Source organism: Rosa chinensis, chromosome 4 (assembly GCF_002994745.2).
Source record: "Rosa chinensis cultivar Old Blush chromosome 4, RchiOBHm-V2, whole genome shotgun sequence".
In the NCBI taxonomy this organism is placed as follows: Eukaryota; Viridiplantae; Streptophyta; class Magnoliopsida; order Rosales; family Rosaceae; genus Rosa; species Rosa chinensis.
Genome location: NC_037091.1, coordinates 59,584,195 through 59,637,304, shown reverse-complemented (window position 1 = coordinate 59,637,304; position 53,110 = coordinate 59,584,195). Strand labels below are relative to the sequence as shown.

General features: G+C 39.2%; 1 protein-coding gene and 3 long non-coding RNA genes across 6 annotated transcripts; 2 read left to right on the top strand and 2 right to left on the bottom strand.

Moving 5' to 3' along the window:
- Positions 1 to 250: 250 nt before the first annotated feature.
- Positions 251 to 5,414, top strand: LOC112198031 (probable isoprenylcysteine alpha-carbonyl methylesterase ICMEL1). Of its 2 annotated transcripts, none has more exons than XM_024339039.2 (11): positions 251 to 956; positions 1,463 to 1,539; positions 1,715 to 1,784; positions 1,881 to 1,961; positions 2,242 to 2,316; positions 3,494 to 3,673; positions 3,785 to 3,925; positions 4,061 to 4,126; positions 4,212 to 4,355; positions 4,565 to 4,655; positions 4,984 to 5,414. In XM_024339039.2, the coding sequence occupies exons 1-11, from the start codon at positions 409 to 411 to the stop codon at positions 5,143 to 5,145; spliced, it is 1,635 nt and encodes a 544-aa protein (XP_024194807.1). In that variant the 5' UTR covers positions 251 to 408; the 3' UTR covers positions 5,146 to 5,414. The 2 variants fall into 2 exon arrangements, with proteins under 2 accessions (XP_024194807.1, XP_024194808.1); XM_024339040.2 differs by having other exon boundaries at positions 253 to 956; positions 3,572 to 3,673.
- Positions 5,415 to 6,193: 779 nt separating this feature from the next.
- On the bottom strand, positions 6,194 to 6,990 carry LOC112198782. The gene is made up of 2 exons (XR_002936026.2): positions 6,529 to 6,990; positions 6,194 to 6,408 (listed from the first exon to the last, which is right to left on the bottom strand). It is a non-coding gene; the product is annotated as an uncharacterized LOC112198782 (long non-coding RNA).
- Positions 6,991 to 16,735: 9,745 nt separating this feature from the next.
- On the top strand, positions 16,736 to 17,865 carry LOC112196950. 2 transcript variants are annotated; one of them, XR_002935486.2, is made up of 3 exons: positions 16,740 to 17,014; positions 17,103 to 17,239; positions 17,500 to 17,865. It is a non-coding gene; the product is annotated as an uncharacterized LOC112196950 (long non-coding RNA). The 2 variants fall into 2 exon arrangements; XR_005810300.1 differs by having other exon boundaries at positions 16,736 to 17,014; positions 17,103 to 17,865.
- Positions 17,866 to 18,406: 541 nt separating this feature from the next.
- On the bottom strand, positions 18,407 to 19,055 carry LOC112200204. The gene is made up of 2 exons (XR_002936208.2): positions 18,729 to 19,055; positions 18,407 to 18,622 (listed from the first exon to the last, which is right to left on the bottom strand). It is a non-coding gene; the product is annotated as an uncharacterized LOC112200204 (long non-coding RNA).
- Between the last annotated feature and the right edge of the window lie 34,055 nt (positions 19,056 to 53,110).

The window sequence follows — 53,110 nt, the reverse complement described above, 5'->3', positions numbered from 1 at the left end:
TTATCATTATATTTTACCGCATTTTACCGTCCTATTAATGTTCATGGTATATGTAGAGATGAAGGCGAAGAAAAACCTAAAAATCGAAGTCCATCAATGAAGGATTAGTGAAACAATATGATACAAAAGCATGCCAAAATTTCGATAGTGAAACCCAAACACCCCTTATTGCCTCCATAGGAGTCATCATGGCCATTAACAAACCAAGAGACAAGAAGAAAGAATAAAACGAGGTAGGAGACGACCAATTCCAACTCCTCCAAAAACAAAGTAGAACTAAATTATTGACACACCGCGTGTCAAAGCACAACTGGCCCTGCACAACCCCCCACTTCCTCCCTCTCTCTGGTAAGACACTGATTTTGACAAAAAACCAATGCCTTCTTCTTCCTCCTCCTCCTGCTCTTGATGTTTCGAACCCCAATTTCCAGATTCGCCACACTTTTGAGAAACCCAAATCCCCATAAACTCTTACCCACAGACCCAATTCCCATATTCACCAAAAAAGCTCGAATCTTTGGCCCCAAACAAAAGCTCGAAATGCCATCCCAGCAAATCCTACCCGTAACATACCACCCCCCATCTTCAAATCCCGCCACCACTGAAAAGCTAATAGTCAAATCTGAGGAGGACCCATCAACAAGGCTCCTCCTTTATTCACATTTCGAAGATGAAGAAAAGGCCGCGCCTTTGAAGCCCCTTCTTCCCAAGTCGGCGAGCTACACATTCAACACCTCCACCACCGCCACCGCCACCGCCGCAGCAGGTTCTGCCAATAACAACCAGAAGCGGCGGCGCCGGACGGCCAGCGATAACTCGCTTTATTCGTCGTCATCCAATTCCTCATCGGAGGAGGGCGCTGCCGACCGCCACTCTATCGCCGGCGATGTGGAGCACGCCGCCGCCGAGACGTACTTGATCACCCGGCTGAGCTTGAAGCTTTTGAGCTATCTTGGGTACATAAAGTTTCTTACTTTTTTGGGTTTTGGATTGTTTTTTGTGAATACCCATTTTTGTAATTTGGATGATCTGTGAAGCTGCATTGGAAATGGTGCAGTCTATAAATGGTGTATGTTTGGATTGGAATCACTTAATTAAGGGCTTTAGCTTACTTAAATTAGAGCTATTTGATTGTCATTTGAGACTTAAGTAAACTAGGATCTTTTGAAGTGACATTTCCAAGTAAACCAAGTGGTAAAGTGTTTTGACTATTGTGATTCAATCTGTTATGCTTTGGGAAGAAGTTTGTTTTCCTAAGATAACTTTGAATAAGGGATAGATTTTGCGGGCAGCTTGGTGAAATAGTATGCAACTAATGTTGAAGAAATTGGGGCAATGGAAGAAATCAGATAGGATTTGCATGTAACTATTGAACTTGTGTGTTGTGGATTTTGGAATTACTGCTTCTTTTATCAAATCTATCCTGATGTTAGATGCTTCCTGATCATATATTTTTATTCAGGGTAGGCTACAGATGGATTACAAGATTTTTGGCCCTCGGTTGTTATTCGTTTTTACTTATGCCAGGGTTTATTCAAGGTATCCATCTTAAAATTTTGATGCATATATGCACAAGTTGTTGTAGATGTTAAAGTTAGTTTGCCCACTTCAGACGGTAAACATTGTAGACATGGTGAGGAACTCATGGTCAAGATATAGTAATCAGAAACTACCATCCAGGGGGTTATAACTACTGTGCCTGTGTTTTTTGCAGTTGGCTATTACTATTTCTTCTCCAAGCAGGTCCGCAGAGGTATAGTTTATGGTGATCAACCAAGAAATAGGTAGGTTGAGTTTAGTGCACTTTTTTTTGTATTTAGAGCAATAAGTATTTTAGGATCAACTTTTGCTGTAGTAATAGCTCAAATTTTGTTGTACAGGCTAGATCTGTATCTACCCAAAAATTCTGATGGGCCAAAACCAGTCATTGCATTTGTAACTGGTGGAGCCTGGATTATTGGGTGAGTGATTGATCCTTGTCAGTTTATTTTTGAATAGTTCCTTGATGGTGTAGCTTGCATTTCTTTTGGAATTCGGAGTGTAAAACTTAAGTAGAGCTGAGATTGAGATCACATTCTGGGACCATAGTTCCAATGCTTTAGTTGTAGGTCCAATGTTATAGTTTTGCTTATGTTTTGTTTTTGTTTTTGTTTTTTTGTTTTTTTCTTTTTGCGGTTTCACATATTATATTTTTTCATGCATCTTATTCTTCTTTTGTTGGTTAAATTGTTGTTGATGCAGTTACAAAGCATGGGGTTCTCTTTTAGGAATACAGTTATCAGAACGAGACATCATAGTGGCATGCATAGATTACAGGTGATTTCTTTTTCCTTCAAGCAAGTACATGCGCTATATAGTAGATGCCATATAGCTGAATGAATACGAGGAGATCCTATCTCTCTGAAATATGACCTCTGCTATCTATGAAAAATGTAACCAAAATCTAGTTCTTGCTTGTGTCAGACGTATTTTGAAAGAATTTCTGAGATTACTTGGTAGAATGTAATACTATGTCATAGCTACTGGGCACGTGTTCATCACTGAGATAAATGAGTAGTCAACGGGCTTCTTTCATGGTTTGCCACACTAATACCATTTATATTTTCACTTGATCTATGATCAGATCCTTGTTAATTCATGTCTTGCAATGTATCTCATCACCTTGACAAAATTTTGCAGATCCATTTTTTTATCCTCCTATCATCCTATATCGAAGTTGAGCCAGTCCATAGTTGTGCATGATGGCCAATGAAACACAATAAGCTAACCTAGACAATTACCCCTTGGTTGCCCTATATTTTAATCACCTTCTTATTCCCAAAAATGGTAATCTTTGTTATGGATAAAAAGCCACAGATCAATCATAACATCACTTCAATTTCTCTCTTTTATGATATATAAGTTTCCTGAACCTGACTCAGCATCACCTCCTTGATCATAAACTGATATAATTTGTAAAATACATTTTAACAGTAGTTAGTCTTTTGGGAGTATTTCCGCTTTGGTCTAAAGGTATTCTCGATAGGGAAAAAGCTTGTAAGGCTGGAAGTATTCACCAAAATATGATGGACTGATCTTATTTAAAACTGATGCTTGGATGGTCAAAGCACACAACTTTTCACTTTGTTCTAGACCTTTTCCTTTTCAAGCTTACAAGGTAAGACAAAACTCGAAAAGGAAAAGTACAGAACAAAGTGAAAAGTTGTGGATTTCATCAACATACATGTGGTATCCTCAAGGAAATCAGATTTAGTAATTAGTACATACTAGTCTTATTTAAAACTGATGCTCGGATGGTCAAAGCACACAAATTTTCACTTTGTTCTAGACCTTTTCCTTTTCAAGCATACAAGGTAAGACGAAGTGAAAAGTTGTATGCTCGAAAAGGAAAAGTACAGAACAAAGTGAAAAGTTGTGGATTCATCAACATACATGTGGTATCCTCAAGTAAATCAGATTTAGTAATTAGTACATACCAGTATGTTGCATTCAGGTCGGTGTTATTAATGTCATGTGCACTGCTGAACTACCTACGCACCTGTAGTCAATGTCTTATCATGCCTTCATGCAGAAATTTCCCTCAGGGTACTATCAGTGATATGGTACAGGATGCTTCTCAAGGCATCTCATTTGTATGTAATCATATTGCTGAATATGGAGGCGATCCTGATAGGTAATGGTATCATTTTATGCTTTTTTTATTTATTTATATGTTTTTCCCTGAAAATATGATGTAGGTGATCCTATTGCTAAAGTTGATATTGGTCATGCTATGTTTCTGCAGGGTTTATGTGATGGGACAATCAGCTGGTGCACATATTGGTGCATGCTCAATTGTTGACCAGGCAATCAAGGAGCTTGGTGAAGGAGAGAGCACTTCTTGGAGTGTTTCCCAGATAAAGGCTTACTTTGGTCTTTCTGGAGGGTAATATATGATTTATTATAATTTTTTTTAATTAAATTATTGAAGCTCCTTTTCATATAACTTTTGCAAATTGCGATTCGTATCTTTTGATAGATGCTTTCACGTATGGATTCTCATTCTGACATGCTCACGCAGGTACAATTTGTTTAATTTAGTAGATCACTTCCACAGTCGAGGCCTATACCGTTCAATATTTTTAGGGTATGAACCTTCTCTTGTAATGCCACAATTTCTGCTAGAATTGCACTTTTGTTCTAATATTTCATGACTCCCAAAATTCTTACAGCATAATGGAAGGGGAGCATTCATTGCAACGTTTCTCTCCTGAAGTCATGATTCAGGACCCTAATGTTAGGAGTGCTGCTTCTCTTTTACCTCCTATTATTTTATTTCATGGTACTGCAGATTATTCCATACCATCAGATGCCAGGTAAAAGTCACATCTGGATTTATTCCTTTGATTAGCTACAAGTCATTTCTTAACATAAATGGTGTGGATTCTGAGAATTTGCTCTCAAGAGATAATTAATATAGCTTAGTTTTTCATCCTAGTATAACTGAACATATGGTTCTCCACCAGATCTTATAAGCATATAATTTCAAGTCCACAGGCTTTGACAAGCATGTTGTCTTGTGCAGTAAGAATTTTGCAGAAACTCTTCGGAGTCTTGGAGTGAAAGCTGAATCGATTCTGTATGAAGGGAAAACTCACACAGATTTGTTTCTTCAGGTAAGAGAGCACTAAAGATGGTCCTTTTTGGTTTACCCAAGTAGCATATCTCTTGCATTAGAAAGCCATAGCAATTTTGTTCAGTTTTAAGCTATGAAGTCACTGAACCATGTACTGGATTCCTTGGTTGCTTTAATTTGGCATCCCATCAGTATATGGCATACCCATTATCTCCATTCCATTCTGAACTTGAATTGCTCTACTGCTAGATCCTTTGTACTGTTTTCATTTGCCTGTTTCGTTACCTCCTCCAAAAAGGAGAAATGAAACACCTAAACAGGAAAAAAGAAATCCGTGTTAAAATCTGTTTGGTGTTTGTGTTACTCAGGATCCAATGCGAGGTGGAAAAGATCAGATGTTTGAAGACTTAGTAGCTATCATTCATGAAGGTGATTCAGAGGCCCTTGCCAAAGATGCAGTGGCTCCACCAAGAAGGCGCCTCGTACCTGAGTTCATGTTGAAGTTGGCTCACAAAGTCAGCCCATTCTAGCTATTTTTGTTGATCATTCATCACCCCCAAAAATAGAGTTTCTTTGTGATGTAATCTATTCGTTTTTGTACATATCATTAATGAAAACCCAACTGTCTACCCCTTATTTGAGGGTAACCTTCAGAACTCCCCTATTCTCGTCAAATAGATCAAAGTTCTTCGTTTCCTTTGTAAAATGTTGAGACATTCTGAACATCTGTATAAGTATACCACAGGGAATGTTGTACTGATTAATATTCCTTTTTAAATTCTCTCGCCAATCTTTGTAATCTTAAGCCTCGTTTGATTCACGGAATATAAAGAAATTCCCTTGTTTTTCCTATGGGGATGAGAAATTAAAATTCATGTCCGTTTCCCTTTCCAATGTTTGGTAAAACAGGGACAATATTTAAGAAAGACTATTTGATATCCCTTCCGGTATTTGGCTGGTTCAGGAAAGAAAAGAAAAAATATATTAATGTTTCAATAATACTCTTGTATTTTAAAATTTATCATCATGAATGAAATTGACAATAATACATTTGAGTAGGGATATTGTAGTCCTAAATTTTCATAATAAATGTTGGGAAAGAAGAAAGGAAAATCATGAGTTTTGAAAGGAACCATCTTCCAGACTTCCACCATATTTTCCCATCTGTCAGGAAAATAGTTCCCCAGTTTGTGTTTACCAAACAAAGGAAATGAACAATTTCCTTTCCTGATTCCTCAAATCCATGAACCAAGCATGCCTAATCTAATTCTCTCTCATGTTCATTAAAATAAAATCTATATTCTTCCTCACAGATAGGAAGTTTCTCTTGGCCTATTTTTCATTTTTTCCTGGACTGACCGACTTGTGCGTTGAGGACTTAAAAGGTATGTGTGATTAGTTTCCTAACAAGGAAAGCCCAAGCTAACCAACCCTGAAAGTTAGCGACTCTGAGCTTAAAATCTGCATAAAATTTATTGAAGGATTCATATTAGATGCATTAAATGGAGGGCGTGCCTTTGTGGTTTTGCAGTGTATTTTGGTTTGATGCGAGACAAGTAGCAGATTAGCATTTCCTGGTAGTAGCTGAAAAGGTATATTTATTTCAATGGGATTGCTTACATGGATCAAATCGAAGTTCACATGCTCGCACTCATTGATTACAAATTCCAAAGTACAATATTACGAGACAATAAGAAATGAAATTTTTTTTTCCTATATGCTTTTGTCTCTTGTTATATAAGCATTCATCAGCAATCTGGTTAGTTCTTGGCTGCAGCTTTTCCACCTTTACCCTGTAAAATTACCAATTAATCGTTTGTTAGTGAAAAAAAATTAGCAGGAGTCCAGAAGACAGACCCATAGCTGAGACTACATCATAACTAATTAGTTTATGTAGGTTGTATTCGTTGTACCTTCTTCTTGGGTGCAGGAGCCGGCTTGGCTGCAGCCTTCTTTGGTCCTGCTTTAGATGCTGAAGTTTTGGCTGCACCATCGCCGGCCTTGGCGACGGCAGGTTCTTTCTTGGCCTGCCCAAACAGTTGAGTCCCAACTCCTCTCTCGGCCTTCATTGATGCCATACTTTTAGAAACTTGGAAACTCTTTCACAGAGAGATATGAAATGTGTGTGTTGTCTAACTTGATGGCCTTAACTACTTACTTCTACTGAGCCTGTCCTTTTTATAGGCTATAGCCTTCTCTGCTGTGAAAAAGGAATTGGAATAATCGCGCATGCAAGTTACGATAGAAGGATGATAGTGGATCAATGGTGGTGATTTCGGAGAATGGAATAAGAGATATTGGCAGATCGACCTGTATGCACTTGAAGAGTTGAAGGTGCAGGTTATAGCATCAGATGCTCATGCTTGATTACTGCTTTCTGGTATGGACTGAAACTCTTAGAAATCATTCTAAGCATATATTGTCGTATTGTGATGGGTGTAAATAATATTTTAAGGGAACAAAAATAAGTGATCTTGATTCCTTTTAGACATAATTGTATGATTCTTCTACTTTGGGGTCTTTAGATTTTCAATGTATATGGAAGTGGATGTGCTGGTGAATACATTTGATAGTTCTCAAAGATGTAATTCTAGGATCCGACTACTCTAACGTTAGGAGTCGTGAAGTTACATGAAGTTAATAAAATTTCAAGTTATTCACATTCATCCGATGATTATGAATGTGATTGAGATATTGAAATCATCGAGAGTTTTTTAGAGGAGCCGGATCCATTATACAATCCTAATTTTAAAAAGAAAAGACTACATTTATCAATCGGTTGATCCTAATTTGATTTGGCTATATGTTAAATATTAAATATAAAAAAACTCATATATCCCAAACCGTGAATATCTCAAAGAGTTTTTTTTTTTTTTTTACAATGGATGCCTGGTATCTTGCGTCTTATTCGTCTGTTGTTTAATTTTTTTTATGAAATAAACACAAATTCTGCAGTTTCACCTGGCTATTTATTTGTTGGTAAAGATTTTTTATAATAAGATAAAAACATCGCCGACGACTTTGCAACTTCTGACGATGATTTAGTTGTCGGTGAAAGTAATTTAAAATAGAAACAAAATGGCCGACGACTTTTAGTCGATGAAGAAAACAAGTTTTTTAACTTCACGACCGCTCATCCATTCGCCGGTCAAGGTTGTTTAAAGTAAAAATAAACCCATTTCTGGAGAAGGTCTTCCTTCTTTGAGGATCAAAAATAAAGAAACTACATCCATAATTGTGAAGGTCATGTTATTCTTCTTCTGGCTAAGAAAGAAGGAAACCATAGGTCAGGTCTCATGTTTTAATGTGTATATGATGTGATTGTTGTAGGAGAATAGAATTGTGTTTATTATTGATAATAGGAGCCCTTTATATAGGGAGTTTACAGAGTACACAAAAGGTAATAGAATCGGAATACAATTAGTATACCTAAGGTACTTTCCTATTAAAACTCTAAACCCTAGTTTGTAGAGCCACACATTATGTCGATATCCTTCAACACTCCCCCTTGTGCCGCTCAAACTTGGTGATGACGCTTTAATTGTTGCCTCGTTAAAAACCTTGCCAGGTAACAAAAACCCTGTGGGACAAAAATAACCCTGGTCGAAGGACAAAAAGAGCACAACACGTCCTTCACTCTTCGAGATCGAACATGTAGACATCATGTCTCCCCCTGATGTCAATATCTCCCCCTGATTGCTACAATCATGGGAGTTCGGATAACTTTCTCAATCCGATGCTCTTCACATGTTTCTCAAAAGTGGATTTTGGTAACGACTTAGTAAATAAGTCCGCTACATTATCCTCTGATCGGATTTGGTTCATTTCAATATTTAGAAATGCTTGTTGTCATTTCGATGGAAGGGAGGAGGAGCACGGAAGGTGGCATTTTGCCTTGTGGGGTCTGATCCCACACTTCCGTCATCTCTTTTCTCTGTAGAGATAGAACAAGCCCATATCAATCGTACCTCTCAAGTATCGAAAGATTGTCTTTATACCATTCTAATGGAGTTGCGTTGGCGCGGGGCTATATCTAACCAACAAGTTCATAATAATGGAGGTGTCCGGTCTTGTATTGTGCTAAGTACAATGATGCGCCTATTGTACATAAGTAAGCACTTCTGCTATTAACATGTCTTCGTCATCATCCCTGGGACGGAATGGATCCCTTTTAGGGCCAAGACTACGGACGACCATGGTGCATCTTTGACTTTATCAAAAATGTCTCTTGACACGGTATACAAGTTCTGAATTTAGACAAAACCGTGTTCTCCCAAGGTCATTCCTCTCAAACTCGGATTTCAGGTGTTCAGCGGTTTCCCTAAACTCTCAAGGGTTCCAATTATGTTTATCAACATAAACCGCGACCATTGCAAATCCGGAACTTGTCATGGAAACGCGTGGGCACAGTTCATCATATCCCTTCCCAATCAAGTAGTCATTTTAGTGAGCATTTCAACCTTGTTGCAAATGCGCTCCGTGGTCTAGAGCCACTTGACTTGGGTAAATGAAGTCCACAAGAACCTTCATTATATTCCGTATCTAGATCCCCATAAAGATACGTAGTGACCACATTCGTAAGCTGCATGTTTAGTTATTTGGAAGCTACCAAACTGACAAGGTAGTGGAGTGCAATGACATCCATTACGAGAGAATATGTCTTCTCGTAGTCGATTCCAGGGCGTTGTGAGAAACCTTGCGCCATAAGGTGAGGTTACCATCTCTTTTTCTCATCACGCTATCTAACGAAGACCTATTAATGTCAATAGGTTTTATATTAGGAGGTGTTGGCATCTCAGGCACGAAATCCTTCATCTTCGTTAGTGAATCCAATTCAACCTGGATCGCATCTTTCCATTTAGGCCAAGTTTCTCTACGTTGGCATTCTTCAACGGAGTAAGGTTCGATGTCATTGGTCTCAATAATTCCACGTCCTCATGTACACTAGTGTAGTTCGTAGAGATCTATATATTCTTAGGAATTGGTTCTAACATTGAGGCGTCCCCCAAAGATGTCTCTTGGACATAACCACAATCCAAAATATTCTCATGAGACGGATTATGAGTATCAATGATCAATGGATCAAGTTGTGCCAAACTCGCTCTCTTCTTAGGGCGAGAATCCATCGAACCTATGGGTCTCCTACTCTCTCTAGCGGAACCCATGGCCTATGACGCCATTATGCCACTTTTGTAGCGTCACCTTACTACCATCAATGGTAGTGGTGCAGTATCCATCTTCTCTGGGTGGCACCATGTCCTCTTGTGGGGACATCAATCCTTGCAGGCATGTTTGCAGCAGGTATATGTGATCTCGTCACTTTTAGGGGATCAAGATGAGACATAGTGGGGACAGACCACGACAATTCCTGTCGTTCCTGTTGAACATTGACGTTCTAATCTCCCCCTAACGACGGGAAGACTGTCTCATCAAAGTGACAATTCGCAAATCCAACGAAATAGAGATCGCCTGTCAAGGGTTCTACATAGCGGACTTATAGTTGGAGACTCATGTCCAACAAATATATATATGCATTCGTTGCAATGACTCATGTTGATGCGCTGTGGCGACGCAATTGGCACATGAACCGCACACTCAAATATGCATAAATACGAGATATTAAACTCGAACCCAGTCACTAGCTGTAACGCAAATAAAAGTTGAGTGGCGGCTATAGTCGTAGACTAATTAGCATAGCTGCATGCATTATTGCATAACCCAAGCGGAAATATTGGTGCGCATTACCAATGTCCGGGCTACCATTGTAGTCGTTTAATGGTGGCTTTTCCGCGAGACCAATTGGGTGTGTACATGGGAATATGATACTTGATATCAATACCCAATGATATGCAATAGTCATCGAAAACTGTCGATGTAAACTCTCTAGCATTATCAAGTCAAATTGACTGAATGGGATGATCTGGGTAGTGAGCCCGTAGCCATATGTTATGTGCTAGGAGTGTAGTATAAGTGTCACGCCCCTGATTTTACACACATGAAAATCGATATATATATAACCCCATAATTATATATGCGTGAACGTCCAGTCATCAATACGAAATACCTGAAATCTTTTTCCCTTAACTTACACACATATTGATGCCCTGAACCCCCAAAGTTAATATACACTCGCTCCAAAGAGTTATATATTACACAAGCTTATGAATTAAATTGTCAACAACAAAATAAAACGTAAAGGCTACTCAGAGTAACTAAACAACGGAAGTCCTTATAACGGTAAAGTCACAAAATTGGCTTCCTACCGTAAAGCTGCGAAGGCGCTACCTCAGCTTCAGCGCGATTATCCTAACCTGCAGGATTAACCCCTACATCGTTGGAATGGTGCACCGGGTTGCCACACAACAAACCCGGTAAGCTTTTGCAAGCCCGTATGAGTAACTCAAACCACACATGCACAACTCACGCCAAAAACGAGGAAAACCTTTCAACTCGCGAATAAGGAAAACATACCATGCTTCCAAAAACAATACTCTTTTCCCAAAAGAAACAATGAAAGTCACACCGTGACAAAATCATATAAATCGTTAACCTAACAATTCAAATATGATAAATCGATCCAACCTGGACAAAACATGTACCCAGGAGTCTTAAGGTCCAACCTGGACAAAACAGCAAATAGGTCCAACCTGGACAAAACAACAAATAGGTCCAACCTGGACAAAACAGCAACTAGGTCCAACCTGGACAAAGCATCAACACAAATAAATCATACCCATTGTTAACCTAACAAGTAGAATATGATAAATCGATCCAACCTGGATAAAACAACAAATCGGTCCAACCTGGACAAAACAACAAATCGGTCCAACCTGGACAAAACAACAATTCGGTCCAACCTGGACAAAACATGTACCCAGGAGTCTTAAGTAACCTACTTAGATCCCTAAAGTACGATGGCAGACAGACTAGAGCTCTAACTGAATCGTAACCTGTCACCCGGCCAAGGTTCAATCTTACGATATAATATTGCCATGAGGATGCAACCTGCAACCCCGGATCCTTAGGTCAACCTGACCCTCAGATCAAAACGTTAAATCAACCCAAAAGGAGAAATCACAACCTGTGACTCTCAAATCCTCAGACCACCGGTCGTCAGATCAAAACGTTAAATCAATTCAAAAGGAGAAATCACAACCTGTGACTCTCAAATCCTCAAACACTTTTCAAAACAATAGAAATACCATTTCCCACCAATTGTTTTCCAAAAGCCACAACCCAAAACAATAAAAAGCATCGTTCATGCATATTGTTCCACAAATCCACAACTAATACATGAATACGTATGTATATATATACATCCCATAATATATATATGTACACACATAGTCACCTACTCAGGAATGTCACTAATACCATCTATAGTTTGCAGTTAACTAAATAACTTTCAAAACAGTATGGTGAACCCGTTCGTGATATGAACTTCGTGAGATTACTCACCTCGAACTCCTGCTGCGTCTTCAATACAGAACCGAACCAAACTATCACCAACAACTCGTTCAAATACTTCGTCAAGTACCTAATCACATACGGTTCCAACTTAGTAACGATTTATATTTGATTTAAGTTCGAAACCCCTGTTTTGAACTAAAATCCTCCAAAGTGGTGCCAATCGAGGCGAAACCACATCCGAGACCTCCCAAATTCTCTGGAATACGCCCACGATCGATGTGACCAAACCACAAATCGATCGGACGCTCGAATCCTCACGGATCGAATAAATTCACCGATATGAAACGGAAAAAATCATAACAAATCCATTCGAACTCCAAAATTTGCATATTATATATCGAAACGCTCGTATCGACGAGTAGAAGACATATAATACCAGAAACAGTCCCATACATGGCCGGAACACCGCCGGAACGCCGCCACAGGCGGTGGCGTACCGCCTCAGGCTAAAACTCAATATTTCACAAAACTCCCAACATCAAAAAGCTTCATCTAAGCATGCTTGTGAACTTTCATAACTGGATCGAAGTCAGAAAACAAGCCTAAGGGATCGAAAACTACCTCACAAGCCGTGAACAGTAATCCAATCCGAGTTGATCAAATTTTCACGTAAACCGGTCGAAACAAACACCAAGGATCGATCAAGGAGCTTGTTCTGAACTCAACCCAAGAAGCCTGAAGTCATGAGGTCGCCGGAGTTGTGTTTTCCGGCCGGGTCCGAAAACACAAGGCTGCACCACCTTGCAGCGCCGCCGTGGAGATGAATCGGCGCTAGAGAGCACCACAGAGACAACCAGACGGAGGAGGCGACCCTGCTGGCCAAGTTTCACGGCCGGAGACAGCCGCAGTTGGCCGGAAAAGTCGGGTCGGAATGCCGGGTTCGGGTCGGGTCAGTCGAAATTCTTTGATACTGAAGGTATCGACCGAGAGAGAAAAGGGAGAGAAAAAAAGGTTTCCGGAAGAGGAAAGTGGAAAAATGAAATATTTTTCTGATTTTTCCTATATATATACTAAAATGAAAACTTCTTTCCATAGCCATAACTTCCTCATACGAACTCCGATTTACGCGTTCCACATATCCACGAACTCGTATCGACGCGCTCTACAACTTTCGTGAAGGAAGTTTTCGGAGAATCTCAACGTATCAAAAGTCAACCTTGAAACCCCCCTAATTCCACACTTTACGAATAAAAATTCGTCCGAAACACTTCCTCTCCGTCCACGAGCCATGAAACCGTCCGATACCCATAATTTAAATTCCGGAAAATCCTCGGAAAATAAATACGAATTTCTGGGGCATCACAATAAGCAGCATTACGAGTGGATAATGGCACAACACGTGACCAGCGTGTTTGCGTATCAACCAACACCATAAAACATCTATATGGTCCGCAAGTTGGTTGATCAAATCCATAGAATTCCCTTAGATTCTTTGTGAGAATGGAATTATTTCCTCAATCTCCTTTGCATAGGATGGTCTCAATCCTAAATAACAGGCTTTACAGAACGAAACATGGGCTTTATAATCAACCAATAAAGGTTTTGGTGAAGCCATAGTGTCACAATAGACTTGAGAAGTAGATAGAGGAGTTTATGGCGTCAATGCCATGTATTTGCCGCAGGGGGTAGGCGGCACTGGCCATGTATGGCCTGTCTTTACACAATCATGGCGCCATGAGGCGCATGTACAGCTCCTCGAACCAATTCTTGGTTCTTACTTTTCTTCGTTCTGAAAATGGATGTCCGTGTAAAGTCTTTAATACACGGATCATCATGTCCGTGTAAAGTCTTTAATACACGGATCATCATCTCAATGACTTTCCTAGACATCACATTTTATTGGGTATGCTACATAAGAAAGAGTTAATACAATTGTCATTTATTGACTAAGGCAAATTGCCATTACAAAAGTTCTTGGAAAAATAAAAAGGACTAATCTAATCAAAGTCTGTTGCATCCATGTGCACTTCATCTTCAGCTTTGAAGTCCTCTATGGTGAGATTGACATCTCCACCATCTTCTTCTTCTTCTGCAAGGTACACTTCTTGCTCTCTCAGGTCCCTATATGCCCTGTAGCTTGCAGCTAGTTCCTCACTTGCCTTGCATTGCTTGAACCAATGCTCAATTGATCCACATCGATGACACTCATCATTGTGGTTGCCTCCCTTTAATTGAGGTGCACGTCGTGCACGTTGCGGGCGTTCCCTAGGAGGGTTGGTGCCACCACCACGACCCATTGAGCCATCATTACGGCTAGGGATACCACGACCCCCTCTCCCACGTGTGGCATTACCACCACGTGTATCCGCACCAAACTTGCGGTTTCCTTCCTGGTTAGGGCGGTTATATGGGCCCATACGTCCCTCTTGTCCCCCATTCTTAGGGTACCGCTCGTTGCGCCCTCCTTTGGGTGCATTATAATTCGCCTCATGAACGCTCTTAGTTCCAATGGGCCTTGAATTATAATTCCTCACGAGTATGTTATCATGTTTCTCAGCTACAAATATAATATTGATAAGCTTATGGAACCTCGTGATCCGTCCAGCATTGACTTCAGTACGGTATTGCTTTGATACCACAATGGCTGAAACATGAAAGGTGGAGAGAGTTTTCTCAATTAGCTCTTGCTCTGTGACAGGTTGTCCACAAAACCTCAACATGGACTGTATGCGAAGAGCTTCTGAATTATATTCAGCAACAGACTTGATGTCAGCAAAGCGCAAATTATTCCATTGAACCTTCAAGTCAGGGAGGAGGGAATCTTGGACATTGCCAAAGCGCTCTTCTAGTGCTACCCATAGCTCTCTTGCATCCTTGATCGACATATACTCCAATCTGAGTGCCTTGTCCATATGGCGTCGCATCAAGATAACTGCTTGAGCATGCTTTGTAGATGTTCTGTTGAACAAAAGATCCGGGTTAGGTGCCTGGATTATGGGTAATATTCCCTTGGAAGTGAGATGATTCTCAACATCGGTTACCCAACTGTGGTAATCCGAGCTTGTTGAGTCAAGCGTGGGAAAGTCGAGTCTAGGTTCATTCGACATCTTGAAAATAAGAAGAGAAAATATATTAGTTTCGGAGCTAAACTTCCACGAAAACTAAAATAATAAGATTTCCGAGCTATGCTACCAAGAAATCAATTTCCAAGAATCTCTTTTGGATTAGACCAACAGTGATGTTTTAATATGGTCACAATTTGATGCTTACGGACGCTCTTAGTCCAAGCATTGTGAACGCTCTTAGTTCACACGAACACTCTTAGTTCGTTTAATTATGAACACTCTTAGTTCATACGAACACTCTTAGTTCGTTAAGCGTGAATCCCCACAATTCCGCTTCGTTAAGTACTCAAAATCATTTGGCAACATATATTCCAATATTATACAGAAAATAAAAGGAATTTAAATACAAGAAAGCAGGAACTTTAATCGTAAAAACTTACTTGATAATTTGAAGTTTTGCTTCACAATTCTTTATACACGCGCGTGTAGCTAAATTAGAATTGCTGTAATTTAGTTGGAAATTGGCAGTTGGTGGCTGCCCTTCTCCCTTCCCCCTTTTTTTTCTTCTTCTTCCCTTTTTTTTTTCTTTCCGGGCCCAGCCCTTCTCTTCCTTTTTTTTTTTCTTCTCCTTTTTTTTTCAGGGCCGGGTCCCTCTCCTTTTTTTTTTCTTCTTTTTTTTCGGTCTTCTTCTTCAGTCTTCTTCTTCTTCTTTCCTCTGTTCTTCTTCTTCTTCTTTCCTCTGTTCTGCAGGTGGCGGTGGGCAGAAAAGCTGCATGTGGTGAGGGCGCTGCGGCGGCGGTGGCGTCCGGGCTGGGCTGGTACGCAGGCGGACTGGTACGGTACGCAGGCGGGTTGCAGGGACGCAGGGAGCGGCAGGAGGGCTGCAGGGAGGCTGCCGCTGCTGCTGCTTGGTGGCCTGGGCTGCTGTTGCAGTTCGGTGGCCGGTGAGGCTGAGGTTCGGCCTCTCCCTTTTTTTTTTTTTTTTTTTTGGGTTGGCGGCAGAGAGAAAAGTTTTTTTTCTTTTTGTGAAGTTAGGGTTAGAACTCGTGCTGATAACGTGTTGTAGGAGAATAGAATTGTGTTTATTATTGATAATATGAGCCCTTTATATAGGGAGTTTACAGAGTACACAAAAGGTAACAGAATCGGAATACAATTAGTATACCTAAGGTACTTTCCTATTACAACTCTAAACCCTAGTTTGTAGAGACACACATTATGTCGATATCCTTCAACAGTGATCATATAAACTGTAGCATTTAGATACCTTTTTTTAAAAAAAGAAAAAAAAATTGGAAGTTTTGATTTGATAAAGTAATCTGAGGTTTACATCCAAAATTAATTGACAATGGATGAAGTGACCCAAACACTATAAATCCATCTATATATTTTCAACACGCCTCCGCACGTGTGGCGAATTTTTAAGCCATATATGTGGACAACTTTGAGTGACGTGAAGCCTGTGTGGCCGTGAGGCATGCACATGTGGGATAACCTCATTCTGATATATATTATGATAAAGTAATATGAGGTTCACATTCAAAACTAATTAATTAAATGGGACCTTGCTGATGGATTTATAAGGGTTTGGACCACTCGATCCATTGCCAATTAGTTTTGGACGTGAACTTCAGATTACTCTATCAGGATCAGTGGCGGACGCACGTAGGGACGAGTGGGGGCAGCTGCCCCCAGTGAACTTTTATTTTTGTTGAACTGGTCTCCGTTTTGCCCCCACAATCAATATCCAAGATTCCAAATACTTGTTCTCCTCCTTCCTCCGATCTAATTCCCTCTGCATGCTGGCTTTTCTGGCATCCCTTGTTTAAGTGACCCCCTGATTTGGATTTTGTATCCACTGATCTACACCTCCATCTACTTCTCATACCTTGATTCCGGATCGATCAGGCTCTGAAGTACAAAGGTTGGCCTGAAAACGAGTAGGACAGGTTTGGTTTTGTAAGCTTATTTACCATTTGAGATTTTCAATTTTTGATTTGATGTCATTGTAGGTTGCTGGGGTGGGAAAGAGAAGAAGAGGGATTCAAGATTGTGGTGGACTTCGGGGGGAGGATTTGGGTTTGTTTCCGGAGAGGTGGATTCGAAAATTTTGATCTAGTTTGGGGGATAGTTTTCAGCAGGAAAAGAGGTGTGTTTGGTTTGGGTTTGTATGGGTTGTTTGAAATTGTGGTTTTGATTATGAAATCTATATGTATTTGTTGTTTGCTTTACAATCTCACTGTTTGTTTCTGCAAAATCAATTCATATTAGAGATCGATGTTTGGGCTTTGGAGCTTGGAGACTGCCAATATAATTAAAGTAGTGTCTAGCTTTTGCTAGAGATCAAGATGTACATTGCTTTTGGGGTGCTAACATCTGCTTGATTTTCTGGAGCTTTTTTACTTGCAGATTAGCTGCTGCTTTGACAACTATGATGTTCCTCAGGGACAGTTGTGTGAATTTCAAGTCCATCTGTATAGCAGCAGAGTATTCATGGGGGCTGTTTTTTTATATCTATTTGATGATGCTAGTGATACATCAGATGATAGATAGATGGTCTATCATGATAAGGTAGTACATGCCCCTGGTTCGTCATGTCAAAAGCATGGGAATGGTCCTCTGGTTGGGGTGAAAAGATTTATTTCTCTTGTTGGCGGGTGATATCTACAATATAGCAGTATATGTTTAGGTGCTTTATTCACAATTCATGTAGTAAATGAAAATCTATCAATCTATTTGATATAAAATATAGCGATTGAAGTTTTGTTTCATTAATACGAAGTTTTATTTTATAGTCGTTTATTTTTTTACTGCCCCCAGTGACAAATATTTCTGCGTCAGTCACTGATCAGGATTAAAGAACAAGAACGCACTAGAACAATTTTTCCCGAGGAGCTCGAGAATCAGAACCTTGGATATATAAAGTATATCCTCTGTATGCTTTACAGGACACCTTATAAATACATACAGCTCTTGGCAGATTCTGCTATATATCTCCCTTTTATGAGATTCTGCTTAAAGGTGATTTCACAGTAAATCATATATTAATGGGTTTTACGTTCCATTCACGATCATGACTCTGTTCAAAGTGCTTCTGCGCTCCAAAATTAAGTTTGTCTTTCAAGGAAGTGAAGATTCTTATTTCTTTGTGAGGGTTTTCTGAAGTTATGGAATTTGTAGCATTTTAGTTCAACCATTTGTATAATGATAAGGACAACTTGTCTTGTACCTTGAATGATCAAATCTGAGAAGAATTGAGTCAACTAATTTAGTAGGATCGATTCTCTGCATCTAGTTTAAGCAAATATCAAACAAAGACTATTCAAAACATAGATATTTTATTAAAAAGGCCAAGATAAAAAGAGAAACATGGACATAGATCACAACCAAGCTAGTAGTGTAGTACTGGTTATGATTTTATTAAACATTATGGAGGATGGCGATGGTTTAGCATCTTCATGCGCTCCACACCTCGCACCCTTCATCCTCGTTCTGCTTAATTCTTGGCTGCAGCTGGTTTGCTTCCAGTAGTCTAACAAAACATTCACAAAACGAAAAATATGTAAAGCACTTATTGCAAATTAAATTCCATATATATATAAGAACAAGTTTGTTAATGCATGAATATGTAGGGTTACCTTCTTCCTAGGCTCCTTAGGCTTCGTCTCGGTCTTCTTAGGGGCGGCTTTGGAGGCTGGAGCTTTGGGCGTGGCACCTATCGCTTTTGGAGCTGCAGGCTCTTTCTTCGGTTGTGCTATAGGGGCTTGAGTGCCAACAGGTTTCTCAGCCTTGAGTGATGCCATTTCTTTTTAAGTTAAATGTGGTGATTACTTCCTTCCTGTCTCTGGCCTCAAGTGTTAGCTCTACTACAACTATTTTATAGATGAGAAGTTGAGGTTCATAAAATTGACCTGGAATCAGAATCCCTGTTTACAGTAGGTATATTGTAACTGAATAGAGAGGGGTGTGATGGGCACATGAGGGTATGGAATAATACAATGTTAATGGAGTGGTGGCCTCTTGAGAGATGCTGGCGAATCTGATGCTCAAGCAAGATATATCTAAAATGACATCATTCGATGCCTATTCTAGTGTCTGCAATTGCTGATGATATTTCATCTTAAAGCATAGAAACTATTTAATCTAGATCATCAGTTTCGGCTTTGGACTAAGATTTTGTTCAGTTTCCTCTAAAACCTCACATTATGAGATTTTTGCATCCTAATCCATCACTTGAAAAATTGGTAATAATTGCGAATCTTTTGTACCAAGGCTAGGAGTGTGGGCATTTGTATAAAAACAATTGACTAGCATGATATATATATGATTGAATTGGAGAAAATCATGATCAAATTCTATAGCTCTTAGGTTGCAATCATGTCACTTTCTGATCCTTACATAAGTCAAAATAGAGAGATTGATAGAAATCATTCTAAGCATATTGGCATACATCGTAATGGGAGCCAGTACAAGCTTTAGTCATGGAATTAAGACGCTACAAGCTTTTCATATGTAATTCTGAACAGTTTTACATTTTAGTGACCCTTTCTGAATGATTAAAGCAGCCTCCGTCGAAGGTTGATCAATATCATCTCCAAAAACATCGCTGGACTACTCAAAAATTCAACATCCATCTGTCGGGTGGAAATGGTATCGCAAACTGCAGACATTTCAAACAATACAGATGAGAAACTTAAAAAGGATCATTCTTATGCACAGATTTGAACTTCTTACTCCACATTCACATATACTAATTACTAGCTTTACTATATATATATATATAAGAAACGAGGCTTGAGTCCTGATGTGATAAAGTTCAGCATTGACAAATTGGACTTCACTAGAGTTATGATCCGCAAATTATTTTGTGAACTGTTCCAGTCAATATCAATGTTATAAGATGTTAAGAATGATGAATATGTACCAGGAATTAATCTCTTTGTTGAAATTTTTACACCATGTCTTATTTATCTTGTTTATATATAGATAGAATTTCCAGAGATGGTGCCATCCAATTCAAGGAGTCCCTCCTGAAACAATCTGTCACTGCCATTGGAAAAGACCGAAAAGTTTTCCGCTCCATTATCTTTACGTCCAAATGCTTGAGACTAGGCAATGGTGCACAACAGGTCTGCCTCGTATCTTCTGAAAAGAGCATATCCTACAGCATTTCCCACAAGCAAAAAAGAAGTAGAAAATTTATAAGAACTATAGAACAACACATACATGAACCCAAAGCTGATTAAAACTTAGCATTTTGCATACGTCTGAACCAAAAGCATACATGGTTAATTTTCCAATGAACCGAAAAGAATGCAGATTTGGAGTATCAACTTCGACATTCATTTTGCAGACACATCCACCCACTACAAAAATGTTTCAGGTTGTGGCTAAACACATTGAGATCTCCTCCCCTTTCGATGCCACATTTATATAAGATCAAACTCTCAAGGAGTGGAAATTTTGAAGTCAAGTTTTCAAACTATGCACCTACAAACCATGCCTGAAAAAACTCTGATTTCTAAGTGGTCCACAAGAAGAGAATTGGATGTTGCATAACAGATTAACAACCACTGAGGCACTGATAGTTGGAAGCATGACCATTTTGACCAAATCTAAAAGATTATAGATTCATAGCTTCAAGTTGGAGTGCAACACCCGAGTTGAAAACTTCTAAGGATTTGAAGCTTGAACTTGAAACTTGAATTCTTTCATCGAAGCCTCTACATTTAACTACTGACAAATTCTCGAGGGAAGGACAGCCTGCGCGCCATAAGGTGGAGGAATCCCAAGTCGCCAAAACTTATACAAATTAGAGACAAATATTTCAAAGACGGAAGAGTTACAATATCATCATCCCTTATTTCAATAAAATACAAACTTAAAACAGTTAAATATTCAGCATTCAAAACCTTATGTGATAAGAAGTAGCCCGATTCAGCAATATGCAACTCTTTAACATTTCTGTCAAGAGCAAAACTCAAACACTTATCCACGAGCTCTCCACAGTCTTTACAGTAATAACAGTACGCCATGCAAAGCCGGAATTTATGTAACAACTTATCTTCTTCGCGACGCCTCAAACACAGTGTTACAAACTCTAGGAACTTTCTGTGTCGACGAGGGCTGGCATTGTGACCATTGTGTACATTCTCTTCCTCGTCAAAATCTAATACCGGGACTAATGGCCAGACACGTTCCCATTGCTTTGAAAGAATGCTGGCCCGGACTGCAAACTTAGTGGAAAGCGATTGGAGGATTTGGCAGATTGCAATCTCCGATAACTCGCTGGCATCGGCCATCTTCTTTAATTTAGCACAAATCTTCTGAGAAAAAAGCTGAGAGACATGAAATGAGAACCAAAGAGGTCTCTAGCTGCCTTATTCCTTTAAACGAATAAACCAATGTCCGAACGACAAAACAAGGACCAAACGTCTAAACCGAAGTCTGTATTCTGTAACATAGCAAGAGACGTTAAACAAATATTCAGGGCCGGTCCTCACATTTTAGAGGTCTGAGGCGAATGGTGATGCAGAACAGATGGCAGCCTAATTTGAAAAGCAGTTTGATCGTGCAAAAGGAGGAAAACGAAAGTTACTAGTAGCCACGCCATAACTTGGTGTCCAATTGGAGCGCGCCATAGCTTTTCGGAAAGGGAATCGCGCCAGTAACAAAACTCGTCGCTATGTGTTAGGGGCTGCACTTGTAATGCCGCAAACAACCTTGTCCAAGGTCATTAGTCAAGCCTTTGGTTGGTTTGCTTGCGTGCTAGGGATGTTTTGGTAATTTACAAATTATGTAATTTATTTTATTTTAGCAATTAGTCTCCTCGGCCTTTTTCATGTTTCCTCCTGCCAGGTTCATGTAAGGCCGATATGCTTTATGGGGAGGAGTTCATAGTCGACATAGTTTGGACTAGTGAACTAGTATAGGTAAGCACATGTACTTTTGCCTCCCTTGCTGTCTTACCATAAAAAAAAGAGGAATTATTCAATCATCTGTGTCTCGTGAGATTGCCCTTTGATCTTTCCTTTCGATTATTCATTGTTCTTCGTGGTTGCCCAACGTTTATATAATTGTGTTCTTGCTTGTTGCTAGCACTATTTTAATATCGTGTGGCTTTCATTGTTCCTTGCAAGGTACTCACTTGGCTGACTTGCTTGCTAGCAAGTGCCGCACGGTCCTCTTTGCACATTGCAAAGTTCGGCCCGTGACAGTATGCCACAACGTGTGGGCTTTTTCGGGCTTTCGGGGTCGTTTAGGGCCTCAAAACTGCAATTTACTGTTTTTTTGAATTTTCGGTTTCCTAGTTTTTGTTTTTTTGTTTGTTTTTTTTTTACCCGTGGGCTTTAGGGTTTCATTGTTAGTCGCCCTAGGGTTTCTTTGCTCATATATAATCAACCTTAAACGGGTGCAGAACTATATTTTATCATATATTCAATCAAATTGAGATTTATCTTTTTTTATCTTTGGTGGACTCTAGAACCTTTTGGTTTTAGGTTTATTGCTTGTAAACCTAGGTGATCTTTTCGACTGCATCAAATGGTAAAAATGTGGCCTCATGAATGGGTGTTTGATCAATAATCAAATTTTTTTTGTTCAATAATCAAATTTGTTTTTGATATAGTAGTTTCTTACATAGTTGTATATTGTTTTCTTAAATTATAAGGGGCAAAATAAATTAATCTCATATACATTAGTAAATAGTAACCATAAAAAAGAAAAGGAACTAAAGGTGATTATACCAAAAGAAACTAGAAAAATAAAAGAAGGGTCTTTCTAAATGTACCCAGCAAATATCTATATACACCCAGCAAATTAATTTTGCATGAAAAGGCAATTGTATCCTCATACGAAATTATATTAAAAGTCATGGTAAATTAAGATATTAACAAAAGAAACCAAAAAATTTGAAACTCTTTTTTCAATTTGAACCCAACAGTTCACTATGTCAGTTGTTACGTTGTTTCTTCCAGAAAAACCTTAAATTCAAATTTTACTTTTCATTATAATTGCTTCATCTCTTAGGTTTAATACACATGATATTGACAAAGTTATGAGTGCAATCATGATTTCGGAGGCTTCTAATAAGGTATGTTAATTTTGGTTTATCATTCAACCAAAAAAAAAAAAACTTTGCTATTGCCTTCAATTGCACTTTGATCGGTCCTGAAGGAGGTAGCGATTGATGCTGAGTGATGAAAGTCCCGGACAAAAACATGCATATATATGGAAATAGGAGCCAACTTATAATGAGTAAGGATGGAAAAATGTTCCTAGTCCTTAACAAGCAGTGAAGCAAATAACCAGATCCGCGAAAAAGAACGGACATACTTAATCAAGAAGAGTTGATATTTTTTGAAGTCCTTAATACTGACATTTTCCTTAGAAGGATCTATTGGTGGACATATCTATTGGGGAATCCGACGGCATGCTCACAGATTCAACATCTTTATAGATGAAATCCCCATTCTAAGAGTACTTTCCTACAGAAAATAAAAGAGAGAGCGATGGGATAGAGATGACGACTGAGTCTAAGATGGAGAAATTCTTCAATTTGAGACTGGGTATGCATCCGTGTTACCAGATCAGTGTTAAGAAAGTCAATATTAGAATACCAAACCATCTCAGAAGAACGAAGGATTTGCTGGGTGTGTTGTCGGGATGAACAGCTTTTGCTCGGTGCAATGAGTTCTGCTGGGTTTAATTTAAAATAAGGGTATTATTGGAAAACTTGCTAGGTGTAGTTAAAGATTTTATGATTTTGTTGAGTATAAAAATTCTGTTGGGTGTACTTAGATATTTGCTGGGTACATTTAGAAAGACCCTAAAAGAAAAAGCAAAGTAAACCAGGAAAAAAAAAAAGATAGGAAAAGGGAATTGAACAAACTGTGAATTAAACTTGGGTGGGGTGTTTCAAAAAATAGGCCACAAGGTTCCCTTACCGCTAAACTACAACATTTTCTTTAATGGCGTGCACAAAAAAAAATATATAACAACTCGTTGAAGTTTATATTTATATAATAAAAAAAACTTACGGAGGCCCGCTGGAGACCGGTTGCAGCCCTCAGGGCCAGCCTTGCAAATATTCATAGTTAAGACCGTGTACAACAGAGGTCATGTAATTGGTGCTTTCTTTGCTAATCTTGAAATTCCTAGCTCAGTTGCAGCGAAGGTAATGGCGGTCATCAAGGCCATTGAACTAGCTTGGGTTAGAGACTGGAAGCATATTTGGTTGGAAGTGGATTCTTCTCTCATCCTTGACTTTCTTCGCAACCCTAATTTAGTTCCATGGACGTTTCGCATTGAATGGCGCAATTGCTTGTATCGCATTTCTCAAATGAATTTTCGATCATCTCATATATTTCGGAAAGGTAATCAAGTTGCTGATGCAATAGCAAATTTTGGTGCTACTTCTACAAGTTTGGTTTGGTGGGACTCTACTTCACCCTTCATCCTTGCATACTGTAACATGGATCACTTGGGTCTTCCGAATTTTCATTTTCGTTAGTTCCATGTTTGCTTTAACTAATATATTTGGGAGGGTTTTGGTTTGATCCTCCTCCTTTGTACTCTCGTTTTCCTTTTCTTAATATAAGAGGATAGGAAGGATCTCCTCCTTACCTATCCAAGCCTTTACCCAAAAAAAAAAAAAAAAAATCATGGTTAAGACCGTGTATAATAATCTAGGTATGGCAAATGCCAAATGCCTCCGCCATGTATGTATACCACAACCATAAAAGATTCAAGATTACTTGGAAGTGCGTCTTGGCAATTCATTAAGTAATTGAGGCTTTAAAATCCATTAATTTTAGTAAGAAAATAAGAGAGTACAATTTTGACCAAAAGCATCAGTTTTGTACAGAAATTATGATCTTGGAGAAATTTTATTTTATTTTTCATTTATTTATTTTAGAATGTTATAGGGTCTAGTTTGCAACTTTGCATGGGGTTGGGCACAAACTGTGAAACCTTTTATTTTATTTTTAAAACATTTTTGCTCATCAAAAAAAAAAAACATTTTGAATTTAATAATATAAATAATAATTAAGTAATAGGTTAGAAAATCTGAGCCTTAGGATGATACTTGAAACGACCTAGTTCCGAAATTGGACCAAAATATTATGGTGCGCCTATTGCCATTCTACCATTTTCTTTGTTCATCTTACTTGCTCATTACACCCTACATTTTAATTACAATTATTACATTTACTTGTCTAAACCATTTCTTTTTCCAGAAATATCATTATATGACATATCCAATTAAAAAGAAGATTTTTTTTTTTAACGAAAATCTCTCATTTAATATATAGCAATAAAAAAACTAAAATACATTAAAGTTTCCTAATAAAATCATAATCTGATTTACTTTAATTTTTTTACTTTTAGTTTCAATGTTCATCAATTTTAATTATGTTAAAAGATTAGTAAGTTAAAGACAAATTCACAAAAGACAAAGTGCTCTCTCGCTCTCTAACCTAGAGGTGCTTGGTTAGTCCCCGACGAAAGTGATGCCCTGTTCGGTGGACCGCCTTGGTGGCGGCGGCGTTGGATGGGCTAGAGTGGCCTTGTGTCCAGTGACAAGCGGTTCTAGAATAGGCCCAATTGGATTACAGGCTGCATGGTGGCAGATCTGGTGTCCAGATCGCTTGGAGATCTTGTTGGGGAAGGGCGGCGTCAAATAGGAGGTAGGAGAGGGCCGTTGGTGTCGATCTCCCCAAGATCGGAACGTGGACAGCGAGAGGTATGGCTGCCAGGTGGTTTAGGGGTGGCGGTGAGGTTGGGCTATGATATACTCGGATCCGATTGAAGGGTTCTGATCTGGTTTGGGATGTTTGGAGTCACGCGAAGGAGGGGGATGGTTGAGATTAGGCCTTATCATTTAGCCCTTTGACCCTAAGCCGGCCTAAACTTGCCCAGCCCGTAGGGCCGAAGCCTGACCCGGCCCTTACATTAGGGCCGACTGACCCTACTCTTTCTCAAATAGGGTAGGGTAAGGGTCATGCAAATGAAGCCTGGCCCTATCCTACGGCCCGGACCTAAAAGCCCTACCCTAAAATTTATATATTATTTTTATTATTTTCTATTACATAGGCATTGTTTTCTTTAACTATTATTTTCCTTAATTGTTACACAACAATTAATATTGATAGATTTAGAGAGATAGTTAATTAAATGTTATAAGTTAATTTCTGTGTGTGTGTATTAAATATGATCAACAAAAAAAAAAAGAGTCTTGTATTACCTATATAATCATTTAGCCACATTTTGAGGAAAAAATACAATGTATTTTTTTTTTGTCATACAAAATAAGGCCCTTTTCGGCCCTATTTGGAAGGCCGACCCTTTCTGCCCTAGCGAATCGGGCTTTTCGGGAGGGTAAAAGTTAACATATTTAAACACAAGCCCGACCCTATCCGGCCCTAAATTTTGTTGACTTTGACTAGGCTCGGCCCTGTCCTACCCTAAGCCCTAAAATTTAGGGTAGGGTCGGCCCTAGCCCTGCCCATGATGACCCCTAGTTGAGATGTGCAGCGCTTCTTGCCAGCGCGATAGGGATGATGATGGGGTGGAGGATCGACCAGTAATTATTCAGTGCTAAGTAGGAGGCGGCAGACTTGTTGCCGACATAGGGATGGTTAGGATCTTGCGTGCGAGATGGAGGCGCAATGACGTCTGCAGATTGCAATTCTGGCTTAGGCTTGATGACTTTTGGGCTTGACCTTTGGCTCTGGGCCCAAACTTATTTACTTTTATGTTTTATTATTTTTTACATTTAATTAGACGTGGTTTTATACTGGTAATAAGTTCCTACTATCTTTTGGTAGGGCGAAGTGGGCTCTATCCAGGATTGCACAATCAATGTGCCTTGTCTGGCCTAGCGAGGCGTTGAGCCGTTTACTTGATCAAGTGGTAGGATGAAATGGAGTGTTGCCAGATTTGATTCCGGGGGACAACATAGTGGGAAAGCTGTGCTATTTGTAATGATGCTTCTTTGTGATAGAGTTATCTTTTCGTTATGCCACCGCTTTGTTAAGGTAAATAGAGTAGCCAATTGTGCACTCTTTGCTAGTTGGTGGATGTTAAAATACATAGATTTTGTAGAGACTTTTGGTATTATTTCAAGATGTTCTCTTGATGCTTACTATAATACGGGGTTCAGGTTCTACGTCCCCCTTGTATTTTGCAGTTTCATTAATAAAGACTTGAGGGCAGTCATACTAACCCCCTTTCCAAAAAAAAAAACAGAGATTGATTTTTTTTTTTACAAAGGGCATTGCAAAGATTTTTTTCGACAAAATGGCCAGCAATAGTGAATCTCTGACTATAGGGGTGGGGATTTGCTTCTTCCCTTTCTCTGTGATCGACATGACTACTGGGCAGCAGAGAATCTCGACATTGGTTGGGCTGCATGATGGCTTGGAGGTCGATTTTGCTCTTGAAATCGATGAAGACTGTCGAGCCTGGGTTGTTGCTGTGGTCCGATTTTTGCGGGGATCAATATTGGGGCGACGGTCTATGGTTTTATCAATGGATCTAAGTTCTGGAAAGATCGCCAATGATCTGGTTTGTTCGGTGGTTGATAGCGACATTGGCAACGAGGGCGGTGTTGGTCGTGGCGGCCTGCAATGAGAACAAATCTAGGAGCGCTTTGGTTTGGGTGATGCAGCGGCGCCTTGCACGATGGTGATGGCGCCTATAGTGGTGGGACGACTATACTACTCAGCGATGACAGGGAAAGACAGGGTTGGTGGTCCGATTTGCTGGGGTGGTGCCCTTGGGGTGCCCTTAGCAAAGATGGCCTTCTGAGCTTGTTTCTGGAGTGTGGGCCTTAAGCAAGGCTATGGGTGGGTGATCTGGGTCCTAATTATTTGGGCCTGGGCTGCCTTAGAAATGGGAGTTAAGGTGATTTCTCACTTTCAACTCTCAATAGTAATGTTTAATTTTTTCTATAGTCGCAAAATCTAGTGCTTAGTTGTATTTTTATTTAATCAACTTCTAAAAATACTTTGATTTTGTTAGAACAAGGGCGCGTAGACTTCCTAAAAGGTAGATGTACTCTGAACTGTGAAGTTTCTATTTATTTAGAATAGGTTCTTTGTAAGTCCTAAAGGACAACTCTTTACTGTCGACCCCATAGGGTGTGTCGTTTGGTATTGCTTGCTGAATTATAAAATTGATTGTGTTCAAGGAAAACTTAATTTGTGTTTAGCCCAAACTCTAGGTTACTTGACCTACTGGTAATAGGATTTAATTAGAAGGATCTAGAACCCTAATCAATGTAGAATTACTTTCCTTGTATGATTGAGATTCTATGCATTGTAATCCTCTATATAAAGAGGCCCCTATTATCAATGAGAATACACAGCAAATTCCTCTCAAATTCAGTTTCTCGACAACACGTTATCAGTACGAAGCCCTAACATCTGAAACGAATAGCCAAAACTCTAAATCCGAATACAAAACCTTAAAACTCTTTTGCCCCCGAACCACACCTTGAAGATCTCAATCCCAGGAACCCAGAACCGCTGGAGGCGTCACCAAAACCGGCCGGAAAAGTTCCGAACCGGCCTAAAGAAGATAACGACAAACTCTGCCCGATTCGCAATCTTTCTGACCATATTCCACCATCATATTTGGTCAACACCGAGTTCCTGACTCCAGAATCCACCATCAGAAATTTCACTTCCAGAACCGGCTGGAAAGTGGCCGGACCGGCCTGCAGAAGTTCAGAACCTCTTGAACCGCCAGAAATTGCTGCCATGTTGTTCCAGCCCAATAAAGAAAGAAAGGAAGAAGGTGGCCCGGAAGAAGACAAAGGAAGAGAAAGAAAAAGGAGACGGGGCCCAGAAGAAGAAAAGAAGAAAAAAAGAGAGAAAGAAGAAGGAGGCGGGCCCAGAGAAGAAAAGAAAAAAAATAGAAGGGAGCCAAGCCCATGCGGCAGAAGGAGAAAGAAGAAGGAGGCGGGCCCGGAGGACAAAGAAAGAAAGAAAAAAAAGAGGGCCTGCAGCCCAGCTGGAAAAGAAGAGAAAAAAAAAAGGAGAAAGAAAAAAAAATAAGGAAGCCCACATTCAAGGTATTTTCTTTTATTTAATTCCTTTTGCTTCCGTAATTTCAATTTCTTTTATTTTTCTCGGAGACTTGCAACCTCCCTTCTTCTACCCCCCCCCCTTTCTTCATTTTAGGGGAGACCAAATTAAGCCGAACTGTGGGGGTTCGTGCTCACTCCAAGCTTAGAACTTGTTGAGATCTCCAAACTTAGAGTTTGTAGAGAATTTATGATCGACCACTTACATCATTGTTTCGATCTAATCCAATATCTCTTGGAATCGAATTTCTTGGAAGCGACTACGCTCGGAAATTCCTAATTTCTTGGAAGCGATTACGCTCAGAAATTTCATATGTTTTCGTGGTAGCCTATTTCGCTCCGAAACTAACCCTAATTTCTTGTTCCTTTTCAAGATGAGTAACCTGAACAAATTGGACTTTGCTCCATTGAGAACAACTGGCTCTGGATATCACAGGTGAGTTCATGATATCCGCTAGCATCTCAAGGCTGATGGAATCCTAGATATGATTCTCGAGCCTAGCCAGGACGTGCTAACTGTTGAGCAAGCTCAAGCTTTGGAAGCAAATAGAGCAGCCTTAGAGGCAAATAAGGCGAAAGCCATCATCCTGATGACTCGTCATATGGATGATTCGCTCCAGTACGAGTATATGAACGAAGAAGACCCCAGAAGGCTGTGGGTTTCACTCGAAGAAAGATTTGGCAACGTCCGTGACTCCTTGCTTCCTGACCTGAGATGGCATAGGCTCCGCTTCTGTGATTTCACGTAAGTTATTAACTATAACTCGGAAGCACTTCGCATTAAACCCTTAATGGAATTATGTGGTAAAGAGATCACAGATGCGATGTTGATTGAGAAGACTCTCTCTACCTTCCCCGTCTCTGCATTAATGGTTACTAAGAACTATCGAATCGATGTTAATGCAAGACGGATCACAAGGTTTCATGAGCTCATTGGAGCTATGAATGTCGCTGAAAAGCATGACAATATCCTTGTGAAGAACTATAATTCGTGATCCGTGGAAACAGAGCATATTCCAGAATCCAATTATAGTCGCACCTCTAAGAGAGGGCGCCAAGAGCGAAACCCTAATCTTAGGGATACTTCTGGACATTCTGGTCTGTATAATCGCTCTACTTGGGAAGGTAACTGCCAAAATAGGCGAACACGAAACCGAAGAGGTAAACGTGGAAAAAGAGAGGGAGGCAACGCCTCTGGCCATGTTGGTGGTGCCACAAACATTAGGAGCCATCTAAATGACGCTTTCAAAGCGCCTCAATCAATGGAGTCTGAGAGAAGAGATGTATGTTCTCGATGTGGAGTATCCAATTATTGGGCACACATTTGTAGAGCTCGTGAAGAAATCATCATTGCCTACAAAGCATATTGTGAAGCAAGAGAAGCTCACTATGTGGAACAAGAAGATCATGAAGATGATCTAGAGTGAAGGGTCAAAGACTACAAATCTGGCTGGGATCAATAGATCGCCACTTCTGTTTAAGTCTTTATTTTCCAAGAGATGTAGGCGATTGCCATATTACTTTTTATTGGATTAGATTTTCTTTGATCATAGAAACAATGATGTACTCTGTTGGCTTGTGAATAAAATTTCGAGTTCTTTTCATTATGACTCAATTTTGATTCTAAGCATATTACTTTGTGACTACGATGGCTAGGCCATCAGTATTAATTCAAGGACATGGAATAGCCCAAGTTCCACTTGCCAAATAGCACCTTGATTACAGTTGTCACAGAAACTCTCTACGCTCTTAGGGCAAATCATACCCTATGAATAGCCAACGAATTCCATGCGAAAATGCATGTAGAGAACGGAAATGAGTTCCTTTGCATTACCTCTAATGATTGCGAACAAAGACGCATCTTAGAGAAGTTTATGTGTCTCTCTAGTGGACTTTATGTCACTATTCGAGCTATTAAATCCAAGAAAGTTATGAGAGAAGATCTCTTGGATTCAGACACATATTGGCTTTGTCACGACAGGATAGATCATCCTAGTCATAATATGATGATCCGACTACAAAAGACTTCACACAGAAATTTTTTCTCTCGAGCGAAATGAAGCATGAATCAAAAGTTGATTCTTAGACTAAGTGTGACCAACGCTGCTGCCTAGGGCACCGCCTCCGTCCAGCACCAACCTAGGGCTGGCGTAGTCCCTATCCATGGCTCCATAGATGGTGTCCATCATGGTGATGGCGCCCTAGGTGATGCTGCAATCACCAACTTGCTTCAAAATAGCGTTTCAGACGCTCAGGCCTAACCAAAATTCTCATTGGTTGCTTCTAAAGCCTCTCGCTCGTTTTACTAAGCCCGTTCCTTAGGGAAATTAGGACTGAGACCGTCCTATGCAAAGGATATGACAATACTCATTCTGTTCTTACAAAGAATCCGTAGGGATTTTGTGGATTGATTCAACCAACTTGCGGACGCTTAAATATTTCATGATGTTGGTTGACATGCAAACACGCTGGTCACGTGTTGTGCCATTGTCCACCTATAGATGTTGCTTACGCTACACTCCTAGCACATATCATATGACAATGGGCTCACTCCCCAAATCATCATATTCAGTCAATTGGATTTGACTACGCTAGTGAGTTTACATCGAAGACTTTCGATGGTTATTGCATTTGGGACTAATGTTGGACATCATATTCCCATGGGCACACCCAAATGGTCTCGCGGAAACGACTACGATGGTAATGCGCACCAACCTCCTTATATCCGCTTGGGGTGATGCAATATCACATGCAGCTATGCTAATTCGTCTACGACCCACTGCCACTCAATCTACCTCTGCGATACAGCTAGTGACTGGGTAAAAATATTGTACTTAAGTGATGTCGCTCTTGGGAAGCGCATAATTTAACCCTGAAATGTCGTTAGTAGTATATGTAAGTAGGGATCGTTCTATTCCGGGGATTGAGGGTACACCTGTAATTGTGAAACAAATAAAGAAAAGTATTATTTACAAAAATAAAATAAAGAATATAAATATATACAATTGTATAAACAAATAAAGAATTAAAATAATAAAGTATTATTTACAAAAATAAAATAAAGAATAGAAATATATACAAGTAACAAAATAAAAAAGGGGGGTTTAAGAATTATAGAATTGAAAATTAAGATAAAATAAAGAAAATGTAAAAACATATATACAAGGGTGAAACATAAGAAACAAAGATTAAACCCAAGTTTATCATTGAATTCGAATTAACCCTACATTGTTCTTCCATGTCATGTGAGAGGAGTTGATCATGTGAAACATTCGAAAGCAAATGATTTCCCATATTTTACTTTTCAATGCTAATTAACCTAAGCGAAAGCACCTAGATCAATCCTATCAAACATGCAATCAAGCCCTAGAAAGCTAGTCAATCATGTCATGTTTAATGCATTACACATAGAGAAAGGCTATCAACTCAAGTGTACAACTTAGTATGAATAAGTTCACCTAATTGCAATCCTCTTCAATTGAATTCGATTTTTGTCCAAAACCTTTACTACTTTGATTCAAGTTTACACAAAACGAAAAGTCGATTTCATGTTCTTAAACCTAGCACCAATTACATGCAAATCCTATAAGTGTCGACCCAAATAAGATAAACATATAAAAGTTTTCTATCAAGCAAATTCAATCGAACAATCACACATAAGCAACTATGGAATCACAACATAGAAATCGAAAATCCTTATTCAATCATAAAATTTCAGAATATAAACTTTATTCAAACATAAATGTCAACTAAAAATAATTCTCACGAAACTAAGCAAGATTACAAAGAAAGAGGTTGAATTACACCGTGAGATGGAGATGGGGATGAAGGATGAAACGTTATGGATTCTTGAATCTCGAAAGCAAGCTTCAAGGTGGAGGATGGATGATGATGCTCACGGCTCCTTCTTCTTCTTCTTCTCCCTTGCTTGAAACGTTGAATGCACTAGAGGATGGAGAGAAAATGGAAAGGAAATGGAGAGACAAAGAAGATGAGATGGATGAAGGAATTTAGAGAGAAAATGGAAAGGAAATGGAGAGACAAAGAAGATGGAATGGATGAAGGAATGTGTGGGAAAATGAAAACTAAGGAAAATGGAGAGGAAATGGTGAGACAAGGAGATGAAATGGATGAAGGAATGTTTTTTAGAGTGAGAGGAGAAGGTGTTTATATAGGGAAGAGAAAGAAGAGTGAAATTGGAAAAGATGGAGTAAATTAGTGTGAGTAATGATGGAGAAAACATGATGATTACACCCTAAAACATGGAATGTTTTTGGGTGATGATGATGGTGGATTAGTGTGAGAAATGATGGAGAAAACATGATGATTACACCCTAAAACATGGAATGTTTTTGGGTGATGATGATGGTGGATTAGTGTGAGAAATGATGGAGAAAACATGATGATTACACCCTAAAACATGGAATATTTTTGGGTGATGATGATGATGGATTTCCTACTCATTTACTTCAATTTTATCTCCACCATTTGTAGGTAAGTGTGGACATAATGCTCATTTCACCATCATTTACTCCAATGTACCTAAGAAAATAGAAATTGAGTTAAAAATCGATTCGTTAAGGAATTAACTAAGCAAAATGTGAGGAATTAACTATTAAAATATCACATTAAAATGCTCCTATCAAATTCCCCCACACTTAGCTTTTGCTAGTCCCTTAGCAAAACAAAACAAAAAAAATCCAAAACAGAACAAAGACTTGACAAAAAGCAAGTAAATGACTCTATTGCTCCTAACTGTTGTCTCAGAGACTCCAAACTCATGGCTTTCACGTTAAACACTTAATCAAAATCACAAAGATAATTCCATGGTTAATAAACCTGTGACATTCATATGACTAAGCAAGATATGGAGAACTTAAGTTATACAGTGAATGATAGCATGTTTCGAACAAGTCCAATCCAAACTCACAGGGCATACTCTCGATTTTTCTCTCAGAAATGGCTATGCTTAAAAGCTTCACACTCAAGTATATGCAAGAGAACAAATTGTAAGGCAACAAACAGCTTGCATATTTCATCAATAAACACATTTTGTGAAGAATTTTTAAAGACCTCATGAAATGACTAAGTGCACAAATGGACCTAAACCATAAGCTCGACTGCGTAACTGACTCCACTAACCAAAGACTGCCCATCTCAAGGATCAAGTCAGCACTTAAAACAGGTTGTAATGGGGCTAAGCTAGGGTTTTCAAAATGAAGATTAAGGATACAAAAAATCCTAAGGACCTAGCAGAGCATATAAGGACCACCTTATGTCATCATTTTTGTAGACCAAATATCATTGTTTTGGGCCAAACCTTCACTCTAACCAACATGGGAATGGACAAAGGCATAATTTTCAACTTTGAGCCTTCTACAAATTTGCAAGTCCAAAACCACACTTCAACATTTTCCCAAGAGTTTTCTTTTCAATTTTTCTTCTCTTTTGCCGCTTTTCTTTCTTTCTTTCTTTTTTTTTTTTTTTTTCAAGGCAAAATTTTTTTTTTCTTGGATTTTTCCCACCCCATACTTGTCTTTCATCGTCACCCCTACATACTATGTCATGCTCTACTAAGTCCTTAAGACAAGGGTAGAGATATCCTGTACTAAGCTCATGGTAGGGTAGTGAGGGTGATGAAACAAAGGTTTTCAACGTAGGCTCAAAGGGGTTCATTCTAAGGAGTCCCACGACGGGCACAATTGGGGACACATGCTTGTTTGGCTTTGGTGGTTACCCTAATGCCTTCTATCCTATCCAGGATCAGTGCATATTATGGCATACAAGTTTTGACAGTCACAACAGCCGAGTTCTAGTACTCTCTAGTCCATTAAAATCTATGGCACATGATCATTGGATTTTCAAAAGAATGATGAGGTTTTGCAAATACAGCCATGAAATTCTAAATTTATCAATAAACACTCGAAAAGAAAGTATTTTAGCCTAACAGCTCACTTAGGGTCAAATGAATCAGACTTAATCCTAGCATGCTTAATGAACCAAGTTACAATCCTATCTCAAATCTTCATACAAGTATCACAATGTCGATTAACCACAGAATTCAATTAAGTCCTATTTTGATTGTGAAAACCTTCAGCCATGAATTCGGAGACATGTTCATCCTAGACGTTAGGAGCATCCTAAGACTCAAACACACAAAAGCACTCTAAAACCAACATTTTTTTTTTTTTACAATTTAATTTAATTTCAACACTTAGGTACGGGAACCGGGAGTCTCGATGTGCAATGGGACTGAAACAGCTACCCTTTTTCAAGACTATGTTTAATCCAATATACCTTAGTGTATCACAACATCAATTAAAAACACAATAAAAACACAATCCAACATCAAAATTTTTTCATTTTTTTTTATATTCTAACTACTAAAAACACAATAAAGCAATAATCCTTCCCCCATACTTAATTCATGCATTGTCCTCAATGTATAACAAATATAAAGCATGCAAAGCATAAATCAAGCATAGAAGAGAAAGTTAACACAACAAAACCTAAAACAACTTAAAAATCATGAAAATAAAATAGAAGGAAGAGTTCAAGAAAGCAAATCTGCGTTTGATGGCTCCTCCACAGATATGGTTGAAATGGGTTGCCTCCCATGCAGCGCTTAATGTTTAAAGTCTTTCAGCCTAGACTTGTACCTCCATTTACTCCTTTGGAGGAGCGGTATGCGGGCGAGTGGCAGCCCTCTTGCTGGTTTCAGCCTTCGGAGGCGGGTCCTCATGTTGTGATGCAGTCCTTGCGAGGAAACCCAGGAGGATAACTTTGCAAGTTATTGACTTCCTGAGCAAGCTTGTTTATTGCAGTGTGACAGCGGATCAAAGAGCAGTTCATCTCAGAGATGTAATCGATCATGCAATTGACTCTCCAATCTGTCACCATAATACCATCGCGGAGAGAGGAACGCAAATCATCAATCGAATCCGTCAAGCTTTCCAGGGTGGCCATAGGGCGAGGAGCACGAGCAGCTGGTGAGGAAGAAGACTCTCCGGGATGCAGTCTGGGAGAGCGACGAGGCAGAGGAGGGGGACTGCGGGTACGCTCACGGATAGGACGATGGTCCCATGGACGAGTAAGCCCAGCTCTAGTGGCCGCTTGACGACCTTCTTCTTCCAAAGAGAGAACACGGCGTTGATTGACGCCCCTACGAGGGGTAACCTTGGTTCGAGCCATGAGGAAGTAGAAGGAATTTGAAACTGCACGCTTAGACAAACCTTAGTAAAATCTGGAGGAGACAAAAAAGGATGTATATGTAAAGCACAAAATAGGGTAGAAATCTTAACAGGCACACGGTTTTAACAAAGCTTCTCCGGGAAGGAGAAGAGTTATGACAGTTCACGGCCCAAGAAACACGTATGCACATGAAAAACTCCCCCACGCGTAAATATTCCTTTCTTTTCCTTGATTTACGGCAATTAGGTCTGCTTTCGGCTGTAGCTTGTCTGTCACAACTCCTCGAGAACCGTTTGGTTCCCCCACGCGTCCTTTCTTTTCCTTAATTTACGGCAATCATACCTGCTTTCGGCTGTAGCTTATCTGTCACAGCTCCTCGAGATCAGTTTGGTTCCCCCATGTGTCATTCACGCGCCAACAGCTTTTCCGTGTTTTCGGGTGACTTTAATCCAACGCGTAGATTTAATCTCAGAGATCGTCGATCCAACGGTGGAGATCTGCTCACTCGTTCTATAAATAGGTGCATTCTGAGCGACTGTTCACTTCAAAAGAAAATTCTTCCGAGTTCCAGCCTTTCTCTCTCAACCCTTCAGCCTTTCTTTCGAAACTCAAATCCTTTCTTCATCAACATGGAACCACGAACTCTGCAACTAATGGAGCAACAGACCCAGCAACAAATCGAGGATGGAGGAAACAACCAAGCAGCCGGGACTAATAACCGGTGGGCTCCCACACCGCCTCAACTAAGAATCCTCAAGGGCCTTTACTATGATAAGGGTTTTAAGTACCCAACTCCAGAGCAGATTCAAGAGATCTGCCTTCATCTGAAACAGTATGGGCAGATCGAGGACAAAAACGTCTTCTTTTGGTTCCAGAACCTCAAGGCTCGTGAGAGGCAAAAGTTGAAGGAATTTCGGAACGTTCCGGTTGGTGGATCTCTCGATCTCAATTTTGGTTCCACTGGTTCTACTAGTAATTACAGATCCACTGACAGATCCATTGATCTAAACTTTGGGTCACGTGTCGGCTATGGTGCTGATGGATCGATCATGGAACAACGAGGAGAATATCACCAGGAGATTGAAACCCTTCCACTATTCCCCATGCATGGTGAGGACATCTTTGGCAACATGAAGACTACTTCCGAGGGAGGTAGCGGCTATGGCGGTGACTCTCGCATTTCCCTTGAGCTCAGCCTCAACTCCTACGGAGATGCAGACATGGTTTAGTATAGAGTATTTTTATTATTATTATTATTATTTTTTTTTTTGTAAATAGCTGAATTTAATAAGACTGAATGAATGCAGTTTTTATTTTTATTTTTTATATATATATATATAAAGGACTCAAAAAATAAAAGACAAATATAAATATATATTGGACTCAAAATGAAAGACAAAAATATAAATCTCTTCCCCCACACTTAAATATTGCATTATCTTCAATGTAATCAATTAAAAGCATGCAATGAAATAAGTAAGCATATAGGGATGAAATTTACGAAAATAACAACTAAAACAAATAAGCAAAAACGAAAAATAAAAGATAAGGATAAAGAAAGCAAATCTGATTTGCATGGGTTGCCTCCCAAGTAGCGCTTGTATTTTACGTCTTGCAGCCAGACGGTACCTACATTAAATAAAGTTAGTAACTATAATTAACAAAGAAATACAAAATAAAAACAAGTATAACTATTAATTACAAACTACAAGTAAAATTAACAAGTATATTGTACAAAAGACACAAGTTAAGTACTCAAGTGAGTATAAAACGTGAAAAGTATTTTTACAAGTTTAAAGTGTGAAACAACAAAATAATTTACACGTATAGAGTATTCACAAGTATTTCTTTTATTATAAACATTATTGGTATCGAATCAAATTCCAAGCGGTAAATCAAGTGAACGTGCGGCCCAAGTATAGTCGCCTAGACACAAACTCCCTTTCAAATCTTTTGGGCAACCTTACTGAAATGGCCAGGTGGGGGAGGACGAACACGAGAGGAAAAATCCATTTTGGCATGAGCTACTCCCACATTGTGGTTTATGCCCATTTGCAAGCACTTCTGGATTCAAAAACCCGTCATGAACGTTGTCCCCTTCCTAGACACCATTTCACATAGGCTTTCTTACTAAGATGAGAAAGTTCATAAGTGTGAAGACAGTTCAACAAGTGTTAATAAAGGCCGCCCTCAACCTTAAGGGACCTGAGCTAGGTACCAATAAGGGGTTTAGGCCAATATTAACAAAAGAGACTTCACCTATTCCTCTCAATTTACAACCTACAATTAAAATTCGTGTTCAATAATATAAATAATATTTAAACTAAGTTTTAAACAATTTATATACAACAAATATATATACAATAAATGATACAATTTAGCAAGTGATTTTTCAATCCCCGGCAACGGCGCCAAAAATTGACGTCGCTCTTGGGAAGCGCATAATTTAACCCTGAAATGTCGTTAGTAGTATATGTAAGTAGGGATCGTTCTATTCCGGGGATTGAGGGTACACCTGTAATTGTGAAACAAATAAAGAAAAGTATTATTTACAAAAATAAAATAAAGAATATAAATATATACAATTGTATAAACAAATAAAGAATTAAAATAATAAAGTATTATTTACAAAAATAAAATAAAGAATAGAAATATATACAAGTAACAAAATAAAAAAGGGGGGTTTAAGAATTATAGAATTGAAAATTAAGATAAAATAAAGAAAATGTAAAAACATATATACAAGGGTGAAACATAAGAAACAAAGATTAAACCCAAGTTTATCATTGAATTCGAATTAACCCTACATTGTTCTTCCAAGTCATGTGAGAGGAGTTGATCATGTGAAACATTCGAAAGCAAATGATTTCCCATATTTTACTTTTCAATGCTAATTAACCTAAGCGAAAGCACCTAGATCAATCCTATCAAACATGCAATCAAGCCCTAGAAAGCTAGTCAATCATGTCATGTTTAATGCATTACACATAGAGAAAGGCTATCAACTCAAGTGTACAACTTAGTATGAATAAGTTCACCTAATTGCAATCCTCTTCAATTGAATTCGATTTTTGTCCAAAACCTTTACTACTTTGATTCAAGTTTACACAAAACGAAAAGTCGATTTCATGTTCTTAAACCTAGCACCAATTACATGCAAATCCTATAAGTGTCGACCCAAATAAGATAAACATATAAAAGTTTTCTATCAAGCAAATTCAATCGAACAATCACACATAAGCAACTATGGAATCACAACATAGAAATCGAAAATCCTTATTCAATCATAAAATTTCAGAATATAAACTTTATTCAAACATAAATGTCAACTAAAAATAATTCTCACGAAACTAAGCAAGATTACAAAGAAAGAGGTTGAATTACACCGTGAGATGGAGATGGGGATGAAGGATGAAACGTTATGGATTCTTGAATCTCGAAAGCAAGCTTCAAGGTGGAGGATGGATGATGATGCTCACGGCTCCTTCTTCTTCTTCTTCTCCCTTGCTTGAAACGTTGAATGCACTAGAGGATGGAGAGAAAATGGAAAGGAAATGGAGAGACAAAGAAGATGAGATGGATGAAGGAATTTAGAGAGAAAATGGAAAGGAAATGGAGAGACAAAGAAGATGGAATGGATGAAGGAATGTGTGGGAAAATGAAAACTAAGGAAAATGGAGAGGAAATGGTGAGACAAGGAGATGAAATGGATGAAGGAATGTTTTTTAGAGTGAGAGGAGAAGGTGTTTATATAGGGAAGAGAAAGAAGAGTGAAATTGGAAAAGATGGAGTAAATTAGTGTGAGTAATGATGGAGAAAACATGATGATTACACCCTAAAACATGGAATGTTTTTGGGTGATGATGATGGTGGATTAGTGTGAGAAATGATGGAGAAAACATGATGATTACACCCTAAAACATGGAATGTTTTTGGGTGATGATGATGGTGGATTAGTGTGAGAAATGATGGAGAAAACATGATGATTACACCCTAAAACATGGAATATTTTTGGGTGATGATGATGATGGATTTCCTACTCATTTACTTCAATTTTATCTCCACCATTTGTAGGTAAGTGTGGACATAATGCTCATTTCACCATCATTTACTCCAATGTACCTAAGAAAATAGAAATTGAGTTAAAAATCGATTCGTTAAGGAATTAACTAAGCAAAATGTGAGGAATTAACTATTAAAATATCACATTAAAATGCTCCTATCATTAAGCATATTTGAGTGTGCCATTTATGTGCCAATTGCGCCGCCACAACGCTCTATAATGGCTCCTTACAGACAAATGGGCAACTACGTTGGATTTGAGACTCCAACAATCGTCCGCCACTTAATGCCCTTGCAAGGCGATCTCTTTACCGCTAGATTTGCGGGTTGTCACTTTGATGAGACAGTCTTCCAATCGTTCGGGGGAGATAAGAACACAGATGTTCAAGGGGAACGACAGGAATTGTCGTGGTCTGTCCTCACTATGTCTCATCTCGATCCCTATTAAAGTGACGAGATCACACAAATATGCTGCAAACATGCCTGCAAGGAAGGACGTTCCTACGAGAGGACGTAGCGCCACCCTACACGGAGGTAGGCATGGCGCCAATGCCAAAGAGAGTGGGGCTCTGGCGTTATAGGCCATGGCCCCAGCTAGGATGCGTGGGAGGCCCGTGGGTTCGAAGGATACTTTGGCACATTCCAATCCTTTGATCATCAAGACTCAAAATCTATCTCATGAGTATCTTCCGGGTTATGGTTATCGTTGGGGGACGCCTCAAAGGTCAAAACTTATTCCTGAGAATATAGAGCTCTATGAAAATTACACTAGTGTACATGAGATGTGGGATAGAAACTCCATCATTATTGATGATGTAGTTGCGCATTTTGTTGTGCATGAGTTTGTTGAGTCCGATGATATCGAACCACGCTCCATTGATGAATGAATGCCAACGTAGAGAGTTTTTGGCCTAAATGGAAAGATGCGATCCAGGTTAAGATGGATTCTCTAACGAAGAGGAAGGTTTTCGAGCTAGAGATGCCAACACCTCCTAACATAAAACCTGTTGACTAATGGGTCTTCGTTAGAAAGCGCGATGAGAAAAAGAGATGGCAATCTCGCCTTATGGCGCAAGGCTTCTCACAAAACGCCCTGAAATCGACTACGATGAGACATATTCTCTCGTAATGGATGTCATTGCACTCCACTACCCTGTCAGTTTGGTAGTTTCGGAATAACTGAACATGCAGCTTATAAATATGGTCACTACGTATCTCTATAGGGATCTAGATATGGAATACACATGAAGGTTCATGGCGAACTTCATTTACCCAAGTCAAGTGGCTCTAGACCATGGAGAGCGTTTACAAAGAGGTTGAAACGTTCACTAAAGTGACTACTTGATTGGGAAGGGATATGTCCACGCGTTTCTATGACAAATTTCAGATTCTATCGCGGTTCATGTTGGACATGATCTTCATTAGAAGCCCTTAAAGAGTTAAGGGAAACCGCTGAACACTTGAAATCTGAGTTTGAGATGAAGGATTTTGGGAGAACACGATTATGTCTCGGTTTGGAACTTGAGCATCGTGTCAATAGATGCTTAGGCATTTTGACAAGGTCAAGCCTTCAAGCACCCCCATGATCGTCCGTAGTCTTGATCCTGAAAATGATCCTCTTCGTCGAAAGGATGATGACAAAGATGTGCTAGAGACAAAAGTGCCTTACTTAGTACAATAGGCGCATTATTGTACTTATCTCAATGCACAAGACCGGACATCTCATATGTTGTGAACTTGTTAGCTAGATATAGCTCTGCGCCAACGCGACGCCATTGGATTGGTGTAAAAGATATCATTAGATATTTGAGATGTACGATTGATATGGGCTTGTTCTATCCCTATGAAGAGATGATGGATTCGGACCCATCACACACCAGAAACGTCGCCAACGCTGGTCTGCGTTCTCTATCCCCATTCCAAAACGACATGTGTTTTGGAAGGTTTTGCTGATGTTGGGTATCTGTCTGACCCACACAATGGTCATTCCCAATCCGGTTAAGTGTTCACCATGGGAAAAGACCGTGACATCTTGGAGGTCTACATAATAGACCCTAGTCGCTATATCTTCGAACAATGCAGAGATCATTGCTCTTCACGAAGTGGTTCGTGAATGTATATGGATTGGATCCATAATTACGCATGTTCGAACAATTGTGGTTTGAAGTCTACCACAGTTGAGCCTACGAGCGTTTAAGATAATGCTACTTGTTTTGGACAAATGAGGCAAGGCTACATCAAAAGTGACAACACCAAGTATAATCAGCAACAACAGACACTCCTCGAGATCAAAGTGAACTAGATTCAATCTAAGGACAGTGAGGCAGACTTGTTTACTAAGTCATTGCCCAATTCCACGTTCGAGAAACATGTGGCAAGAATTGGCTTGCGGAAATTATCTGAACTCCCATGATCGTAGTCATCAGAGGGAGGTGCAGACATCAGGGGGAGATGTCTACATGTTCGTCTCGAATCATGAAGGGTGTGTTGTGCTCTTTTTCCCCTTCGACAGAGGTTATTTTTGTCCCACTGAGTTTTTGTTACTCGGCAAGGTTTTTAACGAGGCAACGAGAGAAGCACCGCGTTTGGGCAACACAAGGGGGAGTGTTCAAGGAAAACCTAATTTGTGTTTAGCCCAAACTCTAGGTTACTTGACCTAGTGGTAATATGATTTAATTAGAATGATCTAGAACCCTAATCAATGTAGAATTACTTTCCTTGTATGATTGAGATTCTATGCATTGTAATCCTCTATATAAAGAGGTCCCTATTATCAATGAGAATACACAGCAAATTCCTCTCAAATTCAGTTTCTCTACAACAGACTGACTTTTTTTATTAAAAAAAAAAAGGTTATTGCAGAGATGATGAAGTTAACACTAATAGTTTTGTAAATTGAATCACGATTTATGATGAGGAGGCAACAAAAAGATTTAAAAAATAATAATAATAAATTCAAATTTTGCTGAAGAAGATGAACATTAATATTATCCAATGAAAAATTAAGTAGTCTTTGTATTTAATTAATTTATTATATATTTAATTTTCCCTACAGATTTGAATTTATTTAGAAAATTAGTGTACTAATTAGTCATTTTGTACTCGGGTATACTATTTCAATAATTTAAATGTTTGTAGGGTGAATTAAGAAAATGATAGAGTGACAATAGCCGCACCCAAACATTATTAGTAGCCGATTTAAAATGAATTACAATTAAAACAAGCAATTGTCTCAAAACAGTGAGCTGCACTACAACAAAATCAGTCTTTTACGAGGCACATTTTACGGCATGTGGCATCATATCAAGCTATAATCAGCCCCTTCAAGTAGTATGCTTTTGTAATATGATTTTGTAATCTATGTAGCATGTTACTATATTTGAAAACCAGCTTAATTATAATATGGTTTTGTAATATGAAGTTATTTAATTGATATAATTTACTACATAAATGCTTTTGTTTACTATGCTTGAATGGAAGGGTTTAATTGAAAGTATTGTCTATTAGAAGAGTGAATGAAGACATCTTTTACGACACGCAAAATGATCTTTTACGACACGTAATATGGTCTTTTACGACACGCAAAGTGGTCTTTTACGGCACACAATCAAAGTTGTAAAATATCTTTCACGGCGCGCAAAATAGTGTTTTACGACACACAAAAAATGTTTTTTACTGCGCACATTTTGTGTGCTACAAGAGAAATTTATCTTTTACGACACGCTTCTTTGTGCCGTAAAGTTATTTTTTACGACACACAATGTGTGTCGTAAAAGACTAGTTTTGTTGTAGTGCTACCACAATCCCGCTTAAAATCACATGTTACAACGGTTTCACAATTCTCCTTCAGTTAACAACACAAAGGTAAAAATATTTCTTTACCAAGTAAATTCCATGCAAAATAAGATCAACTCACTGATCTAATAATCTTGCCGAAAATGATGGCTACAGCACATAAATTATACAACATAATAATAATGGGTTACCATTGCACACCCGTTAGCTATGTCATGACTATCAAAACATTGGCCTACCTAAGCTCAATATACTAATAATGGGCTGCCACTACACACCGGCTAGCCATATATTGCACACCCGTTATCATTGCCATTGCTCGGAAAGAGTGATGGCCGGGACTGCAAGTCTAATCGGAAGGAATAGCAATAGTATTGCAGAGAAATAGCTAATGAATGGCTCTAATTAAGGCTCTATATCTAATTAAGACCATACACATTCCCATTACTTGGATAGAATGCTGGCCCGGACTGCAAGTCGAGTGGAAAGAGTCAAATTATGAAATGGAAATGAAGAAATATTTATGAGTGATGAATTTTCTGATATTCATTCAATGGTGTATATGGGGTCTCCAAGTCATCTTGTTCTCCAAGTTTGCTTCTCCTACAAGATTGCTCCTCGTTCAAGTACAAGTTTACTTCTTCTTCAAGTAAACTTCTTCTACAAGCTATGACTCATAAGTCAACACTCCCCCTCAAGTTGGGGCATAAACGTCACAAAGACCCAACTTGCTTAGTGAGTCATGGAACAACTTGCTAGATACAGCTTTGGTAAGTATATCCGCTAATTGCTCCTCGGTTGGAACAAAAGGAAAAGAGATTAACTTTGCATCCAGATTTTCCTTAATAAAGTATCGATCAACTTCCACATGTTTCATTCGATCATGCTGCACAGGATTCTGTGATATGTCAATAGCTGCTTTGTTATCACAGTATAGCTGCATTGCTGATTTAGATTTAAAACCTAAATCTTGAAGTAAATTTCGTAGCCACAGAAGTTCACACATTCCATGTGCCATACCTCTGTATTTAGCTTCAGCACTTAACCTTGCAATAACTTTTTACTTCTTACTTCTTACTTCTATAGGTAACAAGGTTTCTTCCTACAAAGGTGAAGTATCCAGATGTAGACTTTATGTATGTGATTGAACCAGCCCAATCTGCATCTGTATACCCACTAACATTGAGGTGCTAATGTTTATAAAACATTAAACCTTTTGTTGGCGTTGACTTTAAGTACCTCAAGATTCTTACAATTGCCTTCATGTGTTGTTCACTAGGATTGTGCATAAACTGACTCACAACACTAACTACATAAGCAACATCAGGTCTAGTGTGTGACAAATAAATCAGACGTCCTACTAACCTTTGGTATCTTCGTTTGTCAGATGAAACCTGATCAGGATGTTCTGCTAGTTTGTGATTTTGCTCGATTGGAGTGTCAACCGGACAACAGTCCAACATGCATGTCTCTGCCAAGAGGTCTAACACATACTTTCGTTGACATAAGAAGATGTCATCCCTCCTCTTAGCTACCTCAATCCCCAAGAAATACTTTAAGTCTCCCAGGTTCTTCATCTCAAACTCACATGCCAACTTCTTCTAAAGACCTGTTATCACCATATGATCCACATATATAATAAGCACAGTTGCCTTTCCCTTTTAGTGCTTTAGGAACGAGGTGTGGTCTGAATTGCTTTGCTTGTATCCAAAGCGTCTCATGCACTGAGTGAATCTGTCAAACCATGCTCTGGGTGACTGTTTAAGTCCATAAAGAGACTTCTTTAATCTGTACACAACATCACCACGTGTATCTGGTGCATAACTAGGAGGAAGATTCATGTACACTTCTTCATTTAACTGTCCATGAAGGAATGTATTTTTGACATCGAACTGATGGAGTGGCCAGTTCAGATTAGCTGCCAGTGACAATAACACCTGAACAGTATCATCTTGGATACTGGAGCAAAAGTCTCATCATAGTCAATCCTATATGTCTGGGCGAACCCCTTCGCCACCAACCTCGCCTTATACCTTCTTACTGTGCCATCTGCATTATGTTTCAGATTAAAAATCCATCTACATCCAACAGTCTTTTTGCCACGAGGAAGTGGTACAAGTTCCCATGTGTGATTCTTCTCTAATGCCTCCATTGCCTTGGCCCACTTCCGATCTCTCAAAGCCTCTTGCACTTTCTTAGGTACAAATACAGAAGATATTTGATGCACAAAAGATTTATATGACTTTGACAATCTATGAGTTGACACTAATTAAGTTTGCAACTGGATATTTAGATTTAGCATGAAAAGTGGGCTCATACTTCTTGATAGGTTAACCACGAGTTGACAGGTTAGGTAAGGTATATTTGGTTGGGCCAGACTCAACAAGAGTAGGTTCAACATTAGTAGTAGACTCAGATATGGGCTCAGGACGTACCTCTAGATGATCTTCAGAACTTGGGATATCTTGGTCAATGGAGGATAATTGAGAAGGGGGGGTCATTGTCAAAGATTCTTCGGCTTGATTTTCTGATTGGTCAAAAAAGGTTATGTGTTCTTCTGCCATAGAATTCTATTGGTCAATAATATGCTCCTCAGGATTCGAGTGGTCGATGGATAAGTTCGACTAGTCAATCAAGCTTCTTTGTTCCTTCGGGTCTGTCATTGATTGGTTGATTTGGATACTTTGACTAGTCGAATCATGGTCATCATTACATTCTTCTTCATCCTCATGATTTTTCTTCAATGCTCCACCAACAAACATCTCGTCAAAAAACTCATTCTCCCCCTGAAAAGAAATGTTGTTGGGGGTAAAATAACACATGTCCTCATAGAATGTTACATCCATTGTAACATAGAACTTCCGAGTAGGTGGATGATAGCACTTGTAGCCCTTCTGATGCGAACTATAACCCACATATTAATACACATTTGAGAGCTCTGGCATCCAACTCTGACCTCTGATTTTTTGGTATGTGGACAAAGGCAACACAACCAAAAACACGGGTAAGAAGATTATGGAAGGAAGGAGTAAAGACATAGGTTGACATGACTTCAAAGGGAATACGCCCCTGAAGAACACTGGAAGGAAGACGATTAACAAGATGTGAGGCAGTTTGAACTATTTCAACTCACAGATACTTGGGCATATGAACACCAAATAACAATGCTCATTCTATGTCTAAAAAATGACGGCTTTTACGTTCAGACACACCATTTTGTTCAGGTATTTGGGGACAATTGGTTTGATGGATTATATCGTGCTGTTGGAAATGTTTCTGAAAATCATCATGATTAACAAACTCTCCCCCATTATCAGAATGAAAAACTTTGATATGACCATTCTGTGTTTGAATCATTTTTTGAAAGGCTTGAAAAGCAGAAAACACAGCATCCTTAGATTTAAGCAATTCTACCCATGGTAATCGAGTGCAATCATCAATAAACAAGACAAAATAATGGATTCCAGAAATAGTGGGTTCTCTGGAAGGTCCCCAACCACACATCAGAGTGAATAATCTCAAAAGGGTTAGCACTTTTATTTGAAACATTGAAGAATAACTAGCATGACGACTCTTAGCCAGAACACATGTTTCACAATGTAAAGCAGACTCATTTATCCCAATAAACAAAGAAGACATGGTTTTTTTTCATATTGCTAAAAGAAGGATACCCAAGACGACGATGCCACAACCATACCTCTCTAATGTGACCAGAACTTGTTGTTAAAGCAGCTTGGGTTATCTTTGTTGGCTTCTCTCCACCATACATGCAATCAAGATGGAACAGTTTCCCCCTCAAATATCCACAACCAATTATTTCTCTAGTGAGAAGATCCTGAAAAATGGCATACATAGGGAAGAATGTTACCGAGCACTTAGACTGAGTATTTAATTGTGGTACGGATATTAAATAATGAGATAAAGCTGGAACATATAAAACATTATGGAGTTCCAAAGTAGGAGTGACTCGACTTCTACCTATCCCCATTACAGGGAAAGACTTGAAAGCTTCGAGAAAGCTTGAGAGAAAACCAGAGAGAACCAAAAAATAGAAACTGAACTTGTATATAATGAAACAGTTGGTTACAAAGAGAATATGGTTGTTGGTATTTATAGTAAAGAGCTTACTAGCCTAATTATCACACTAACTAACATCTCTACCTAATTAACCCATGAGACCAGCAGCCAAGCAACACATGTCAAAATAACACATGTAATACAATAACAGAGGAAGGAAGGTAAATAGTAATGGATATATGTGGTATATATGTTATCACCCCTCTGCAGCTTGATGTGGGGGACCAAACTTCAAGCTGGAGCATAGATAGTGGTGTTGAGGAGAACAGAGTCCTTTGGTAAAGAGATCAGCGAGCTGTTCTTGAGAGCAGACAAATTGAAGTCGAATGGAACCATCTCTGACCTTGTCGCGTGTAAAATGGACATCAACTTCAACATGTTTCATCTTCGAATGATGCATAGGGTTTGTGGCAAGAGCAATAGCAGAGATGTTGTCACAGTGAAGCGTAGGTGCAGAGCCAAGGGTGAGATGAAAATCAGCAAGAAGAAGCTTAAGCCACTGCAGCTCAGAGGGTTGTATCAGCCATGCTACGATACTCTGCCTCCATAGATGATCGGGAAATGGCGGTTTGCTTCTTGCTACACCATGAAATGGGAGAACCATTAAGGAGAATAACAAACCCAGTGGTAGATTTTCGATCATTTGGGTCCCCAGCCCAATCTGCATCACAATAGGCTTGAAGAGAAAAATTGTGATCAGAAAAGACTTGAAGTGATAGACTTGCAGTAGAACAAGAAGAAGAGCCCCTACTAAAGGTAATGCCATAATCAGAGGTGCCCTTGACATACTTGAGGATACCTTTTGCAGCATTGAACTGTTGATTAGTGGAGCAATGCAAGAATTGACACACAGAATTTACATTGAAGGAAACGTCAGGCCTATTGAAGGTAAGATACTGCAAACAACCCACAAGACTTCTTAATTGAGTAGTGTCATTGGATGAGAGAGGTGTGCCATGGTCTTTGAGAAGCTTGAGGCCAGATTGACATGGTGTGATGTGGGAATGACAATTATCCAACCCTGCTTTGTGAACAAGATCCCTGGCATACTTTTGTTGTGACACAAATAGGCCATGTGATAGATATGTGATTTCTAGTCCCAGAAAATAATGAAGGGGACCCAAGTCTTTTGTCTCGAACTCATGTTGCAAGGAGGTCTTGATCTCAGCTAAGAGGTTATCACAATTGCCAGTAAGTATGATGTCATCTACGTATAGGAGGAGATAAGCCTTGGAAGTGCCAGATACAAGAGTAAAAAGTGAAGGGTCTGCATATGAAGGTATAAAACCAAGAGAAGGTAAGAATGAGGTAAACCGTTCATTCCAGGCTCGAGGTGCCTGCTTAAGACCATAGAGAGATTTTTGAAGCTTGCAAACATGAGTGGGATGCTGTGAGTCTTCAAAATCAGGAGGTTGTGTCATGTACACCTCTTCATTTAGCAGACCATGCAAGAAGGCATTCTTGACATCATGTTGATGTAATTTCCAACCATAAGAGGCAGCAATACTGAGGATCAAACGTACAGTTGTGTGTCGAACCACAGGGGAATATGTTTCATCATAATCGATACCATATTCTTGGCTAAAACCTCGAGCAACAAGTCGAGCTTTATGTCGAGCAATAGAACCATCTGCATTCTTCTTTAGTTTGAAGATCCACTTGCAAGATACAAGATTTTTATCAGGAGGGAGTGGAACCAACTTCCACGTATTCTGATGGATTAAGGCATCATATTCTTCTTGCATAGCAGACTTCCAAGCTGGTACTTTGAGAGCTGTTTTGTGTGAATAAGGTTCTAAGAGTGTAGGGTCTGAACATATAGAGGAAAGAGTAGAGAGAAAAGCCTTTTTCTTAACAATCCCTCGTTTGCTTATAGTCAACATGTGATGGTCATTTGTGGTAGCATCAGTCAACCCCTCCACAAGATGTAAAATATTTGAATAAAATATTTGGCTAGTGGGTCGTAAAGGAGAGCATTCTAATTCAATAGATACACCAATTCCAGGTTGTGAACTAATAGCAATGGAGCCTTCAGTTTCATCAAAGTGGATGATAGTATATGTGTCAGATGCATGAGAGGGAGAGCTCATGGTGGAGGGTGATGTGAAATGAGTAGTGGCATGTGAGGGAATAGTAGCATTAGGACATGAAATAGAGGCTGACGTGAAAGTAGGAGGAGGATGTGAAGGAATAGTAATATTAGGACATGTAGTAGAGGTTGACATGAGATTAGTAGCATGTGCAGGAATAGTAGCATTAGGACATGTAGCAGACGAGATAGGAGGCTGACCTGACAAGGGAGCAGTAGTAGCATGTGTTGTTGAGGGTAAGACAGGTGTTGGGATAGTAGTCTGTGTATGAGACTGAGTAGTTGAAGAATAGGGCTGTACACAAGGTTGTGGTAGCTTTGATCCATGTAAAGACTGAGAGCCAGTGAAAGGAAAAGATGTGTCATCAAAGAAGACATGTCTCGAAATAATACACTTTCTTGTGATCCAGTTGTAGCAAATATAACCTTTGTACCCAATTGCAAAACCAATGAAGACACATTTTGTGGTTTTGGGTTGAATTTTGTCAGTCCTATAGGGTGTCATAAGAGGATAGCAAGCACATCCAAATACCCTTAACAAATCAACTGAGGGAACCTTATTGTACAATTTTTCAAATGGAGAAAGCATTTGTAGGACAGTAGTAGGCATTCTGTTGATGAGGTATGTAGCAAGTGCACATGCATGATACCAAAAAGGTGAAGGGAGAGAAGCAGTTTGCAAAAAGGGTTACAGCTGTTTCCCGTATGTGTCTATTCTTTCTCTCTGATATACCATTCTGCTATGGTGTATAGGGACATGAGAACTGATGAAGAATCCCATTAGCATTCAAGAAGGTCTGAAACACTGAGCTAGTGTATTCACCTCCCCCATCACTATGCAGTGTTTTAATGGTTGTGGAAAAATGAGTTTTGACAAAGGCACAAAGAGACTGAAAGTAAGAAAATACTTCAGATTTATTTTTCATCGGAAACATCTAAGTATACCAAGTACAATCATCTATGAAAATTACAAAGTACTTAAATCCATCTAAAGACAAATGAAGAGCAAGTCCCCAAACATCAGAATGCACTATATCAAAAGGTACTTCACTTCTTGTTTGAGAAACTGGGAAAGGAAGCTTGTGAAATTTACCAAGCAAGCATGCTTCACAAGATGTCGAATCAACAGTAGGGTCACCAAAAATTTTGCACTTTTTCAACATACTTTTGACTACCTCATTAGTAGGGTGACCAAGTCTTTGATGCCAAAGTAAATTTTTTATAGTTTTCCCAACATATGCAGTCTTGGAAAAAGAACTAGGAATAGTAGAAGTTGATGTAGAACCAAACTTGAGTGGCAGATCAAATGGTATGGGGTACATCCCTTGTTTACTCAATCCCTGATATAGGATTCTTCCCAGCACCTTGTCCTGTATCACACACATAAACTCATCAAACCAAACAGAACAATTGTTCTGTTTGCACAATTGATATATGGATAGTAAATGAGCAGCCAATTCAGGTATGAGTAAAACATTATCAAGCTTGAGTAAACCAAGAATTGCATTACCAATATGAGTGATATTGAGTTGTTTACCATTACCAACTTGAACTGTATCAGAAGCTGTATATGGAGCAACATTATTAAGAAATTAGACCTCACTAGTCATGTGGTTTGAGGCCCCAGAATCAGCAAGCCAGAACTGAGGTGTTGAAGAAGATGCAAACATGGCAGCTGGATGAAGTGGAGGTTGAAACTGATGTTGATTTGGGAAACCAATAATGTGATAGCACCTATCAACAGTATGATTCTTTCTCTTGCAGTATTGACATTCCACACCTGAACAGAGTTGACACCAAGGTGGGGCTGCACAAAGGGCTGGTATTGAGACAATGTCCTGCAGGTCTGAGCTCCATGACCAGGTTTGCCACACAATTGACAAGAAAAGGTGTAGCCAAATTGCGAAGCATTGTTGGAGATGTCTGTAAAATCACCAGCATTGTAGTTCCCATTGTAGGTTCCACCTATAAAGCCTCTACCAACAGTGTGAGGGCCTTGATCAGGTCCACCAAGTCTCCCCCTGCCTCTACCAGCATAGAAGCTGGTCATCCCAAGTGTAGAGTCATGCATGAGGAAAGCAGTGAATGGAGAATACCCATAGGGGACAGCAGGGATGGGAACATAAGTGAGTTGTGATATGGGAGATGGAATAGTGCTGGTAGGAGGTGAAGCAAGAGGATTGAAGCCAGGAGGCATAGTAGGTACTGTAGGAGAAACAGATGGTGTGGAAATGGGAGTGGTTGGTGTTAAAAGAGTGGTGGGAGTGGTGGATGATTGTGCAACCATAGCAGTAAGAGTAACAGGCTGAGACTCATTCTCAATGTGCACTTCAGCAGCTTTAAGAAGGTTTTGAACTCCCCCATAGAGCAACTAACAAATTGAGCCCAGATGACTGTTTTAATGGCAGCAAATTTAGATGGCAGACCCCTCATGAGAGTAACCACAATATCTTCATCATCAAGAAACACACCCACAGTCTCAAGGGCATCTCTAACAGCCTTGATCTTGTCCAAGTAAGTCTCTATATTGTCTGACCCTTTCTTAAGGCCTTGAAGAGTGGATTTAAGCTGCAATATGTTTTGCCTATTTGGAGCAGCAAACTTGAGACGAAGATTAGACCACATCTCATGAGTTGCACGACTTCCCACAACACAAGACATAGAAATTGGACTCAAAGTCTGGCCTAGCATATTCACTATGCTCTGATCCTGTGTTT

Bases quoted from the DNA above. Each gene is read 5' to 3' on its own strand.
- LOC112198031 (XM_024339039.2), top strand. From the start codon at position 409: ATGTTTCGAACCCCAATTTCCAGATTCGCCACACTTTTGAGAAACCCA. The intron at 2,317-3,493 runs GTGATTTCTTTT...TGTTGCATTCAG, and splicing joins GTGGCATGCATAGATTACAG to GTCGGTGTTATTAATGTCAT. The intron at 4,356-4,564 runs GTAAAAGTCACA...TGTCTTGTGCAG, and splicing joins TCCATACCATCAGATGCCAG to TAAGAATTTTGCAGAAACTC.